General features: G+C 41.4%; 4 protein-coding genes across 4 annotated transcripts; 2 read left to right on the forward strand and 2 right to left on the reverse strand.

The window, feature by feature from the left end:
- Positions 1-1,798: 1,798 nt before the first annotated feature.
- Positions 1,799-5,260, forward strand: rergla (RERG/RAS-like a; the record flags this gene model as incomplete). Its single annotated transcript, XM_071539079.1, has 2 exons — positions 1,799-1,947; positions 3,614-5,260. Coding segments are annotated over 2 exons (435 nt in total), but the record flags the coding sequence as incomplete, so codon positions are not given.
- Positions 5,261-21,687: 16,427 nt separating this feature from the next.
- il17ra1a (interleukin 17 receptor A1a) lies at positions 21,688-32,195 on the forward strand. Its single transcript, XM_071539084.1, has 11 exons — positions 21,688-21,935; positions 22,773-22,797; positions 23,366-23,512; positions 24,659-24,780; positions 25,032-25,158; positions 25,753-25,800; positions 25,879-26,033; positions 27,499-27,573; positions 27,697-27,778; positions 28,420-28,533; positions 28,847-32,195. Exons 1-11 carry the CDS (start codon positions 21,837-21,839, stop codon positions 30,289-30,291), a joined length of 2,439 nt encoding a protein of 812 aa, XP_071395185.1. The 5' UTR covers positions 21,688-21,836; the 3' UTR covers positions 30,292-32,195.
- A 2,326-nt stretch (positions 32,196-34,521) lies between these two features.
- tmem121b (transmembrane protein 121B) lies at positions 34,522-35,700 on the reverse strand. The gene has a single exon (XM_071539085.1). The coding sequence runs from the start codon at positions 35,698-35,700 to the stop codon at positions 34,522-34,524; it is 1,179 nt and encodes a 392-aa protein (XP_071395186.1).
- Positions 35,701-36,405: 705 nt separating this feature from the next.
- mkrn1 (makorin, ring finger protein, 1) lies at positions 36,406-48,238 on the reverse strand. Its single transcript, XM_071539080.1, has 8 exons — positions 48,165-48,238; positions 47,269-47,400; positions 42,311-42,492; positions 41,876-42,099; positions 40,978-41,192; positions 39,823-39,933; positions 39,391-39,535; positions 36,406-38,225 (listed from the first exon to the last, which is right to left on the reverse strand). The coding sequence occupies exons 1-8, from the start codon at positions 48,236-48,238 to the stop codon at positions 38,013-38,015; spliced, it is 1,296 nt and encodes a 431-aa protein (XP_071395181.1). The 3' UTR covers positions 36,406-38,012.
- Between the last annotated feature and the right edge of the window lie 10,026 nt (positions 48,239-58,264).

The following is a 58,264-nucleotide window of genomic DNA, read 5'->3' on the forward strand; positions in this document are numbered from 1 at the left end:
TGGAGTAAAAAGTACAATATTTCCCTCTGAAATGTAGTGAAGTAGAAGTATAAAGTAGTATACTCAAGTAAAGTTCAAGTACCTCAAAATTGTACTTAAGCACAGTATTCGAGTAAATGTACTTAGTTACTTTCCACCTCTGGTTTTTAGTATATGTAAAGGAAAAGTCCACCCTGAAACACATTATCGCTTAAAAACAGCTGGGCCAGTTTCATTGTTTGGTGGTGTTTTTCTTATTTCCGTGGATAACTGGCCTAGATGCCATGATGTCACGTCCAGATATTCCAGCAGCTGTCAAAAGGCATTCTGGGAAATGTAGGAAATCACTAACCGAAGTAGAAGTAGACGAGGCGAGTCGAGGGAAAGTGGGGACACCAACATCATCTTCATCACAAATATCTCGCCTAGAGCAGCTTTAATTTGGGTCTAAATGCATAATATCAGACATGCTCAGCACCGTTGATGATCTGCACCTACCTTTGTCATCATGCTTTATATATGCCGCTAAGGGAAAAGCTGAAAAACAATGAGAGAGTGTAAAGCAGGCCAGTCAGTGTCATCCATCTCAGTTAGCAGGGCCGGCGGAGCGTCTGGCTCCCCTCAGCTGAACCGGAGCCTCCAGCCTGCAGTCCATAAATCACTATGCCAGCCACTCATCTGTCTGAATTATCTCCACCATCACCTCTAACACTAATGCAGCACAAACCAGAAACCTCTCTGTAAAGCTTGTATACCTTATATTCATGCGTTTCATCCGATTCAGTGTGACTAGTCGGTGAGCAGGACCAGAGCTACTGATAATGTAATAACGTGTCAAAATTGAATAAAAAAGTTGGGTCAAAAAAGGGAATAAATATAATATAATTCAATTCAAAGGGAATAAATATAATTATAGCTACCATTTCCTTGCGTAATTTTGAAAGTCGAAAGTTGTTTTCTGCAGAAAGTGGGTCAAGGAAAAAGTCATGGATATTTAACGTCTAAAATTCAAAACAGATGCCAATTGACCACAGCTGGCGTTTATATAACCGGCGATTGTTACTTATAAGGGCTGTAACATATATAACTGATGATGTAATAATAATATTCACTAATAATGTAATTACTTGAGTTACTACATTTTGCTTATTATTACAAGATATCACATTAGTCATTATTATTACATCATCATCATCAAGCAGCAGGTAATGTAATAATGTGATCTTACTACATTATTCAGGAAATTATTACATTAGCAGGTTTTCTTACATATTTATACATTTTATAACATTTTGACAAGTTATTGCATTATACAGCAGTTATTACATTATCAGTTGCTATACCTCCTTTACAGGTGAAGCCTTACTGTTTACCATTCTGCATGTATGCATATAGTGAATGATTGTTATTCTATTATTGGGTAACACTTTACAATAAGGGTCACTAAGTTAAGGGTTAGTTAATGCTTAATAAGCATTAACTAACACTTAATTAACAGTTAACTAATGTGTCTGGTAATCATTTACTAATGGTGTTCATGTTAACTAAGGTATTAATTTATACATTATTTAATAGTCATCTTTATAAACTATTAAATAATGTATAAATTAATACCTTAGTTAACATGAACACCATTAGTAAATTACACATTAGTTAACTGTTAATTAAGGGTTAGTCAATGCTTAATAAGCATGAACTAACCCTTATTAAGCATTAACTAACCCTTAACTTAGTGACCCTTATTGTAAAGTGTTACCAATTATTGTATACTATGTTACATTTAGGTGTATTTGTAATGAAACTGTTGTTTGTTCCTCAGGCCTGTGAGGGCAAGTCTACTTTAAATGACCAGGTCCACTGGGCCGATGGCTTCGTCGTGGTCTACGATATCAGCGACCGCTCCTCTTTCCTCACTGCCAAAGCCATAGTCCACTTGATCAGAGAGCTGCACCTAGGAGTAGCCAAAAGGTATGGACTTGTATTATCATATTGCACTTATTTAAAGGGGTAATAAGTAAGATTTTCACTGTCCCATAGCAGAAAATTACTGTAATATATCTGTGGGTTGATCAGTACCAAATACTTATTTATTTCTCAGCACCTTGCCAAAAAAGCAAATTACTAAGCATTATTATTATTCCAGTATTCAGTATTTAGCATGGTGATGTACAGTATTATCTCTTCACCAGACGTTTCTGTTGGTTCTCCTTTCTGATTAACTAGCTTAATCCTCTCTATTGTGAAATTGTAACGTCAGTATTTATGTCAATTACAGGCCACCGTAAATTCTCCATGTTGTTGTAATTCCACTGCTTGCCAATAGAGGGGAATAAAAGTCTGAGATAACCTACTCTCTCTACCTGCCCATTAAAAGATAGTGGCAGAGATTCATATTTATGCATGGTATCGGGAAAAAAAAGCTGAAGTCTTCAGTAAAGAAATATACGGGACACTGGGACCAAAAGGGAAAAGCAGCCCACACTCCTGTTTTAGGCTTGAAGCCCTAACTGGCTGGTGTGTGGGCTCCCTTTCCCTTTTGATGGTGTGTAGTTACTGAAGGGTTATGCATCTTGCCAGTGAATAGAAGATCATTCTCTTTTTATTCCATCAAAGATCTATTATCTGATCTGGGCATGGCCTTCAGTTCCTTTCAGCCGCATTCCAATGCAAACCAAAACACTGAGGTGCGTCATCATGTGATCACATGCATTTGAAGAAGTTTCATGGAGTAACATTAATCCGACTCTTGTTGTTGGTAACACTTTAATTGTATTCTTTTCGTAAGCAACCCCCTCAACAGTGAGCGATCACTCAAATGAGCTAATCAAAATCATTTTCTGTCTGTCTTTTCTCTACCTATCACTTCTCTATTAAACATGAATATTCAAAAACACCAGAGTATTTGTTACATCTGTTGGCAGTGTGCTGTGGTTTGTGGAAACACTGAATTTATAGCATCCCTTGTTTTGCTAAACTGAAAATCAGACCCAGAATCAGTAAATTTTGTGTTCGATAGTTGTTTTTGCTCTTATAGCCATAAATGGTGGCTAACCTGGAACTATAGCAAGCAGCAGTAGTGCTCAACCATGTGCCATAGAGCAGTGGTTCTCAACGTGGGGTCCAGGGACCACCAGGGGGTCCTTGAGGGGGGTCCAGGGGGTCCCCAGCAAACTGATGAATTGTTAAACTTCAGCATTATTTAATTTACAAGAAGTTAACACAATTAGAGAATGTAGAAGAATGACTATCTCTCTACAATACAGATAGTCATGGAATTCTGGACAAAATCATATCTAACAATTGAAAATATTCTCAGATTTGGGTCAGAGAGACAAAATCTCATCAAATGGGGGTCCGAGTCCCCAGTGTGTACTACATTAGTGGTCCTTGACATGAAAAAGGTTGAGAATCACTGCCATAGAGGTTTCCATTCCAACCAAACACTACAGCAGCAGATTTCACTAATGAGTTCTTCCTCTGTGGTTGAAAGTCTGTTAATGAATGAGATCATCCAGTGTGTCTTTGGTTGGAACCAAAACCTGCAGACTCTTGGTCCTCCTTTGTTGAGAACCAGTGTGTTACATATGAAATAAGAGTCATCCATTCACTGTGGCCCCTGCTCTATGACCTGCAGGGACGTCGACTCGCTGGTGTTCCTGGTCGGCAACAAGCAGGACCTGTGCCACATGAGGGAGGTCCGCCGCGAGGAAGGCCAGCGCCTGGCCACCGAGTTCCGCTGCCAGTTCTACGAGCTGTCGGCGGCCGAGCACTGCCAGGAGGTGGCGCTGATGTTCTCCAAGATGGTGCAGAACGCCAGCCTGGGCAGCAAGGCCAAGGAGCGCAGGCGGCGCCCCAGCGGCTCCAAGTCCATGGCCAAGCTCATCAACAACGTCTTCGGCAAGAGGAGGAAATCGGTGTGAAGCCCGACGAGCCCGATGCTGCTTTCGATCCAAGCTGGACCAAAGGCGTTGGACTGAGACAGACCTTGGCTTGGCTTCTTTGCTTTTATTGTGTTTGCTGTTGCTATTGATTAGCATTTAAGCAATCTCGGAACCCATCGTCTATCGGTCTGACGACGATTAGACTCTGGGGGCGACGGCCAATATTTCGGGGTTTCCGGTGTAGCCAGTGGACATCCGGGCCAAGACTTCCTCTTCCGTGCGCTGGTCATTGTTTACAGTCCGATTAGCAACTTGAGACACGAGAATGGAGTCGGAGTTGAGAGACGACGTCTCATATGCAGATATCTGTTTATAGAGATTAGTAGAAATGTCGTCAGGACCTAAAAAACTTGTGCAATCCGGTCGTAGACCAACAATGACCGGCGCACGGAAGAGGAAGTCTTGGCCTGGATGTCCGCTGGCTACACTGGAAACCCTGAAATATTCGCTTTCAGAGTCTAATCGTCGTCAGACCGATAGAAGATGGGTTCAGAGATTGGCATTTAAGTGACGTCTCTATGTGTGACGAGGTATTATGGTAATCCGATTGTGCACAGCGCTTACTTGCTGGGTCCGCTTGCTGCTTACTGCCTGATTCGTGCTTATTGCCCCTCAAGATCTCTGGATGCCATTGACGAGAGAGACATGTCGCTACCCAGCTTGAGGAAACTTGTTTTAAAACCTGGTGACATTTTACATCTAGGCAAATAAGTGTAGTCTAAGTCGGTCGACACAAAGTTTCACCTCTTGTCTCATATGGCTCAAGAGAGATTAATCTTTTGCTTTGTACTGTACTTGCGCTTGGATTGTGTCACATGACATTCAGTCGCATTTCAACTTCAGGACGAAGGCGAGGACTGTAGGATGAAAGAAAATGGCTTATAGAATTAAAATGAGTCATACATGCAGTATAGCCTCTATTACAGTATGCGGAAATTCATATCTTTTCCAGTTCTCTTTGAGAGAGAGGCTAAATTGAAGGAGGATTGAGAGAAAATGTGTTGTGTAACTGTTTGAAATCTGCTGACAGGCGGTTGGGTCAGATGAATAGTAAAGTGCTTGGATATGGGGCAGGTCCATGCCATATGTAATACAATACAGTTTATGGAATTATGCATCAACCTGCTACCAATATCACGTTTGTTCATGATTACTCATTATGAGTGCTGCACTGGGCAAACAGCACTTCAACTTATAATAATTGCATTCTGACTTCATATGTACATACATGCGTGGGTTAACACCGTCATGCCTTAGGAGAAATTCTTTCCACTGTGCCAAAGGAAAGATACGATAGCAAAACGATTCAATGCTGCAAGTTATTTTATCCCCATTACCATGGTAACGATTCATTTTAATTAAAAAAAAACATTTTATCCATACAGTTTGTTTGTTGTTCTTTCATTTGGCGGTGAGAAGTGTGGATTCCAGTTCCCGTTCGTGAACCTGAGTTAATAAACCTGACAGCCGCTCACTTGTTCTCACTTGTTGATATAATAGTATGTAACATGCTGAAAGAATTACCTAACCCTATAAATTTCAGTGATTACATAAAACGCCAAATGAGTTGAAATTAGTCCAGGTCCCTGTAATAAATCTCTCTGGCTGCCTCCGAACAACAGCAACCTGACCAACGAAATCTAATCCCAGCAGTCTCCACTGGCCCGTACACAGTTCACACAGAGAGAGAGAGAGAGAGAGGTGGGGAGGAGGGGGATTGGGGGGTGGTGGCAGATGAGAGTGGAAGAACCAGAGATAATGATACTTTAAACCCAAAAATGTGGAAATATCCCATAATTTCAGCTGAACGTTTGCTCCTTTTCAAATTCTGAAAATCCACATCAGTTTGCTTTGTGTCATGCAAATCCAAAGTAAGCAAACTCCACAGTGCTGTGAGGTAAGACGATGACATCACAGCACACTGTATAATATATCATGTCCATGGGTATAATGGAGGGTAAACCCACCTAAACACAGTATAGCCACCTTTCTATTTGAGTTGACCACCGTTTTTGCCTGACATAAATCTTTATCACATAAATTCATAGTATATGTCACTGTGACATACAGTACATGCCATCTGGGTCTTTTAAAGGGGCATTACGTAATATTTTACTGCCCCACAGAACAAAATTACCATGATATATCTGTGGGGGGTTGATAGGGTTATTCATCAATACCAAGTTCTATTAAGGTTAAATAAAACAGATTTTTTGATTTGTGTTTCTATTGGTGGCTGTTTGCCTTATGATGATCACTGACTGGAGGTAATAGTTTATCCTCCTTTTTATTTAACACCACACAACTGATTGCATTAGAGTAGGATTTCTGATTGAGGCTTAAGTTTCCGGTGGTTCCAGTTTACAATGTTCCAGATTCAAACCTCCCACCCATCAGAGAATATATGGACCACATGATAACTGCAGTCTGTAAAAAAAAAAAGGCTGAAAGCAAAGTTGAATCAAAACCAATACCCAGAGGATTTTTAACCTTTTTCACATCAAGACCCCCTAGTTTAGTCCACTTCAGGGCCACGGACCCCCATTTGATGAGATTTTGTCTCTCGGACCCAAATCTGAGAATATTTTTATTGTTAGATATGATTTTGTCCAGAATTCCATGACTATCTGTATTGTAGGTAGAAAGATAGTCATTCTTCTACATTTTCTAATTGTGTTAACTTCTTGTAAATAAAATAATGGTGAAATCTAACAATTCATCAATTTGCTGGGGACCCCCTGGAACCCCCTCAAGGACCCCTGGTGGTCCCCAGACCCCACATTGAGAACCACTGGTTTAGAACAGCAAATGTAATAGCTTTCATGAGCTGGCTGTAGGTTGAATCACTATTGTGCTATATGGATATGGTCATGGATTATCACTTTAAATGAGAAACCACAAGAATTAAAGGTGTTATTTTCTCGGCTGGTCATTTTCAGCGCCTTAGCAGAGCTTTCATCTCCATGCCTGGTAAGTTTATTGCTGTTTGTCAGCCCCCCCCCCCTTCCCTCACACACACACACATTACACCACCCCCTTCTCTAAATCTGGGCATGAAACACCACGGATGATATTATCGCACCTCCTTTTTATAGCTGTTCTTCCAGCAAAGAGGCGTTGAAACGCAGATGAATCAGAGGAACACGGTGAAGCAAAGCAGAAAGAGAGAGAGAGAGAGAGAGAGAGAGAGAGAGGGAGGAGTTGCTGGAGGGCAAACAAGCCCAGCTGCTGCCTCCAATACATATTCTGCACTAAAAGTCACCTGGATCCATAGGAAAGTAATGGTAACACCACTCTCTGGGTGGAATGGTTTCCATATGTCACTGCTGTTATTAAGCAGCTCCTTGTATGCTTTGAAAAGGTATGCTGGAGCTTCCTGAAGGGGACCAATGAATGTAACAGACATGGTGAACATGAAAAACATCATCCAAAAAAGGGCTGAATGCTACTTGTAATTTTTTTAAAGGGAAAAATCCACCTTCAAACACAACTATTAGCAATGTACCTTGCATTCCTGGGTCCATTTTGTTGTTTGGTGGTGTATTTTTCTTTTTCCAGTGGATAACTGGCCAAACCTAGACAATGTGACATCATGTTGAGATATGTTCAGCACAGCTACAATGGAGTTTGATAGCAGGAATTGTTTCAGTGATCTAAAATATCAACGTTAAACAAATCAGGTTTTGGTGTCAGTCCCTCAGTATCAAAGTGTAAGAGCTTGTTTGTAGACTCACCAGATTCATGAACTTATGGATTTATGGAATACAGCAGGCAGATTTTCAAATATGAAATAGGATCAAAGATGTTTTTCTATAAATTCAAAATTACTATAACATACTATAATAATTTAAACCTGTACTGTAAATATTGTCATTATTTATCTTAATTTATTGTCATATTGATTGATTGTTATTATGATGTATCACTGGGTGACACACCTACTCACGTCATTTATGTATGTCATAAAAAAATTTTTTTGTCATCACTACATAGGCTAGATAACATGGGTAAGACGTACGAAATGATATGATGACAATAAAAAGTCCCTCAGAATCAAAGTGTAAGAGCTTGTTTGCAGACTTACCATTTTTGTTGATACTATTGATATCGCCATCACTCTCTCCACCTACATGTATACAGCACAGAGAACCCACTTCTCTGGGGGGTTGTTGAAAGGCATCCTGGGAAACGTAGGAAATCACTAACTGAAGTAGAAGTAGACGAGGCAGGTTAAGGGGAAAGTGGGTACACCAGAAAAGTGAATTCATATACGTAATAACTCCTGGAGAATGCACTGAACATCAGAGGTTGATGATATAGGACAGTGATCCTCGGGTGGATTAGTGTACATATTGTACAATAATGACTGCCGCAGCATGTATGAAAACCATAACATCTTGAAGTTTGCTGATGATACAATCATAGGACCATAATGTCCCATGGTCCTGTTGTTGACTATTTTTCAAATTGGTGTCATGAGTCGTTTTTAGTACCGAATGTGTCAAAGACTAAGAATATGTGTATTGATTTTAGACGTTCTCACCCCTCTCCTGTCAGTACAGTGATTGATGGCCAGAATATAGAAATAGTGGAGTCCGACAAGTATTTGGGAACTATACTAGACAATAAACTGACATTTGAGAGTAATACTGACATGGTGTACAAGAAAGCCAGCAGCGTCTCTTTCGTCTCAGGAAACTCTCTAAGTTCCAGTTTCACAGGACCCTGATGACAATGTTTTGAGTCTGTGCTCACTTTCTCCTCTATCTGCTGGTATCAATCTCTCAAGGTAAAACACTAAAATGTACTCAATAAGGTGGTTAATGTCTGCAGCAAAATAACTGGCACTGCACAGGAAACTCTGCAGGAACAAACAGTTATATAAGAAAGCAGAATCATATCCTGTCTGATTGTTCCCATCCTTTACATCAACAGTTTCAGTTTCTGCCATCTGGTTCCTCCTCAGACTTCCACTAGCTAAAACCACTAGATACAAACACTCCTTTATACCCTCTGCCATCTCCCTCCTAAACTCTAATGTTGTATCTTTTTAACTGACTGTGTATTTTTACTGTGTATTTATGTCTTTTGGTCTAGTGTTGTATTTATGTGCCTTGTGTTTTATGTGTGCTGTATGTGTCCCACTGCTGCATAACCCATTGCCCCACCGGGGACAAATAAAGTTATTGAACTTGAACTTGGATTTTTCCTTAAAGTGTTCTAAGCAAGGAAATACATTCAAACACCATTTCAGTTAAGTCATAGTCATAGAGTCATATCTATGTGAGATATGAAGGAGCCTCATCATCACTCCCTTCAGCAATTCAAGCCGCGATTGTTATAGTGACTCCATCAATTAGACACCAAAGATCCTACATATTTCAGTACTTTGAGCATCAGCTAATCTCTGCAGTGTTTTCCCCATGGCTCGCACCGCTGTTAGTGTGTGGGGGGACATGGTGGGAGGGGGGGGGGGCTGTAAATGCAACAGACCACAGCAAAGCCTGGCTGGATCCATAATAAGGTCAGAGGGCCTGGAATCCGTTTGATGTAGCTACATAGCGGCGTGATGGCCAACATGTGGGCCTGGTTAAGGCTTGGGGAAGGGTGGGGGTGGAGGGTGGGTGGGGGGGGGGGGGGGGCAGGTACAGCGGCCTGAGCCCCCGCGTGTTATGACAGCGGAGTTGTCGTCGGTACAGGGCATGGTGGCGCCCTAATGCGTTCCATCCATTATAAATCCCTCTAACTTTCTCTCACATTACTCGTGGCTGATTGAAAGGTGAATAAAAAAACATCTTTATCCTATTGCAGATGGATCCATTGTTCTCGATACATTCAATCTTCAGTGTGACCCCGACTAGATCTGCAGATACCCAACTAGGGTATGCAGCTTTAAGGTTTGCTTTGATGCAACTATGAAGTGAGTTTATTGACAGATTCTTTGCATTCAGTGATATGTAGTTGAGGCAGACTTGGAAAGTAAGGCAAATGAAACTTGTGTAGTTTCACAGTTCATTACTGCAGTGGTTCTCAACCTTTTTCATATCAAGGACCCCTAACTTAGTCCACATTAGGGCCACGGACCCCCATTTGATGAGATTTTGTCTCTCTCACCCAAATCTGAGAATATTTTTTATTGTCAGATTTTTTATAGAATTCCATGACTATCCTACTGTAGGTAGAGAGATAACCGGGAAACTATGATCAAAATAGTCAGTCTAAAATGACAAAATAGGTTAACAATTCATCAATTTGCTGGGGACCCCCTGGAATGCCTTCAAGGACCCCTGGTGATCCCCAGACCCCACGTTGAGAACCACTGCATTACTGCACTTCCAGTTGGTCACGTTAAGTTTGACCCACATACAGTACATGTCCACTCTTAGATCAATGCAGAACAAAATGACAAACATATTGGATGTCATGACCCTAAACATTTAATTCCCTGCTGTCCTTTCTCTTATATTCCTCATTTATAGTTTCACTATGTTTTTTTATTCGGTTTTTGAAATTAGTCTTACATTTAATTCCATTTTGCATAAAAAAAAAGCTCTTTAAAAGGCGCACAAACACCCTGTAAAGTGTCCAACAATAGAAAGCTGTATGTGCTGTGAGAAAGATTTGTGAGTTAAGAATCAGAGAGTTTATAAAAATGAAAAGGGGGGTCACTAAGAGGATTCATGTTCTGTCTGTAAATAATTATCACGGGAGGGAGAAATATAAAAGGCCATCGTCTATATTGGACATTTGTGTGCGAATACTAATCTTTGAAAACAGGTCATATGGATTTGGAAACCTGACAGAAACCTTGTTGAAGTACATGACCTAGTATGGGATGTAATTACCCTACTGGGGCTCAGATCTCTGGATGCCTGATGATTTCATCTCATTGACCCCTCTGTTACTGCTCCAAGGTTTCGGGCATGATGGAGTTAGGTTTCACTTGAACCTTTCTGACGCCTTCACAAATGCACTCTCAGAAACTTCACGCACTGCCACCACTTCACATGTCTCTCACGCGAACACAAGTCTTAACCCACACCCACACTAAAGCTGATCTGGACCCCAATGAATGTCACCTTTCTTTAGAAGAGGCAGGACGACCTGGCATTCCTGTAGTATGACATTTTCAAGATACTGTTTTCAATTTCACAGTCCATTTTCATCCACAGGGAGTCCCCGAAGGATTTCCTGAACAGAGAAAATATAAAGGGCGGCATTAATCATAACAGGGAATACAGTTAAAATAAGTGCTGTGTCTGTTTCTATTTTTTGAACGGTAGGCCTAATACATTTATCACGGCAAAGCGGCACAACAGCATCCCTGCAGGCCTGCGAGAAGAGTCCCAGCAAGCATTTCAGGGATGGTGACATGCAGTTGGTGGCCAACGTCAACCCAAACAAGCACAAAAGTTTAGGCAATTTTCACAAAAGGTAAAATGTCACATTAAAACTGCTTATGAACAATTCACGGATATGGAGGGAATTCTCTTGGAAAAATTTGATTCGTTTTTTTTACCACACCCAAGGTCAAGAGTAAATATTCAAACATAAATCTAACATGCTGGATCACTCACATATATTTTGGAAATGCCACAAAATATTAATGTTTTGGAAAATGGTATACAAAGTTTTGCAAAAGATACTAGGATATGATATCCCTATGAGCTACATGGTACTCTATTTGTGTAATCTTACTGAAGAAAATGTACAAATAAAGGATAGGTATCTGGTCAAAATATTGTTAATAGCTAGTAAAAAAGCTATCACAAGGAAATGGAGTAAAGTGGATCCCCCTACTCAGGAACAATGGATAGAGATAGTAGAGGAAATCTACATGATGGAAAAACTGACATATCGTTTGAGATTGCAAGAAGCACAGTTGGAAATGGACATTATTCAGGACCCCAAGCAGTGACGAAGACAACTGATTTACAGACAAAGGACTGAAACTGATTTAGTGGATGAAACTGTGAAAATGGACGGACTACTGAGAATGTAACTCCCAAACAAAACCCCCTTTTTTTCTCTCTTTTTGTTTGTGTACATGCTTAACTGTTGGTTTTACATGTTTATAAATGTTAAACTCAATAAAAATTAAAGTGGAAAAAAAACTGCTTATGAAACAGTTTGGAACTGGTATTTAGGTCCTACTTTCACAAAACGATGCAAGTAGCATCTATGGACGATTGCGGCACTATATTTATTTTCAATGTAGGTGCATCTGTTCAAGGTCCAAATGTTTGCTCGGGTGTTCGCAAATCTCCTTTTTGTGAACCTACGCATGTAAACAACATCAGACAACCAAATACCTCATCATCTACTTCGGTATTTCTTGTTCAAACCCTGAACCACATGGTCTCAGCATTTTGCCCAGGTCCCACAAAGAACTCCCACCTCCAGAAAACCAGCTCACTGATGGCAAAGATAAACCCGGACCATTCAAAGCTGTGGCGAGCGGCACACCGCCAGCATTCCTCCTTGCCATCCACGTGGACCTCAGGTATTTCTCCACCGGTGATAAGGAGAAAGTCAGTGCTGAGATATGGCCTGTTTGTCGTCCGCCACTTGCCGTCTCATTGCCCTGCATTACGGCATGGATAACCCTGCGCAGGGCAAGCATGCCAGGAATGTATTGGAGGGTAATATAATGGAGAGAGATCTGCAAGAGGATGCCAAAACAAGGGTGTGGGGGAGAATAAAGGGCTCAGACCTGGGCATTGGGTAATAATTGCCCAGTGGGACTCTATCCAGCAGCGGGTATTAACTAGGTCAAAGTAGTACAGGTTACCTCAGGTGGCAGAGGTGAAGAACTAACCCAAGCCATCTGACTTAGCTGACCACAATCCTTGCAGCCTAGTCTCAAGAAATTTAGTGAAATGAGCATTATAGTAACACTCCTCATGGACCAAAAGTAAGGATTAGGTGGAGGAGACACGACTAGAAACAAGAAGTAGTTTGACATTGAAACAGCAAGGTGGAAAGTAAAGGTGTGGAGGTCGGGGATGGGCGGACACATTTACCTTCAACTCCGACAACCTGGATTGAATTCCCAACTCATGACAACAAGTTTACTACCGGGTGAGTAAGTGAGAACTTACGGTGGCCCTGAGGGTCAAAACACAATGACATTTCACAAAACACAACAACATTTCAGAAAACACAACATTTCAGAAAACACAATGACATTTCAGAAAACACGAGATTTCAGAAAACACGACATGTCACAAAATACAAATGTACAATGTTTAAATACAATGTTTTCTGAAATGTTGTGTTTTGACCCTCAGGGCCACCGTAAGAACTACTGGTCTGTAGGTTTTCATTCCAATAAAACACTACAGCAGATGATTAGTTTATAGCCTCTATTTATCCAGGGAAAGTCCACTGAGCTCCATGCTGTTTTCCAGCAACACCCTGCTTCACATTCATACAGTTCCACGCTGGGTATGACCACCATCTTCAACCATTGGCCACTGGGAGCTGCCCAGTACAACCACAGTCTTCTACTGGTGGCCACTAAGCAGCCCCACTGGAGCAGTTGGGGGTTCAGTGTCTTGCTCAAAGGCACCTTGGCGGTAGATGTTGAGAGAAAGGAGAGTGTTACTCAGTCACTTTGCCCACCCACATTTTCCTAGCCGGTCGGGGGATTTGAACCATCAGCTGCCCACTTCTCTAACCTAGGCTCCACTAATCAGTTCCTCCTCTCTTGAAGGTGTGTTAATCAGTGAAAGCTGCTGTGGTGTTTGGTTGGAACAAAAACCTGCAGACTCTTGGGCCTCAATGTTACATGGTTGAAGACCACTGGTCAGGTCAGTCCACAGCCCAAACAAGTAATCAGACAGACCCCTCTTTAGCCAAAACACTTACATCAGCTAACCTTATTTACTGTGAATGAGGGAACTTTCCACAGTGGTTTATTCTGCAGCTACATCAGGCCTGACTCAGATCAGGTAACCTTATGTTGATGTGAGGACGGACCGTAATCTTATCCGCATTATATAAGTGTAGAAAAAACACAGTAAAGGGTTTGATTGTGAGTGAATTTTGCTTGTCTTGTCTTGCCTGATTTGTCCAGTTCTGGTGGTACCAGCTGGTTCAAATACATCAAGTACAAAATTATCTTTAAAAAAAAAAGAAAACTTTAATGGCCATTTTCTTAAAATGACATTCCCTGTATGCACAACACTTTTTTTCTACTTAACTTGCTGATATAGCCACCGAATTTGACTGTTTATTGAGGCTTATTGATCTTTTGTCATATCTGTTTTATGGGGTATTTGACATAAACATAACATAACATAAAAATAATAATAATAAATAAATAACTCTAGGATAAAAAATATATAATGAATAAATATAAAGCCCTCTGTAAATTACCAGCTATTTAGTTATTCATTAGAATGAAATGGGAAAACGCTCTGATTTTATCCACTGAGAAAAATGTGTTCTGTTTTATGAAATATAAGCTAATTTGAATATGTTAATAGCAAAATAAGTAAAAGTCATAATTCAAATGTGTTTGCATTTGTGTCCATGCAGAACATATACAATTTCATTCTAATAGGATTAAAGGATTTTTTTTTTCCTATTCGCCTGTGGTGCCTCGACTTATCACTAAGCTCTGTAGGTGTAAGATGAGATTCTCTTAAGCAAATATTGTTTCTCAGCATTACTAAACACACATTATACTCATCGTATAACTCCTATGAATGACTGGACTGAGTGTCACTGGAGTCTAGCCAGTCTTTGAAATCCACAAGGCTTTGGTCTGAGGTCGATAATTCTGCCTCTACCTGTAACCTTTAATTTTCTATTGAATTGTATCAGTGTGAAAGCTGTCAATATAGCAGGCTTCAAATGGGGCCTTTGTAAACCAGGATATTGGTGATTTGTTTTGAGGAAAGAGGTATTACATAAGACTTCCTCTGTGTCCTCTTTCTTTCCATGTGGACTTCAACCACGTTCCCAGCAAAACACCATTTATCTCCTTCTCTCCTCTCGTTTCTTTTTTGGCTAAATTAAAACAGTTTAGCCACCACAGGAAAACAAAACCTTTGAATTGGACCACAAATTCTAGGTTAATGGTCAAACGGCAAAGTAAACAAAAAGGTCTTCTCATTTATCAGGACTTCGAGCTGAAATGTCGGCTCTCACGAGATTATTGCATTGGACTCATTAAAGAATGCTCTAATGATCAGCCCACACTCCACTGTGTTTGCTTTCAATTTGGTCTCAGGCTTTTGTGTAAGTTCCTTAACATGATGAATTGAGAATATTTCAGGAAGTCTTTGAAAAGATGGCAGATGCTGATATATTATGCACCCAAACAACATGTTACTGTAAGCACTCAGTCCTTTATTAGACCTTTAAAGGAGGTAAATATGTCTTACTTTCCAAGCACAAAGAAGGGTATTTTAAGAGCAAATTGGAGTTTTAGTTAAACAAACATTTATTTTGGAGGTAGAGCTGCCAGAAATAAACTTATTCTGGAGCCAAACCACCAATTGTTTTTTGGAGCCCAAGTTAGCTAACTGTCAAACTTGACAGAATCACAGTTTCTCTGGCTAGGTAACATTTGAAGCCATGCAAGGGGTAAGAGAGGAGCTAATATTATGAAAGTGAAGCCTAGCGCTCTTGCTACTAACTGAAAAAAATGCAATCTATTCATACTAAGTTATATAGGTTAGCCAGTTAGCCTAGCTGACCTTCTAAGTACAAACTCTAGCCTTTAGCTGTCTAGGCAAGATAGTTAGCTAGCATGCCGACCTTCCAAGATCATGAATGCCATGAATGAATAAAAAAGAAGCCATTGCCATTCATATATTTTTTTATATTTTGACTAGTTTCTTGTTTGCCTTGTTTGCCAATTAGCTAACTGGTGAAAATGCTGGTTGTTTGGCTCCGCTTATTATGTTTTAACTCAACCAATGAGATTATGAGATTATTATCTGCACCTCTTTAACTTGTGCTTGGAAAGTAAGATGTTATATTTAATAATAATAATAATAACCTTTATTTGTATAGCACCTTTCATACACAACATGCAGCTCAAAGTGCTTTACATCAATAGAAGGCAGATAAAAGACAGATAAAAAGATAAAATTCATATAAAAGAACAAGCAAAATGCATTGCATTAAAAGAAACAAATCAAGTATAAAAGAAAGATAAAAGAACACAACAAATACTCCCACTTTTAGATGCACATTGTGAGTGAACCCATATGTTTTTCTGTAATTTTCTTTTCCCCTGTCCTTCCCGATTCTACTCTTGATCTGATATTTACGTCAGATCTCACTGCCCAAGACAGACAAGAATCATAGATTCTCCTCTTGGTCAAAAATTCTCCTCTTGGTCAAAATATTAAGACCTATATATTTACCACCTTAAAAGGTCTAATGAAGAACTGAGTGCATACATAACATTTGGATGCTTCAATATCTGCTTTCTTTTCAAATATTTTCTGAAAAGTTCTCAATTCATCATGTTAAGGAATATATTAGGCATGATGGTAAAAATGGCTGGAGATATAACTTGACAGAGCTTGAGGGCTTCTGCCATTGTATTTCTCTGCTGAATTTTCAGCTGGATGAGTCTGATAGTGTAGTTATGAATAAGTGCCCTATATTCCCTGTTAGTAATGGCATATAAAGTGTCAAAGTCAAACAGTATGTTAGATAAGTGGTTCTCAACGTGGGGTCCGGGGACCACCAGGGGTCCTTGAGGGAGTTCCAGGGGGTCCCCAGCAAATTGATGAATTGTTAAACTTCAGCATTTCATTTACAAGAAGTTAAGAGAATGTAGAAGAATTACTATTTTGATCATAGTTTCACTGTTATCTCTCTACCTACAATACATATAGTCATGGAATTCTGGACAAAATCATCTAACAATAAAAATAATGTCAGATTTGGGTCCGAGAGACAAAATCTCATCAAATGGGGGTCCGTGGCCCTAATGTGTACTGAATTTGCGGTCCTTGGTATGAAAAAGGTTGAGAATCACTGTGTTAGATCTCTTGGCCATAGCTCAACAGATGTTGGCATAGAATAACATTTTTGCAGAATCTATTGCAATGTATATGTGGGATGAGTAGAGCAAGGAGATACAGAGGTCTTTGGTTGTGGGTAAACCTTACCGCTAAAGTGCACTGCTGGCACGGGTTAGAGACAGGCTGACAAAGAGTGACAAATTGCACTTAACTTTCCAGCCTATCCATTTACTCTAATATTGCATCGCTATGGAGATGCTTAAACTAAGGGAGTCAGAACTTTGTCATGTTGTTTTATTACAGTAGGTGAGTTTATTTAAGCCTCTGAGTCTAGGTAATTACTGTCTGTGAATATGAAAATACATTACATCTTGTGCTCCATTGATCATTTGTCTTCATTAGTGAGCTTACAATGTGTATAGACCAGGTAATGGTGGTTCATAATTCATGTTAATCTATTCTGATGATGAGTGATGTAAACTAAAGAGTTATGACTGTGAATGTACTGTGCTGTGTGGAAACGGTGCCACTGGGTTGTTGATGTTCAGAGTTTCCAGGTGCTCCGTATCTTATTGCATTAATCCTGAAGCACAGATAATGTGCCCAACAGTAAACTGGAAAATAACCATCAGTGCATTAGAATGCCTTTAACTAATAGACCCACAGGCCAGCTTTACTCAAACATTTCCTTGTCTAAAGCCTGCCTTTGAAGTCAGGAAATATAGCTTCATCAATTTCACCCCATTAATTAGGCATAATGAGATTGTAAAAATGAACTGGTTCTCCCTCTGAAGTTCCAGTGCTAACCTGTTTTCATTAGTCTCAAAGGCGTGTCGTGTCTGATGTGTGGAGATGAAAAGAGCATAAAGAGCCACCATTGCATGTCAACTCTCTCTAGCATTGAACAGCAAATGGCTAAAATTATCTCTGATTGCAGGAAGAGAAATCAACTTCTCCCTTATTTTCCAATTTTCCAATGCTTTGACTTTTCCTGGAGAACCTAAGCCCGACCAATCCAACATCACATACGTAGTGTGCGACATATTGTGTAGGGCCTCTCGGTCTGGGTATTAGCCTGTCAAAAGTCATTGAGCACTTTATAATTTCCCGAAGTCTGAGCGTACAATGAGCCTACTGTTTTCTGTCCTTGCGTGACCTCTCAGAAATGATGTCATGACTGACAAACATAATTATGCCACTTGAGGCACCTTAGTGGAGGTTTATGGAGCGCATAAAGTTTGACTGATTACTGTCATTTTCTTTTTGGTTTCTTTGATGCAAATGTATATTAGGTTTTATTACATGGCTTTGTTGAATACTTCTGCTTGGCCCATGAACACATTCTGAGGTCTGTAATTTCTGAACAACTGTTTCACATCTAATCATGTCACTCCGTAGTCAAGAGGTCTTGTCAATTTTGTTGATTTGTAATCAATAGGTCCACCTTTGTGGCAAAAAGATATTACTGCTTGGTTACTGCAGACAAAACCTGGCTAACTGAGGTTAATTTTTCCAATCGTTAATTAATTGTATTTTATTTATTTCTGGATTGCTGGTTAGAGGCTGAACACCAATCTGTTTACATGGCCAATGGTTACAGATCTGCATAAGTGAAGCCACGGATACTAGCAACAGATGTTCCGCTGTGTAGCCATGAATGCTAACTACAGGCTATCTAGGCTACACTTCTGCTACAGTGTAGCCACTGATGCTAACTATAGGTGTTTCGATGATTACAGTTCCGTTACAATGTAGCCATGGATGCTAACTACAGGCGTTTCTATGGTTACAATTCTGTTACAGTGTAGCATGAATGCTACCTATAGACGTTGCTATTGTTACAGTTCTGCTACAGTGTAGCATGGATCCTAGATGTTGCTGTAGTTACAGTCCTGCTAGAGCAGTGGTTCTCAACGTGGGGTCCGGAGACCACCAGGGGTCCTTGAGGGGATTCCAGGGGGGTCGCCAGCAAATTGATGAATTGTTAAACTTCACCATTATTTCATTTACAAGTTAACACAATTAGAGAATGTAGAAGAATGACTGTGTTGATCATAGTTTCACTGTTATCTCTCTACCTACAATACAGATAGTCATGGAATTCTGGACAAAATCATATCTAACAGTAAAAATATTCTCAGATTTGGGTCTGAGAGACAAAATATCATCAAATGGGTCTGTGGATCTAATGTGGACTAATTTAGGGTCCTTGATATGAAAAAGGTTGAGATTCAGTGTGCTAGAGGGCAGCCCAGCTTGTAACAAAATCATTTAAAATCACTATTTCATGTCAAATGATTAACGTCTTTGGTAAGTAGCCATGTAGTAAGCAATAAAAATACAAGACGATCTCATATTCACATACTATACTTGTGCTGCCTCAGGCATCAGTTTCAAATTCAGCTGCCTTTTCCTGTTCCTTGATAGCATTTTTCGGGAGCATATCTATGTTCCCAGGGTCCTATGTTCCCCAGTTCTACATATGTGCTCTCCCAGGGTCCTATGTTCCCAGGGTCCTATGTTCCCAGGGTCCTATGTTTAACCCTAACCCTAACCCTAACCCTAAACCCTAACTAAGCATATTAAGCGAATACAGAGCTGGGGAACATCTTTTTCAGGTTGCCATTATGTGCTATATAGAGCTGGGACCCTGAACATGGGACCCTGGTAACATGGGACCTTGGGAACATAGGACCCTTTGTCATGTTCCCATTATGTGCCATGTAAATCTGGGGAACAAAGGAATGACTCCCATTTTTCTTAGATTCATAACGTCACATTTACCTTTTTATCAAGGGCAGCAAATTGTAGACAGTTTTAAAGCATCTCTATCTCTCTCTATCTCTCTCTCTCACACACACACACACACACACTCTGCCGCTCTTCCCGCGTGTTTCGATCCCGGCTGGACTCTACAGACAATTCATCATCTCGCATCTTCAGTCTGCAGTTAACCACGGCGAAGGATTCCTGTCAGACACCTCAGCGAGAAATCAGATAGCGGCTCACACACCTCCTACCCACACATGTTCTCACTCCCACTCCCACAATCCCACTTTCCCTTGAAAAGAAGCTTCGTCTTATCTCGGCCAGGCCTCGTCTCTGGCCATAACATCAGGATGGACACCTGGATCCACTGAGGGTAGCCCTCATGAAACGCAGCATGCACAATTTCCACATTTGATATCAGCATTAAGCTATCTGCAGCCCCGGGCCCCCCCCCCCCCCCCAAAAGCCATGCTCTGTGGGTGTCAGCACAGCGATCCATGACTGTTACTGACGTTTCACACTTTGGCTGTCATCTCTGCTTTGTCTCCCCACCATCATATTTCAGTGTCTCTGCAGGCTGTGGGGGGGGGGGGGTGTTCCAGTTCAGGGGTTTGAAGCTGACAGGCCCAGGTGCCAGCCAGGACGATGTGGGATGGGATATAAGGGATTGGCTTTTTGTTTGATGTTGCGATGGGTGATTATGAATAGGACTGAAGCGCACACAGAGCAAGGGTGTTCACTTCAGGCACAGTGCCAGACAAGAAAGGTAAAGATCAAACCTTCTTATCTGGGGGAGATCTGCGGGAATTAAACTTGTGCAGCGTTCAGAATTCATCTGATTCATTTACATTGAATATGGCAGAATTAGAGAATCAGATCACCTACCTGTCAGTGACTCTAATGCCCTGATTATCTATAGTAAACAACAAGAGTCAACTAATGCATTTATGAGTATGGTCTTCTTTTGCCATCTGGTGGTGCATTTGCCAAAATGCATCTGACTACAGTAATAAAAAATGTAGAGATAACACTGAGTACAAGAGTGTGTGAGCAGATAAAATGAGCCTTAATGTGCCCACTAATGATAGTTTCTTTTGACTTGGGCATGTTTTTTCCACCATACAAAAATCACTAATGTGGAATATCACCACTTCCTTGTGTATCCCCCCCCCCCCCTCTCCTCCAGTCAGTTGATACAGTGTTGCTTACTGTCTATTCATTTCGAACTATAGGAGACTAAAGTAACAGATTTCTTTAAAGAGCTAAAAAGGAATCTGCTTTGCTCATCATGGGTGTCATTTGTTCCAAATGTTCAGAAGATAAAATGGAGCTGTGTTTTCGGCCGAGTGCCAGCCCGCCCACACGACAAGGAAAACACCTGACAGCTACTACTCATGCTGCATTCACGGAATATGGGAAAGACGCTAGATACCAACTTCCTGCTAGAAAAAACGATTCACTTCAGCTTTCAGATGGTAAATACTACTAGAAAATGTATCTAAATACCCTGCCTGTTGTCAAGTGTCGGGAATGGTATATTCATTTCAGATAAAATGAACAAACAAACTTTTTTTTAATTGAACCAAATTCAACTGTGGTGCCTTGACTGCTCTAGACACTCCCTATTGTACATATCCATCGGCACACTTTATATTTATAATATTTATTACTCTTATTCTTACTGTCCATATTCCCCATCTTTACTAGCTCTGGAACTGCTGTTAATGTTCTACTACTATGTATATTTTTGTGATTCTTGCCCGTATTTGTGATTCTTTTTAACAATTTAATATTTGATATTTTTTTTATGCCTACTACATAGTTGTTGCTTGCCATTGTCCTAAGAATTCCATTGTTCAGAATGACCATTTGATAAATAAAAACACTTTGACTTTGCTTCAAAAAAGTTTGAATGTAATGCTCTGTATTCCCATGCGACTCGAATGCAGCATCCAGGTTACTTCTCGTAAACGGGGCGATATTTGCATGAACAGCAGGAAGGAAGTTTTTGACGTTAATCACTGACAGCAGTGTCAGTTAGTAGACTTTTATGTAGTGTCCCGTTTTTATAACTCGCCTGAAACGGTTTTAAATGGGCGAGAAGGCGGAGGATTTGTAGGCTGGGACTGACACTTTGAGAGTATTCACAGTAGAAATGATCCTTTATCCAGCGGGTTTGTTGTTCTTACTGTTTGTGTCTCTGTCAAACGGTGTGGGGATTTTAAAATGGCCTCCCCTGACCTGCTCTCAACAGGTAAGCTAAGCATTTCACAATTGGTTGGGTAGAACGACAAGAATAGAAGAAATAGCTTTTGTTCTTGGCTTAGTACTTTTCAGTCATTATTGACCTTGTGGGTGAATATATTAGTGTAAATAGTCTAAATTAAATGAGACTAGTCAAGTTATAACTGCTATATAACTGTTATAACTGCTCTAAGCTTCCCAGCTAGTTAATGTAATGTAGTCTAGTTTAGGAGCTGACTAAATCTTCAGTCTTTTAAATCAGTGGTTCTCAACCTTTTTCATATCAAGGACCCTAATTTAGTCCACATTAGGGCCACGGACCCCCATTTGGTGAGATTTTCTCTCTTGGACCCAAATCTGAGAATATTTTTTATTGTTAAATATGATTTTGTCCAGAATTTCATGACTATCTGAGTTGTAGGTAGAGAGATAACAGAGATCACTTCTACATTCTATAATTGTTCTTATAAATGAAATAATGAAGTTTAACAATTCATCAATTTGCTGGGGACCCCCCGGAATGCCCTCAAGGGCCCCTGGTGGTCCCCGGACCCCACGTTGAGAACCAATGTTTTAAATCACTTCTGAAAAACATTTTTTAATATTCATGAGCTACATTGCTCTCTGTAACAGTTCTTAGATTCTTCTTAGTTCTCTCTTTATTGACTAATTTATTCTATATTCATTTTTAGGTAATGTTTTGTTTTGATGCCATAACACTAACTCTTCATGCTCTGTAAAGCACTTTGTGGAAAGATGCTATAAAAATAGGCTAAAATGTATATTGTAATTATGTTCTACATGAATATAGTTTTTCACTCTTGTCTAATCTTTTTTCTTTCCATAGGGTTTGAGGTGTACAGTCGACATAAGTGAGTGCACACTTTATTCTGCCTTAATTGTTATTTTAATTCATTTCTGTTTCCATATACTCTCATTTTGAGGGCATAAGCTTATGAAAGCAGGTATCTGTTTAGCATTCTGTAGACAAGGGTTTTTGAATTATTAGGAGGAACCTACATCATATCAGAGAGGGACGACACTGACTGGACGATATCCAATAGGCCAGTGGTTCTCAACGTGGGGTCCGGGGACCACTAGGGGTCCTTGAGGGGGTTCCAGGGGGTCCCCAGCAAATTGATGAATTGTTAAACTTAAGCATTATTTAATTTACAATAAGTTAGAGAATTAATATTTTGATCATAGTTTCACTGTCATCTCTCTCTTTTGGACAAAATCATATCTAACAATAAAATATTCTCAGATTTGGATTCGAGAGACAAAATCTCATCAAATGGGGGTCCATGGCCCTAATGTGGACTAAATTAGGAATTAAATGAACCCTTGATATGAAAAAGGTTGAGAATCACTGCAATAGGCCTATTTAATAAAAGTGTTGCAACCCTGCCGCAGACCCTCAGTGTCTCTGTCGTTGTCTAGGCAACTGCATGGACAGCGGATGGCTGGTTCGGAACAACTACACGCCCAGCGGCCCGGAGGATCTGGAGGTGGCGGTGGACACCAGGCGGGACGAGAGGGGAGACCTGCTGCCCGTGTTGGTGGCCCGCTGGAAGATAAAGGACGACGGTGGGTTGGCTGTCTGGGGAGATCAGGAGGATCTGGAGACATGATGTTCCATGGAACTCCTCCTGGAATATCATGGGATTGGGAGAGGTGTATTGTTGCTAGGGAAAGTCAAGGGATTTGATGAATTCTCGAGACTGAAAAACAAACTAGGAAGGAAGAACATTTTTAGGTCATGGAAGTGCTTGATTTAGTTATGGAAAGTCGTGGAAAAAGTCATGGAATTTTACATCAGGGCTATGGTGGGAATGCTGGACTTTTTTTACACATTTTCATTCATAAATTTCTACTTAATATGTGTTGGAATTGTCAGTATTTTGCATTCATTTTGCATACAAAATGAACAGAAAAATTACTTATTGACCTTGTTAGTGAATTCTCCATATCATAAAATACACATATTTAAAGCTACATATGCAAATGTGTTTTCACATTAGAATACCAATAAATAAATAGGACATATTACATATATATTACATTATATATTACAGAATAATACCTCAGGGAACTTGACCCACTGAGGGGCGGGACTACCAATACACTTCCTGCCTCAAGACAAAATGTCATATTGTGGCTTTATACATTTATATAAGCCAAAAGAGCATATTTTTGTATTTTCTATATTAACATCCCCTTACTTTTACTTCTGGGAATAGGGCATATTTTTTGTGGTCACTTAATGGCATAACAGTAGGTGTGCATAACAATTCCAACCAACAATACCATCATGTAGACCAGTGGTTCTCAACGTGGGGTCCGGGGACCACCAGGGGTCCTTGAGGGGGTTCCAGGGGGTCCTCAGAAAGTTGAATGAATTGTTAAACTTCAGCATAATTTAATTTACAAGAAGTTAACTCAATTAGATAATGTAGAGAGAATGATTAATTTCACTGTTATCCCTCAATACAGATGGGAATTCTGGACAAAATCATATCTAACAATAAAAAATATTCTCAGATTTGGGTCTGAGAGACAAAATTTCATCAAATGGGGGGTCTGTGGCCCTAATGTGGACTAAATTAGGGGTCCTTGATATGAAAAAGGTTGAGAATCACTGATGTAGACTCTTTCTTTAAAGCTTCAACTGACCTAATCCAATCAGACAGAAGCATCTCAAGGTGAAGTGACTGATGGTGTTTTCCTCCTCAGGCAGTATCAGTCACCTGAAAGCCACTGAGTTCCATGTTCTGGTGGTAACCACCAACCAGAACCTGTGTGTTCGATATTCTTTCCGAGATGAATTACCGATGCAAAATCTATTAGGGAAAAAGGTGGGTGGCTCACAATAAGATGTGATATATCCAGTTACTGAACATGCAGTATGTTCAAATTTCATGGCCGTAGTAATATAGCATATATTTCATATTTTGGTATATTTTTCATATCAAACCCCAACCCTCATTTTTCTTTGCTGTATCAGTTTACCATTTGCTGCTGCAACGACTCAATTCCACCACAGGGACCAATAAGGTTTCCTCTAATCTCGTCTCATCTTACAAATCCCATTATTTTGTTGTTCCAGTGGTCTTTCTCAGCAGACATGGTGGTGGTTGAACCTGGGCAAAAATATCGGGTGTCTGTCTTCAACCTCCCCAAACCAGAACTGGGCCACACCGCCTACAACATCGGAGAAGACACCACTGTTCCCGGTGAGTCGAGTCAAAACATTTAAAAACATCAAAATCGAATGCAGTTCTATAGGTCTAAATTTTTCACCATGTTTTGCAAAGTTTCATTTTGATGCCACCATAAAACTAGATAATGGTATTGACAGAGTGTTTACATTCTGTGATATTTAGAGGCAAAGTTGGAAAGTAAGGCAAATGAAATAACGCAAATGCCATGAATTGTGTAGTTCCACCAAAAGATGTGAGTAGGACCAGCAGTTAAATTCGGTGACAGTAAGTTGCATATCCACTGTTAGATTAACACAGAACAGGGTCAATACAATATGACAAGTATGGTGGACTTCATGTCCCTAAGCATTTAATTTCCTGTTGTCCTTTTTTTATACTGCTGATTTGTAGTTTCAGAACTCTCATTAGCTATGTTCAATCAGAAGTAGTCTTCTTTTTCTTTTGTGTTTTTCTTTTGTGTTTTTAAATTGGTCTAAAATCCAATTCCAGGTAGCATTAAAAAGGTCTTAAAAAGTCTTAGATTTGGCTTTCTGAAACCTGTGAATAGTCAAGAGAAGAATTTATTTACTTTGTTATTAATGCTTTATCTGATTCTAATCTGCTCAGGCTGTCAAGATCCCAAAATGAAGTGGACCAAGTTTTGTATAGAGAGAGGTGAGTAACGATGTTCGGTGATAGCCGCTAAATCATACATGCCATGTTGTGACGCATTGGTTTGTTGATCTACTGTAGGAAGTCTCTGGCAGCCCAATATAAGCCTGGCTCAGACCACTGGAGTCCAGGGAAGAGCCATGCTGGCTGTCAGCTTCAATGCGGATGAACTCTGTAAGAAATACACCGTTCTTGTTTCCTGCTCCACTATCCGACATTCAAAGAGCACATACAAGGTAAGTTCACACCATGTTGGACATTCAAGTGTTTCTGTATCTGAAGAATTGTTATGCGGTAGGCTATGTCACATGGAAGACAAATGCGTTTTCCATTTCAGTGATTTGACCCAGAACATAACTGTAGGTACTCATAACAAGAGCCCACATTTTGTACTTTACCCTAGTTGTTTTACCCCAGTTTCTTCTTCAGTACAGGAAACTCTGCATCCTGCCTCTCGATGCATTATGTTTTTCTGTTGATCTGGCAAAATGCCGCTCATTATATTTCTAAACCGCTCAATGTAACTCTGAAGTCAGAGACATGTCTTAATGGCGACTCATGTCACTCAATACCAAGGGTACGATACTGCAGCTCTTAATGTTCACCTTTCTATTTACTCTCAACCATGTTCAGTCAGTTACCACTGCCATTCAGTAAAAGCTGTAGACAAGTCACTGGTGTATTAGGGCAGTGGTTCTCAACGTGGGGTCCAGGGACCACCAGGGGTCGTTGAGGGAGTTCCAGGGGGTCCCCAGCAAACTGATGAATTGTTAAACTTAATTCAATTTACAAGTTAACACAATTAGAGAATGTAGGAGAATGACTATTTTGATCATAGTTTCACTGTTATCTCTCTACCTACAATACAGACAGTCATGGGATTCTGCACAAAATCATATCTAATAGTAAAAATATTCTTGGATTTGGGTTTGAGAGACAAAGTCTCTCCTTGATATGAAAAGGGTTGAGAACCACTGTATTAGGGCAGTGATTCTCAACCTTTTTCATATCAAGGACCCCTAATTTAGTCCACATTTTGGCCATGGACCCTCATTTGATAAGATTTCTGAGAATATCTGAGAATAATTTTATTGTTAGATAACATTTTGTCCAGAATTCCATGACTATCTGTATTGTAGGTAGAGAGGTAACAGTGAAACTATGATCAGAACAGTCATTCTTCTACATTCTCTACGTCTTGTAAATGAAATAATGCTGAAGTTTAACAATTCATCAGTTTGCTGGGGACCCCATGGAACCCCCTCAAGGACCCCTGGTGGTTCCCGGACCCCACGTTGAGAACCACTGTATTAGGGTGCATTCACAGCAAGCATGTTCTGAGCAGTTTATTTGAACTCTGGAGCGTTTCCTCATTTAGTTTGGTCCGTTTGGCCAGGTGAGAACAATGCCATTCGAATTCGGATGGCACCAAATAATGGCATCGAGACGCCTGAAAATGAGAGTCTAATTTCATTAGGAGTGAGAACATAATCCAAACCAACTACAGGAAATGACCCCAGAATGCAACGGGTTTATGGGTATAAGGAAACAGATGTTGACATGTGATAGCCAGCAGTTCCTCATGCTTGGAAAGCCTGGCATAACAAAATGAAGTCTGGACTGATGCTCATATTCAGCTGTTTCTTCATGTGTTCTTAACTGGTAATAATGCATCATACAATCTTGATGCTTTTACTCCAGAACAATCAGACATCACTGAATGTAACATTCAACCTTGAAGACTGGCCGAGATCTTGCTGCCAGTATGATGTTGAGGTAAGTCTGTTAAAATCCGTTCTTTGATCATTCTGTGGCTTGGTGTCAGCGCTCCTCTAAGAATTCACTACATCATATTTGATGCTCATGTCAGGGATAACATCCCCTGTCACTTCATTGCAGATCAAGCCCCACTTCCCACAGTGCCATTCAGACTGTACCCGGCGAAGACAAACTTTCAATATATGTGGCAGTAAACCCACAGGTATCAGATATCAAATATTATGTCCAGGTGGGTAAGTGACTGGATACGGGGTGTGTTGCCTGAAAATGACGAAAACAACAGTGACTTTGGTTGAGTTGCTATAGAGGGCTTTCGGGTGATATAACGCCCCCTTCTGGCAGCCATATTGGAGGTCCACAGCTCTTGGCAACAACAGCTGAGAACAGCCTACTGCTTTTCTAAACATATGACTGGACCATCTCAGCAGAATTCAATAGACATGGTTGGTTTCTGTGCTGTGTTTGACCGAGAACTGATCATTTCACCACTGATATATCGGTTTTTGTATTTTGTATGACCATCACTGCTAGTATATCTGGTAGAAGCTAGAGTTAGTAGTGGCTAGTGGTCACATATTAACATTAACATTGGCTGTTTTGCTAAATTAGCCTGCTGGCTAGCTAACAAAGCCATAAACAATCATTTTCAGATATCTCTTTTTCGCTGGTTGTTATACATTTAGACATTATTTGCACACAGCCAATTCTCCAATGGACCTCCATGATGGAGACTGGCGTAGTTGATTTGTGACACTTTTCGAGACTTTTGCATCTTTCGTAACTAGTTCACTCTGTAAAAGCAGCAGCAATGTTGATCATGGACCTCCGCTCTGATTCCCACAGAAAATCCATCAGATGGACCCAATGTCCCTGGCTACGCATTTATTGCCCTGGGAGTGGTCTTGCTGTGTGTGGTGATGGGATTTATTAAGTGTGTTCTCTGTAGGCACAAGCCGGGTAAGTAGAATATACAGTACATTTTGATTTATCTCACTATTGAATTCTACTTTTATAATCTAAATATATATAATCCTATAATCCTAATTTTATGAAAAAGCATTCATTGTATCGATTTATTTAGCCTACATAGTTCAGCAGTATTGCAGAGAGTGAATTATTCTGGTTAATTGCCATGCCTTCTAACAGCCACTAGGAGTCAGTTAACTGTGAGTGAGTTACTTCACAGGTCCATGAGTTGCTTCATATTTAATTTTATAATGGCATCTTATCTGTATTTACGTGTCATTTTCTCTTACACTTTCACTTTCAGGCCAACCCGGTGTTGCTGTCGTGCAAGCCGGAGGTGAAAAACAGCATCTACCCGAACAACCTCCCAAAGTGCTGGTCATCTACTCCCAAGACCACCGCCTCTACAGGGACATAGTGCTGAAGCTCTGCGCCTTCCTCCGGGCCAAGTGTGGCACCGAGGTGCTGGTGGACCTGCTGGACTCCACCTCGGTCGGCACCGTGGGCCGCCTCCGCTGGCTGGAGTGGCAACGGCGGCAGCTCAAAAACCCTTCCGACAAAATCCTGGTGCTGTGCTCGCGGGGCGTCCAGGCCAAGTGGAGAGCCATGTGCGGCCAAGGCCAGGTGACGCTGCGAGAGGATGTGCTCTCCCATACCGACGACATGCTCATCCCCTTCCTCAACCTGTTTCTGCCGGACATGCACCAGGCAGGCATGCTGGGCAAGTACATGGTGGCGTACTTCAACGACGTAAGCAGCGAACAAGACGTGCCGTCCGTTTTTGACATCGCGGTCAAATACAAGCTGATGAAGCATTTCGAAGAGCTGTACTTCCGCATTCTGGACATTGAGAAGTATCAGCCGGGTCAGGTAAACCACATCGAGGGCATCGGCGGGGACGAATATTTCAACTGTCCCTCGGGTAGAGCCCTGAGGAACGCCATCGAAACTTTCCAGGCCTACCAGTTGGAGAATCCCGATTGGTTTGAGATGGAGTGTGTGGGCAGCGAGGAGGAGGTGACCGCCGAGTCCAACCTCCTCATTGACCAGCTGCAGATCCCTCCAGTCCTAGAGTGTGTTCCTCTAATCAGAGAAGGGCTTCCCGTCTACATACACGAGGTAGAAATCAATGAAAACATTAACAGTGTTCACATCGTAACCCCTGAACTGAACCCAGAGGGCGATGTGACAGTAATGGAACTTAAACCAAGGGTCAACATTGAGCCCCAGCATCTATATCCATTCAACCCGGCTGGAGTGTTGACAGCTCACGTGTATCCTCACGGCCCTGGTCCAGAGCCTTTCTACATGGTTGAACCTGCTCTGAACAAGCCGCCACCGCTGACAGAGAACTGGCTCCACCTTGAGGAGAGACTCATAAGTCCAGTTCCCGTTGAGGATGAGGAAGAGGATTCCCTTCTGCCTGTGAACCAACCCTCCCCTCAGACAGACCAGAGACTCCCGGCCTTACAGAAATCCCTCAACCCTCTGGAAACACCATGTGTAGGCGCGCAGGTTGAATACCTCCCCCCACCAGAAATCGACCTCTCTCAGCCCGTCGAGATGGAGGAGGAAGAGGTTATGGAGCCTTGCGGAAAGAGTCCAAGCAATGGATCTGACCAAGGCTACATGTCCAAGATGTCCTCCCAACACGAAGTCCCCGTCGAAGAGGATCCACTGATGGCTCTGGCGAGGCTGCAGGAGGAGCTGTTCGAGAGAAACCACAAATACACCGAGATAGGCCCCTAAGCTTCTTAGGGGGAAACGTATCCCCTTTCACTTTTAAATCTGTGGTGTTCAATGCATTCCAGAAGGAACTTTTAGACGTACCTACTTTCCCTCACCCTGCCTCGTCTACTTACCTTGTTTGCCTACATTTCCCAGAATGACTTTGGACAACCCCCAGATAAGGGGTGCGAACTTGTTGCTTTGAATCAAAGAGGGTGGTATGGACATGACATCATCGTCGTCTACATTTGACCAGTTATGCACAGGAAATTTTTCATTTAATGACAAGGGAGGTTTTAGTTATATACAATAATGGATCAAACAGCACTTACCATACTTCTTCTGCTCTCTCTTTACATTATACAAGAATCGCTTTGTACAGTACTTTCCTCAAATTTATTTCAGTTTTCAACCACATAATACTCTGTTGTACATCTACAGTACATAGATTTGATTATATCAATACAGATATACACCACACAATTTTACAGGTAGAATTTGCTTTCTGTAAACAATAGCAATTTTTCTTTTCCCTGTAAACGATTTTGGAGAAAATGATAGCCCATATAATATCAGGACATAGGAAAGTGTTAACATTTGCACACACATTGTGTTTTCTCATCACACACAAATAAGAAAAAACGATTGAATCTGTGTGGCCTGATCGAGTCCTTTGAATATTCCATGTCCAAGAAAGCGGTGTCCTTTGGTAGTATTTGTGTGATGATGCACTGTGCTTGTTAGTACAGGTTAAAGGCCTACTGTATTTAAGTTTAGAAGAACATGTAAATAAATAGTCTTGTGATATATCTGTCTGGTAAAGCCTCATGTGCAAATCCAAATAAACACTGTTACAGACCCTTTCCAACCGCATTAGGTTACATGATGCATACATTTGTGTTACTGGCATAAGGAAATTATACAAAATAGTATAAAACTTTTAAATACTTTGGCAAGATATGATAAGCAACAAACAAATGCAAAAAGCCGTTTTACTGTCGCATAGTGCAATCTGACGAAACAAAGCCAAGAGAACCAGTTGAACCCATGAACATTAATATAATATCCTGTATATACTAACACGCTAACACATCAGCTGCTCTGGATTTTGCGATTCTATATGTCTCTCTGTAGGGAAATAGTCTTTCCAATAGTCAGTTAATATTCAAATAGTCAAATTTATATTTAAAGGCAATTAAATCGAGAATGCCATCGCTCAATTTGCTGGTCTTCACATAATGAATGAACAATACAGGCACAACAAACTGAAATGTATCCTCATTGGTTACTGTTTCACGACTCAGAACACAGGAATAACACGCAAATTATTTCTCGATTTCATCAGTCCTCATCAGTCCATACCCTCCCGCCACACTGCGTACAAGGCACAAGTCAACTTTAACCTCAGACCTGCATAATCTGCTCACTCTTGGAGAAGCAAACAAAATTAGAAAATTGCACAGACTCCCCTCATTCCCTCAGTTCCGTTAAATTCACTTCATTAATCAATATTTACCTCTCTATTGAAGAAAAATAACAGGTGTAGGCACTGAAAACAAAATCACACCCCTCTGGACCATATTGCACATAGTCTTCAGTCACAATAAATAATCTAAAATACTTGTATCAGCCATGTTCTTTACCCACACAAAGCATTATTATAAGCTTATGAAACAGTGATAGTGATAGTGCTATGACTTCCTATTTTTATGCAAACAAAGCTGGTGTCATCTTAATACGCCTAGCAAATACTGCACTGACCCACTTAAAGTTGATTTGGTACCAACTGTGTTGTTCTTATTATAGCACCTGGATGCAGATTGTCTCCCATTTTCACTCGGAAATGTATAACTGTGTAAGATATTTACATACACTGCAAAACCAGATGTGCCATTTTCAACACATTGGTGTGTTTAGTTTGGGACGACACCGATTTGTGTTACTTATTAACACAGCATTTTTTGAAGGTCATGTACCATTTTACCATCAATAAATCATTAGTGCATTCATTTTGAGAAAATAGTATAATTACCATAAGCAGTGGTGGAAAGTAACTAAGTACATTTACTCAAGTACTGTACTTAAGAACAATTTTGAGGTACTTGTACTTTACTTGAGTATTTCCATTTTATGCTACTTTGTACTTATACTCCACTACATTTTAGAGGGAAATATTGTACTCTTTACTCCATTACATTTATTCCACAGCTATAGTTACTACTTACTTTTCAGATCAATATTTTATATTTAAAACATTTGATCATCTTTATAAAATAACCATAAAATAGCATTGTTATAGATTAGACTACCCAAAAGTATAGCTAAATTGTTAAGATTAGCTTCACGTTGACAACTTTAAAATGCTGCTTACATGTACATGTATGTCAATAAATCAGTATTAATATTCCAATAATTTATGAAAAATATAACTCTCTAAATGGGGACAGTTTGCATAATGAGTATGTTTACTTTGATAGTCTAAGTACATTTTGCTGCCAATACTTATGTACTTTTACTATTTGAATGCAGGACTTTTACTTGTAATGGAGTATCTTTACATTGTTGTATTGCTACTTTTACTGAAGTAAAAGATCTCAGTACTTCTTCCACCACTGACCATATTGTGTGACACCAGGTCAGATTTTGGCGGGAAATCTGCTGGATTGCTTTACGGCACAAAACAGTTAAAGTAGCATTAACTTGTTACTAACATAGCTTGTGTCGAAAAGTAAGACAAATATGCATTGTCCCAGACTAGACAGACAGATGTGTTGAAAATGACACATCCTTTTTTTTTTTTTTTTTTTTTAGAGTGTAGAGCTCCTGTACACAAGGTGTCATCAATCAGCATATAATAAACAGGCCAGTAAAGGTGAGTGTTTTTGAGTAAGGGGAAGTTGGATGAGGTGCGGCCCTTTAAATGACACGTCAAAGTGAACAGTAGCCAATGACCTTTGAAAGTTTTTGTGACGTAAAAAAAACGGACACAAGAAGTTAAGCAGTAGCATAGCCAACAAAATCAATAAAAACCCTTGTTGGCCGTGTCTCCGTGTGAAAAGGGCTGTAGAAAACCTGTTTGCGATGCATGAACTATATTACGCACAAGTGTCTACTCTACTCTCAGTACCAGAAACAGCATTTAGAATCAGCACAGACCGGTAGACGATACTTTCAATATAAAACACAAATTTACATCGAGAGTTTGGAATCAAACCAACAGGATTTTTTGAAATTGCACTTTGCCTTTCCAACACCACACACACACAGTCCAGCAGTTGTCACTCTTAAAGTGCCTTCCATTACGAGTGCAATGGTTGAATTCACAGACTGAACGAGCACAACTCAACAGGGTCCAATACACTGCAGTTGATTCTCCAGTTGTTGTGTTGCAGGTGTTGGGTTTGACTGTAGCACCTGTTGACCCTGGCCTGAAGGGAGGGAGCGTCGGGAAGTTGGAAATTCCGACTTCCAACTGGGAAAAATGGAATGACTCGAGCCCTCCAAGTCGGAATTTCAAGCAGGAAACGTCTGTAAACGCGAACCAGCATGACTTTTTTTTTTTTTTTTAAAACGTGATTACACACCTCAAAATGCAGTCTCAGTTCGATTTTTTTCAGCATCGCGTGAACTCAAACCCATCGAACGCCTGTGTGGTGAAATGGTCGAACGTATAAATTTAGAAGAGCAAGCGGAGGGTCTGCACCCAGGCATAAAAATAGAAAGTCGCTGGTGTGTAGGAGAAAGTCACAAGAGTTCCCACACAGCATTAAAAATGGGAGCTGAGGTTTCAGTGTCGGTTGCAGGTTTTATTTCATGCCGAACTGAGAAACAGCCCCAGAAAAAAAAGAAAAAGACATGACTTTATCAGCACTTTTTCAGCACAAATCCCTTTTTTTTTTGTCTCGGCATGAAATAAAACATCAACTCCTCTCTCTCTTAACACTGTGTCCGGAACTCTTTGCCACTTTAAACATAGGCTATACATTTGAAATGTCAAGTTGCACTTACAGTAGCTAACCTTCTATGCTAACTTGCTGGCTAATGTTGCTAAATATCACTGACTTAACATTAGCTTGTTGGTTTTGCGTTGGCAAAGAATATCCATGCGACCCGGCCGGAGGTTGTGATTCTGACCCTAGAGAATGCGGATTTCCGATTTGCACCTGTGACCTGAACGCAGCATGAGTCCTCCAGATTCCCGCCGTCAGTTTCCCAGATATACCGGAGGTCGGTGGGGGGGGGGTATGTGGTCTAGGACTGGGTCACGGCCAAGGTGTTCACATAGCCGTGGGGACACATGTCGTTCTCGGACACGCAGTGGGAGAACTGGGCCGGGTTGCTGCCGCTGGTCAGCCGCCTCATCCCGCGCACCGTCACGCACTGCTCCACCAGCTCCAGAAACTTACACACCAGGAAAAACATATTTTTGAACATGAACACCGAGATGGGCATCTTGTAAACGTAGACCTGGAAGCACCGGACCACCAGCAAGGGAGCGTTGACCACCAGGCCCGTGACGAACCTCGCCCACAGCCACCGGCAGCGCAGCTCGGACGCCGTGAGCTCGTACAGCCAGATCACCGGCACGGCCAGCGCGACGAAATACACCGAGATGACGGTGTACTTCAGGTAGACGGTGGGTATCTCGTTCCGCAGGAGCATCTCCACCAGCGTGAAGCCGTCCAGCAGGTCCAGGCAGGTGCTCATGAAGCAGCTCTGGGAGTGGTGGCGCGTCGCCCCGTTTAAATCCTCGATGATGGAGTTGATGAGGCAGAAGAGCAGCGGCGCGGAGAGCAGCACGATGATTTTGAAGCCGGTCACGCCGCACGGGACTTTGAGCGCGATGAGGTCCAGGATGGACGTCTCCAGGATGAGCACCACTTTCGGCGTGCAGGCTATCACGTAGATGAGCCAGGCCAGGTAGGCGTAGGTGAACTCCCCGAGGTTGCAGCCGAAGATGGAGCTCTTCTGGTGGAAGCCGCAGGCCCGCTCCCGCTTGCTCCTGGCGTTCCTCATGAAGAAAATCCCCCAGCCGGAGATCACCACCAGGTCCGTGGCGATCCACGAGCACCAGTACAGATCCGTGAAGATGATGAGGTAGAAGTCCAGGATGCCGCCCTGGAAGACGAGGAGGAGGAAGCAGAGCGCCTTGTACAGCAGGTTCCTCTTGGATTTGTGCACCAGGAGGGGAGCGGTCTGCATGAACTCCCCCGATGTCATGATGCAGGCGGCGGCTGCGGCTGAGGAGACCAGGGGCCGGATGCTGCTCTCCTCCGGGTTGATGCTGCCGCTGGTCGTCTGGGTGTCCCGCCTCCTGCTCAACAGCTGCCCGGCTTCAGGGGACGAGGAGACGGGGGAGTCTGGGCAGATGGTCGCTTCGGATCGGGGATAGTCGGCCTTCGGATTGTCGTTCCCAGTTTCTGAGATCATTGTATTTGCGCGGTCGCCTCCCTTTCTCCTCTTTTCTGCCTCCCTGATGCTTTTAAAGGTGGAGGGAGACGGACGCGCGCAAAAACAAGGCATGGATTACATCTGATGGAATGGACTAGAGCCGTTTATACATAATAGACTCAGGAAAAATCACCACATAGGACATTTTCCAGTGTTAATTTTCAGTGACAATATATTGGAGGTTTTTTTTTTATCATTATAATGGAGAGCAGAGATCAACCAAAAATCACCACAGATCTATTTGGAAGCCGTAAAAACTCACTCTAAGATGACCAAATAATATCTTGTCAGTCATCAGTCAATTTAGTTAATATGTAATCATATTTGGAAGTTTTGGCTGTAAATGATATTATTTGCAGGGATTTAGGGTTTAGTGGATTGTTGCCCCTGTAAAATAGGCAATAAACCAATAGTAGATGGTGTTAAAATATAATTTGACATTATAATAAAGTGATTTTAATAACCGAATTGGATGGAATACCCTATTCATAGAGGGTAGGTAGTCATTATAGGCTGAAAGATCTCAATGTCACTTTCAGTTTTCTTAAAGTTATTTAATCACAGCCTATTTATTGTGAATTCACAGCCCAAGTACCTGACTGGAGGAAAACAGGTTCTTTGACCACAAACACATTAAAATAAATAACACATAAAATAATTTCACTCCACAAAATACAGACTTTGATAATAAACTTTAATTTCAAGTTATGATGGATGGCTGTGGAACATAGAAAACACACATTTCAGTATAAACATATGCATTCCAATGGAGTTCAACAGGTTGCGACCAGCTATCTGGAGTCTGTGGATGGGCGTCTTTTCAGCCTGGCTTAATATGCATTACTCACTTGAAGCAAAACAGAAATATCTACAGTTCAAAAGACAGGTATTCTGGGAGGAAAAAGATTTAAAAAAAAAAAAGACATTCCGCCTCTTTATTTTCTGCATTTTAAGTCTGCTGATGTGAAGAGTCCAAATCACGAGTGTTTACTCTTAAGCTTGGTTCGAAGGAAGTCAAGACTTTGACCTTTAGGTACCACAGGTGTTTCCTGGATGCTGAGATTCAGGACGGATAGCAATGTGCATTGGGGCCCATAGGGGGGGGAGGGGGGAGGGGGGAGGGGGGGAAAGTCTTTGTAGAGATAAAAAGTGTTCACCTGTATTTCGGGGAGGGAAAACAGGACGTAAGAGTGCGATTGTGCATGAGAATAAGTGAAGCCGACGGCTGCCTCTACCCGGTAATCAGTTCAGTGCACGAGAAGAGGATCAATCCAAAACCGCCACGCTAGGGTTAGACCGATATATCAGTTTGCCGATATATTTGGCCGATATTGGGGGAGATATATATATATATGGGTCAGTGTGGTCTACCTCTGATACGATGGAGGTTCTTTCCTGACCACAGCTACAGGAAAACAGTCTGGAAAAACCTGACGTGACATTTGGTTTTTGACAATTTTATGTATTCGTTTAATTGTTCAAAAATGTTTTTTGTGAATTCTTCATCTAAAAAAAGGCAGTAATGTATCCCAGAGTTTCCCTACTATAGAATAGGGGGTGTAGGTCGAAGAATCTCATTAGTCGTGGTTTTAATAGAGAGTTTTAGTGTCCCATGATGGTTTAAATGCCGTTTCAGAGTCAAATTCTGAATACTTAACACTGAGTATTTGTAACTTTTTGGCATGAAAATGCTCAAATTTAAGTAGATTAATATCGGCACAAAATATCAGCTATTTGGCAGCTTCAAAAGCCCATATCGGTCGAACCCTACACCATGACCATCACCAGTACAGGAAGTGGAGTTAGGTGCATCCTCAGAGTCTCAGAAATATGTACAAACACCTGGGTAAATGATAAGTCAAACCCACACCCACAAATAAACTTGATAATGTTTATTAGCGATATTCAAAGAAAAAAATTATACCTTTTTTGTTAATTCTTATATCGTTTTCTTTTTTATCGTTTTGTTATTTTTTTTCTTTTTTCCTTTTTACATGAACCGCACGAGGAAAGATCCACAAGGACAGGTTTCTAGAAAATGTTTAGCACGAGCGCACCAACCTCTTGGATTTTTTTGTTTTTGTTTTTTTTTTTGTTTTCTTTTTTATTACTTTTATTAATGGCCTGCTATTAAAAGGCACTGCCACAACACGAGGGGGGGGGGGGGGAAAGCTACTGTCCATCACTCACACAAGACAGTCCATTCTAGTGTCTAGTATAGAGGGGGAGGAGGGGGAATGGGGCTTTTTGGGAAAGGGCGGGGGGGGGTAGTTAGTTAGTGGGCAGGGGTGCTATAGGTAAATTTCGTAGATATCGTCCAGCTCTTCGTGAAACAAGTCCCATTCGTCCTCTGAGTCCGTCACCTCGTCGTCGGTCCCCGCGGCGAGCAGCATGAGGAGCATCTCGCTGAGCTCGAACGTCACCATCTCCTCGTCCTCGTTGTCGAAGGAGTCGGTGCTCTCCCGCTCGTCGAAGATGTCCCACAGGGGCGTTCGCCTCGAGTTCTGGAGGACAGAAGGGGGGGGGTGAAATGTTAAAAGGGGTAATCCAAAAGTTACGGACGTCTTTTTCCTTTGGATTTTTATTGGTGATGAGGTTTTGAGTGTCTGTAGGTGGCGCTCTTTCGTTCGTCTGTTCAGCCGTGGTGGCTATCGCTGCTCATGCTGACTACCCAGTTCTTCTTCTGTTTATTCATAACAAACCAGACACGCCCCGGGGAAGACCTACCCGTCCGGTTCATGAAAGCTTTCATGTTTGCTGTGCTATTGTGTTATATCAGCTGGTGACAGAGATGCACATTTTAAATGAAAATGCCCCCAATTATTACTTAAACTAATGTGAGAGCGTGCACATTTGAAAAAAAGAAAACTTATCTCCTGCTACTCCTACCCATTTAACTTGGAAACATATTTAAAAACACCACATACAAAATGTGAACTTCTGAAACCAATACTGTACTAGGACCTGGCAGAAATACTGTACATTTTGGCTTTCCAGTTGTTGTATTTCCAAATAGCTGATGGTAAAATATAGCAGAAGCACACCTCTGGTGAAAGACCAATTGTTTTAGTGAAATGAAAAGCTAGAATGAACTGGCTATAGGTTGAATCGCTACCATGTAATGTCAATTGTCTGTCCAATGAAGCAGAAATGCCAAAAAATAGTCTTACAAAAAACAAAACAACAAGAATTTCAACTGCCCATTCCTACTCTGAATGTCAAGTTGCACATTTTCTATTTTTAGGAGTATCTGCTACTAAAATGGCAGTATAGCAGTAGGGCTGAACGATTTTGAAAAACATATCTAATTGCGATTATTTTGACTGATATTGCAATTGCGATATGATTTGCGATATGAGAGGGAATGAACATTTTTACATCATTATTCTCATTTTCATTGAAAAACGTATTAAAATGATTATGGTGTGATTTTTGCGGGGATCTGCACCAAACAAAGATGTTTTCTTAAGTCTGTAGAATATGATGTGTAGGCCAGGACATCTCTGCAGCACCACAATATTTCATTTAAAATGGTATTTTGACACATTTCGCCTTTAACAAACATTGCGCCTCCTGCGATGTGAAAATTGCAGTAGGCCATATTGCGATTTCGATAAAATTTCGATTCATTATTCAGCCCTATAAAGCAGCCAGTGTTAACACTCTTACCCGGTTCCTGCCGTTGGATCCCGCCTGCCTTCTCTGGGGCTGGGCTTCCTCCAGCCGTCCGTCGGGAAAGGCGTGCTTGTAGAAGCAGTTTGAGCCGAAAGGGCAGGTTCCGCGGCCCTCGTCGAAATATCGACATGGTTTACTCCTGGAGGACGCAAAATGGAAAAAGGGGCAATACACACAGCGGGTTAGATCACGTGCGGTGCTTTATAGATTTCTCAATGTTTCAGGACACGAGAAAACAAGACAGGAGGAAACAAGCAACATTGATTGCGGATGCTTGAGTGATGGATGTTTCTCAGAGGAGCTCTTCATCAATTAAAAGGAGATCTCATTTACTTAAGTGCTTGTTTCAGAGGTGGAGTCTGTAGCGAGCGCATTGATGTTTTAGAATTTGTGGTGGCTAAGTATAGGAAATGCACTTATTTGTACCCCATGCCATCCTTGTATTTCTGGATGAGTTTCTGCTTGTCGTCCTTATCTTCAACCCAGTACTCGCTTGGGATGACGAAGTTGGATGTGATCCGACACTCTGGGCAAGACCTGCAAAGAGACAGGGTGGAAACAGGTCAAATATTTTAACATGATTGCAATCATTCTAACCTGACATGAATAAAAAAAAAATAAAAAAAAAGACAAAATCGGTGGAAAGCCATGAGGTACCTGTTACCACCAAAACCGTCCATGTTTCTTCAGTAGATCTCTGGCTCCAGTGCTCCATCCTAACACTTTAGCATACACTATGTTGAGTGATAGTTGACTCTATGCTAACATTTTATCATACACTATGTTGAGTGATAGTAGACTCCATGGTAACACTTTAGCATACACTATGTTGAGTGATAGTCAACTCTATGCTAACATTTTAGCATACACTATGTTGAGTGATAGTCAACTCTATGCTAACATTTTATCATACACTATGTTGAGTGATAGTCAACTCTATGCTAACATTTTAGCATACACTATGTTGAGTGATAGTCAACTCTATGCTAACATTTTATCATACACTATGTTGAGTGATAGTAGACTCCATGGTAACACTTTAGCATACACTATGTTGAGTGATAGTAGGCTCCATGCTAACACTTTATCATACACTATGTTGAGTGATAGTAGGCTCCATGCTAATACTTTGGTATATGTGGCTTTTCTAATATAGCCTGTAGACACCCATTTTAAAAATGAAATATCATTACCTCAATATAGCCAATGTAGCTAGGTTTAATTTTGGAACTATATCAGGTGAGTAACCATTTTGGTTGTGTTAATTTTACCTCCTGCACAAAATTACCAGACTCAGCCACATATCATTTAAAATGACTTAACATTTAGCTTTAGAGCTGCTACAACCTCTCATTTTCTCACTTTTGGAATATACTAGTCACCTACTATCACTCACTCACTGCTATCAAGCACTGGAACCAACAATCAACCTGGGACACATGGATGATTTCAGTGTCTATTTCCAACAATAGGCCCAAAACCTGCTGTATTCCTTTCACTATTCCCGAGAAACGAGCGAGTGGAAGTGTGGCCATTCCAAAGAATCGCGTGCCTGCCCTCCCCTTCCTGCGGCTGACTCACTTGATGATTTTGCTCTCGAACTGCTTGGCGCTCCTCCATTTGCGAATGCACTTCAGACAGTAGCAGTGGCTGCAGTTGGAGAGGATGCCGAAGCGGCGCTCGCTGGGGTTGGCCTTCTCGAACACCACCTCCATACACACGCCGCACATCATGTCCTTGCTGCGTTGGATGGCGAACGAGATCTCCATGTCTTTCTCGTGGGCCTCGATGCAAGCCTAGGAGGAAGCAAAAAAAAAAAAAAAATCAATGAACCACAATCGCTTCCCCAATAAATCAGTTTTCATTTCAACTGTGGTCCTCAGATGCCGTTTCACAGGATGACAACAAACCATGGGAATGTTCCCACTGAGCCCCTTGATGTAAAATTCCATGCCTTTCCATAACTATGTGGAAGCGCTTCCATGATCTAAAAATGTTCTTCCTTCCGCAAATTTCTATGATATTCCAGGAATTCCGTGACAGTGGGAAGCCTATGCATGTAGACCAGTGGTTCTCAACGTGGGGTCCGGGGACCTCCAGTGGTCCTTGAGGGAGTTCCAAGGGGTCCCCAGCCAACTGATGAATTGTTATACTACATTATTTAATTTACAAAAAGTGAACACAATTAGAGAATGTAGAAGAATGACTGTTTTGATCATAGTTTCTCTGTTATCTCTCCACCTACAATACAGATAGTCATGGAATTCTGGACAAACTCATATCTAACGATAAAAATATTCTCAGATGGGTTCGAGAGACAAAATCGAATCAAATGGGGGGGTCCGTGGCCCCAATGTGCGCTAAATTAGGGGCCCTTGACATGGAAAAAGGTTGAGAACCACTGAGAATCCCCCAGCCGGAGGTACTGTGTTTATGGTTCATGTGAAATCCCATGGCGGGGTGCGTTTGTAACCGTTACCTTCGTGTGCTCGGAGCGCTGGGCGTTGTCGGTGGGGTGGAGCACCTGGAGGCCGCACATGTCGCACACGTCGCCGTGGAGGTAGGCGCAGTTGAGTCCGTAGCGGCACTCGCCCACGGCGGCGTACGGACAAAGCTGCTTCCTCAGCTCTTTGTCCTCCGGCGCGGGGTCTTTGTCCAACTCCTCGATGAGCGGGACAGACCCCTCCACCTTCACCGGCTCGGCTGCACCCGCAAACAGTCCGCCATAAAGGGAGGGAACGGCGGTGTTAAGATACTTTTCAGAACCGTCTAGAGCTAAGTTCATCTTTTACTTTGAAATCAATCATTTTCAGGGTCATGGGCCATCATCGGTCCGATTTCCGCACTTCCTCGTTTCCCCTACCGGTGTGATTTTTGTGTCATGAACGATAGCTCCGCCTGGCGAGTCACTCACCCCGTCCGCAGTAAGGCTGTCCCGGAACGAACTCGGCAGCGTTGACCCAGTCCCGCGCCCCTGGGCCGGGTGTCGGTCCACTGGGCTCTGGGTCCGACGGGCCGGCCAGCGGGAGGGGGGGCAGCGGCAGCGCCTGGGTGGTCGGCGGCTCCTCCTGCTTGGCTGGTTTACAGTGTTCAAACCTGAGGAAACACACGGGGGCTCGGACTGTTAACGATCAAAGCTTTATTTTTAGCTTCGTTGTTCTAAAAATAAAGTTGGCAAAGCGCTTCACAACAAACATCGGTAGTAGCCTACAGGTTTTAAAGAAGCAGGCTTGTGACTTCAAATCCCCAGACCGGCTGGGAAAATGTGAGTGGGGTGAGTGAAAGAGTGACACTCTCCTCTCCCTCAGGTAATACAGTTGAGGCGTCCTTGAGCAAGGCACTGAAGCCCCAACTGCTTAGTTGCCAACAGTAGAAGACTGTGGTTGTACTGGGCAGCTTCCAGTGTGAATGTGTGGAACTGTATGAATGTGAAGCAGGACGTTGCTGGAAAAGAACTTGGAGGTCAGTTGACTTTTCCTGGATGAATAAAGATTAAAATTAAAATAAAAGACATACAAACAAGGTTTTACCAGAAACAAAAATGACATAACCAACCAAACTAAAACTGAGGATGTTTTTTTAGTTCCTGAAAAATTCACAGTATTATTGATTCGTGTTAGCCTGGTTGTTGCCTGGCTAGTTGACTAGGTTGGATAGCCAAACATTGAAACATCAGTGTAGTAACATTATTGAATAATGGGATTTTTTTTTTTAAATCACAGATTGAATAGCTTTGCATGAATTTAAAAATCTTATTTTCAGAACATTCCCCACAGACTATAAAAATGTCAAAAGTGTAGATCAAAAGTGTATTTATAGAGAGAAAACAGTAATGAAAGTCGGTTAGTCAGCTGTGAAGGAGAGATTCATGCGCAGCCATAACCTGCCTAGCATATCCACAAGGTGTTGTGTTGATTTCATCATTTGCTTTCTCTATGTTCTTTATTTTGTAAAGTATTATCCATTTTTTTTTGCTCAATTAAAAGAACCTAGTTTGAACTGTCTATCCTCTCGTACGTTGTCCATTGCATGGGAAAGACCATAACACTGTCTGTTTTTGTTTTATATAACTCATCTGAATACATTTTAAATCTGATACTTTTTTAGGTGAATATTTTGGTTCTCTTTCCACCCCTTTAAATGACTAACATATTGTTTTTAGGTGTAGGCGACTCTCCGCTCTCCTTTCACAGAGGGTTTCACAACCTCCCTATGTGACACAGAGATTGTTCAGCCTTGATCAAAACATTAGGCATACATTGCATCATCTTACATCATGTTCTAGAGACGAGAATACAACAGATAATGTGTTATCCCAGTCATATGTGTCAGATTAGCCCAGAGAGCCACTTCCCCAATTCATACGGAAACTAATGTCACAAGGTTATCAATATTTATGTCCTTCTTCTATAGATCGCCCAGGGCCTCTGTTTTCAGAACTGCTGCCTCATTGCCTTTTCCCCAGCAGCTGTTATGCATTAAAAGAACAAAGAAAAAAAACACATGATTCCACATGGATGTGATCACATGCTCTATTTTCGATAGCCTTGTCCTGAAAGATAAAGGCTTAAATTCAGCAAAGCAAAATATTTTAATGAGTAAAGCATAATGTGCAAGACCACCACTGTGGTGCTAATCTGTGGGCTATATTTAGGCTTCAAACCAGCCAACTCACTAAAAACAAAAATGCCTAGGTCTGAAAGCAGAGGGCCGACCTCTCTATGTTTTCCCCAGTTGAGATAAGGTTGTTTCCGGAGCCCTCACATATACTCCGGGTGAAACTAGGCCATGGTCTTTACCCTGTGATGGCTACTGGCGACAAAACAGTACCAGAATGGAGTGTATCTTGTATTCCTGGGTACATTCTGTTCTTTGGTGGTGTATTTTTCTTATTCCAGTAGATAACTGGCCAAACGCAGACAACGTGACATCACGTCCAGATATTACCAACACAGCTACAATGGAGTTTGATAGCAGAAAATGTTTCAGTGACCTAAAACATCATCAGGAATCATCAGGTTTTGGTGTCAGTCCCTCAGAATCAAAGAGGGACTTTGGGCTTCTTTCTAGAGCCGCCATTCTGCACCAAAGTTCAACAGTCATACAGGGAGAAATCCATCGTAGAAGAGGGAGCGATACCAGTTTCTCCACTGACAGCAGCCTCAACGGACCAGAATGCATTGCAGGCACAAGACAGGTTGTGTTTTGCGTAAGGGGCATGGCCGGCATCATAGACACACCCCAATGTTCACAAACTAGTTGCCTAGCAAGCTATGAGGGGTTTTTTTACCAAAATTTTGACTTTGATACCGATACCAACTTTGGTACCTCAATATTGGTACCGAATCGACACCTTATAAAATGAGACGTAAACTCAACATAGCTTTTCAAAAATATTTATGAACAAAATATCTGACAAACAAAACACACAGCCTCTTCCTGCCTGCCTGAGAAAGCTTACAAGCTTGAAACCGTTGCATTGCTGCATGCATTATATAAGCCTTTTGTGTTCATTTGTGGTACCAGATGCACTACGATATCTAACAGTGAAAGATCTGAGGGGAAGTGATATCAGATGATACCAGTCTGTGTGGTCCACCTCTGATACAACGAACTCCTTCCTGACCACAGCTACAGCAAAAGAGTCTGAACCTGACATAACATTTGATTTTCATGTAATTGCTCACTAGTGTTTTTGTAAATAAATTCTTCATTTAAGTGCAGTAATGTATCCCAGAGTTTTCCCTACCATTGAATGGGGGGGGTGGGGTTAGCGGCCCTAAAAACCGCTAACCCTAAAAGTTAATTAGTCCGGGTTTCAATGAAGAGTTTTAGTATCCCATGATGGGGATTTTCCACTCTGACATTGCCTGAATACTTGGAATTTGGCATAAAAATCGTCACATTTAATAAATTGAATATCGGCACAACAACGGCTTCAATACAAAAATATCAGCATCGGCCTATAAAAACAGCTGAGACCTATACCGGGGCATCAAAGGAAGTACTATGTAGCCTAAACAATGTTATCTGAATGCGACCTTAATGAGACTATGCACTACACCCACAGCATTACTGTAGCTGCCCATTATAACGCACATGGAGATGTTGTTCTGAGAGTTTTTAGGGTTATGCGCCATAGAAACTTCTTTATTTCTGGTTATTGCATCCAGATTGAGTCCAGTTTCATTCCATCACAGCGGAGCCTCAGCTGTCCTATATGGCAGATGCCTGGACTGCCTGTTAGTGCGGCCTCAGTAGGGGAAAACAAGACAACTCCGCCACAGCTACAACACACCATGACTAATACTCGCTGACAGCCGGTGCACGCAGCCATAGAAATGGAAGAAATGCCCTTATCTCTCCTCCAGCCTCCTCCACGTCGCTGAGCTCCGCCGGAAACCCACTGCTAACCAGTCTGCTCCCAGAAACCCACTGGAGCGCTGGACAAACAGGGGGGAGGAGGAGGAGGTGGTGGGAGGGGGGGGTGCGAGCGCTATGCATAAATAAATGAGAGAAGAGGGCGCTGCAGCAGAATGGCAGAGTGAACTGGGTGAACCCAGCAACAGCAGAAGGGGGTGGGAGGGGAGGGGAGGGGAGGGGGGGGGGGGGCACTTAGAGAAAGGGAACAGGAGGGAAACACAGAGGGTTATGCAATTGCCATGCAGGCTGCAGCGCACTCTGTCTGGCCCTGGGGGATGCAAGAGAGAGAGAGAGAGAGAGAGAGACAGAGTCAGGGAGCGAGACAGAGCCCCATCACAATGGATAGAGCCCAGGGAATTCGACCATAATAAACCCCCACAGCGGGACCCTTTCTCTGGAGTCTTAATACAGCCTGTGGAGCCCCAAGGGGTCACGGAAATAATGAGGACACCGCTGCAACTCCATCATATGGACGGAGGAATGCGACTTATCATCAGCGCAACAACAACAACAACAACAACAGCCCCACGCTGGATACTCCAGACCAAAGACTCCGCGCGAGCAATAGGCCGGCTATAGAAACTCATTCAAGAGAAATTACCACATACCCAAATAACAAAGGCTTCCTTGGTCCTGTCGGGGTAGCCCCTGAGCAGCCCTGGTAACTATGGGGATGCTCCTGAACCCAGACATCAAGCAGACACTGTCTGTACAGGCGGGCTGCTGCCGTCTGGGTAAACTGAGGCTCTACGACACAAACTGGGAACCTAATCTGCCTGCCGACGCTTCTTAAGATGGAACTTAATGTCAGATGCGATGAGACAAGACCTAAAGGATAGGACAGGATAGGATCTCAGGATTGTGGTCAAATCAGCAGCTTGTGACAAAACACAATAAGAACACAGTGTTCACATATTAATCATATGGTCACAAAGGCCTATGGAAATCAAAAGGCACGACAGCAATATAGAGTGAAGTCTACTCTATGGTAATAACATTGGACAGCTTACACGCTACCACCACGTTAAGACACTTAAAAAAAATATCACATAACGCAAATTTAAATACAGTTTCATTCGGTACAGCAATGCCACAGGAGTGAGTCCAGCTAACAGACTGTATGGGAATCTGCCACAGACACAGCAGCACCGACAACAACATGTTGACATTAGGAAGGAGCATTCTCAGGTGTCAGATCCACTTAAAGAGCCGTCTGCAACACTTCTGAGAAGCCCTGCCAACAAAGCTGCTGTCATTTGGCTCAGAGCGGGGGGGCCAATTTTAGAAAGAAGTGGCAAAACAGCGTGAAAAGTGAAAAGTGTACATTTGTAGGATGTGTCAGCAAGCCTGTCAAAAACAAGTGGGCCTTCTCAAAAATGACATCCACGCTCGATTCCCGTTCCTATTCCATATAAGCTCGATCAGAACAGATTCCAGTAGTATCTTTACCTGCAACGGTCCCCATACGCACAGTTTCCCTTCTGAAAGAACTTGCAAATCATGGCTGCAGGTTTGCTGCTGGCGAGATCATGAGAGTATCGACAGTTCTCTCCTTCTTTGCAAAGCCCGTGCATGAAATACCTGCAAACACAAAAACAAGATGAATTAGACCTAGTAAATGATGTGAAGTAACAGCTAGAGGATGGTGTAATTTGTAGAGGGGAATATAACAGTTGTGCATTTTCAGATCCGCATTTTCAAACTGAACGCGCTGTTATTAAAAAAAAAAAAGCTAAACAGCCGACTAGTAACGTTACGAGACCCGACAAGGCAGCTTTGAATATTCGTTACAACCTAACGCTCGTCTTTCTTTCACTTTCATACTGGTATTCAGCTACTTTTTAGCGAACCGTACGTTACGGTCACAACAAACAATTCAATTAACAATGTTACAGGCTTGGTGCGGCGCCTCGGTGGAGGTCAATAATATCTCAACCAGGAAGGGAAGTGATTAATTGACTGTTGTGAATTTAAACTTGCCAACTAGCTAGCAGTTCCACCTTAGTTGACGTTAGCTTTGGAAGAGAAAGCTTGGCGGGTGTCTGCGAACAGCTCCGGGTTTTAGCCAACATCCCTTTGTTTTAGACCAGCGGATGTTGCTAGCTAAGCCTGGTTTAAACGGACAGTGAATTACAAAATAACGTAGCAAACTAAGAGCCCCGCTGGTCTACCACACCAGCCTGCTATGTGACCACAACACAACAACACAGTACAGCTTAGCCGTATGGGCTCAGAAGACGCTGTTGTCAGCCGTTCGCAAATCACCGTACCGCCGCTATTTTCACGTCAAACGATAGACAATATCGCCGTCTTCGATATCATAATACTCTTTCGTCTTGTCTTACCTGCAGGTTACGTGTTTGGTCCAGCCTCCTGTTACTGCTGAAGCCGCTGTAGACGCTGCTGCTGCCTCCGCCATTGCTGTTTATGTTGAAAGGCCACAGCCGGATGTTCCGTAAAGCTCCGCTCCAGTTCGGGATGTTCCGGATAACTCCGCTCCAGTTCGGGGGTTCTCGGAAACTCCGCGCCCTATTCTCACCGCTGAGAGGCACCAGTGTCACAGTCAGCTGTTGTTGAGGCGGTCATGACGCCCAAACCTCTAGTTTAATATGTCAAAACGCCTCTTAAACATCATTGTCTTTAGCAGCTCGTATGGCATCATAACTGGAAATGTAAAAAAAAAAAAAAATCACAGGAATAGGAATAGCAGAATCCTCCACGCTAATGAAAACCTGTCAGTGGACCAGTTTATTGTCACACTGAACAGGCGGGGTGGACCAGAGTGTAATTTGTATTTATTTCATTGGATAGTTTGAGTTTCTGGGGATCTAAACTACACCGTTGCTGATTATTAACCTGAAAAAACCCTCTCAAAATCCCTCAGAAAATATGACCAAAATACTCCACCTGCAGTCTCTTACCGCTAGAGGGCACTGAGGTGCGATAGAGTCGGGTAGCATCTTCATCATCTTGACAATATATTAGTATCCTATAAATTGTTTCATGGATTATGAATAGCCATGGCATGAATATATTATGCAAATCTTAATCGTTTCCCCCAAGAGGGAAGATGCAGGTAACATGATGCAAGGAGTTTCCTATATGATGTCCTCTGATGATATTTGTCCTCTGATTATACAGGTGTGTGTGTGTGTGTGTGTGTTAGGATTAGGTTTAGGTTCGTATAGGGTAAGGATTTGAGTTTAGGATTAAGAGTGTTTGTTAATTTTAATGAGGTGCAATCTCAAAATAAAAGTGAATCCAATACATATGGGATTCAATATGGGGAGAAAGAGATTTATCATGTATTACCTTGTTGTACAGTCTCATGTCACTGTACTGGTGGTATGTTGGGGTGATGTTGTTATGTCATTAAGCTTTCAGCTATCAGATGATCAGTTAATGTGTGTTAAGGAAACACAAGGTCGGTTGCTAGGAGATTAGAGCGGAGAGACTCTGCTGATTGGACCGCGAAGCCTGAGAGTAAGAGGAGATGAAATGATGATTGGCTGGCTCGGCGTGCCACGAACAAAACAGAAGAGGAGTGTGTGTGTGTGTGTGTGTGTGTGTGTGTGATGAGTCGGTGGGTAGGTTTGTGGGAGTGCGAGTAGTTATGTGAGATGTCTCAATCTTATTTTAAGGAAAGTACGTTGGAAAGCCCTTTGATTGCATAAGAACACAACAGAGTGCCATTTCTCACCTTTTTTTTTTCTAGCCGACCATTTTCTCTAAGAACTAAGTGTCACTTCCAGATTAGAATTTACACAATCTACCACAAGCATGGTCATGCATCTTTATTACACACCAGCTGTCAGTCTGATATGATGGAGGTTCCTCCCTGACCATAGCTACAGAAAAACAGTCTGGAAAACCTGAAATGACATTTGATTTTTTTTTTTTCATTGAATTGCTCAATTCTTCTTCATTCTTCATTTAAAGGCAGCAATCAATCCTAGAGAATTGCATCAGTCTGGGTTTTAATGGAGAGTTTTAGTGTCCCATGACGGTCTAAATCAGTGATTCTCAACCTTTTTCATATCAAGGACGCCTAACTTAGTCCACATTAGAACCACGGACCCCCATTTGATGAGATTTTGTCTCTCCGACCCAAATCTGACAATATTCTTTTTGTTAGATATGATTTTGTCCAGACTTCCATGACTATCTGTATTGTAGGTAGAGAGATAACAGTGAAAATATGATCAAAACAGTCATTCTTCTACATTCTCTAATTGTGTTAACTTCTTCTAAATGAAATAACGGTGAAGTTTAACAATTCCTCAATTTGCTGGGGACCCCCTGGAACCCCCTTCAAGGACCCCTGGTGGTCCCCGGACCCCACGTTGAGAACCACTGGTCGAAATGCTGTTTCAGAGGCTTTTCCAGCCTGACAAGGATAAAACTGTATGTGTCTGTCTAAAAAATATTGGTATTCCCAGTGGAAGTTTTGCACGCAGGAAATTAAAGTATGTTGCTTGGATCCCAAGAGTCAATTCGCAGTAAACATTCACTACACCGTACAGTATGGGATTAATAGGGAAAGCAAAGCAAATAGGCCGGGCAGCAGGTTTTTCTTCCCCCTTTATTTCTACTGCTTACATAATTTCAATGGTGCTGTTTGAATTCGTAAGTCCGCTCACTTTGTCACAGCGTATGTTTTGGTGGATGATACCACAACACTGTCCTCGATATTGTTCAGACTCTCATCACCCGAGCAAGACATCCTGCGCTCCGGATTGGTCGCCATGGAGACGACACATCGGTTTTTCCCTATGTGCAAAGCGCCCGTAGTAAACACTGTATATCCCTGTCCACAGTGGAGACGACGGGCACGTGTGATCACACAGTGAAGCTGACAGTATCTCTCTCTCTCTCTCTCTTTCTCTACAGCTGGCTAATCTATTTGAGTGCTATTTGAGTGCTGCCTCCGCTCAACTGTGACTCAGGAGTGGCTTGTTTGCGGAGGATGAACAAAGGAAGAAGAAAGAGGAAGAGAAATCAGTGCACAATAAGCGGTCATCAACTTGGTATGAAGTAACTTAAAGCAGGAGACTGGAGGATTAGGCGGCAACAAGGTGCTTCTCCAGGGTGACTAAGCCAGAGAGAAGTGGTTCATCTTAAAGGGAGGATATAAACATCTTAACGTATTTGAATGTACAAAGCCGGGTGTATTACTGAATATTATACTGCTACATTGATCAAAGGTCTCTTAGAAGCCGGCTTAAACAGGGGCTTATGACCATGTATGAAAGAAGTATGAAAGAAGTATGAAATCACTCCCTCTCCATTGTAACCAACATATTGGTCTTGTGCTTCTTCTACGTTTTACCATCAACAGTTTGGAAATATAGCAACTAGAAAGTCATTTACAGTCCCCAGAAGTCAAAGCTAGGTGAACAAAGAAAAATGCAAAAATTCACACTTTTAATTTGGTGTTTTAACACTCGAAAGGCCAAGCCACCAAGCCATCAATTGACTGCTGTATTAGCAATGAATTATCTCAGATTTCAAAAGGTATGTCTATGCCTTTTTTTAGACCCACTTTAAACTCTTTGCAAAATTCGATACTCTAAATCCCCATTCAGCATGCAAAATAAAACCAACTGTATGAAATGAGGTAGTGCATCATGCAAAAGTTTACATCTGAATATTGGATTTGTTCCTCGTTGAATTTTAGTGAGTTTAAAATAAAACGGTCCTTATCAAATCGTACTGTCAAGAGAAATTCTCATCAAAACAGAAAATGCAATGGTCATTTCCTAATATTTAGATTTTCCAAATAGCAATGAGCAAAAAGTTTTCAATCCTAGTTGCTGTGAACTTTTTGAAATGATGTACAGTATGCATTCAAGGCAAAATAAAAGCAATGGAGTCCATCATGACACAAAAAGGAAGTCGGTTTGTGCCCAAAACACAAAACAATATGCAAAAGGAAATTAAACATATTCAGTGAATGTACCTTATGGCATCAATTTACTGTAGACTACATTTTCTGTTCTACATCAACCTTATTGTAAGGACACCAACAATATTTTGGTTACTATACTGAAATTTACTGTAATCACTGAAGATTAACACATACAGTAATGCTATAACATACAGTATTTGCTGTAAATGTGTACATACAAATACAGTAATAGGAACAGTAACATGATGTGCATGGTAGGGCTGTGCAAAAAAATCGATTCAGTAAATTATGTAGAGTATTGCAATGTATCGCAATATGTATCATATCGCAATGTATCGTGATACAATCGTATCGTGACCCATGTATCGTGATGTGTATCGTATCGTGAGGTCCTTGCCAATACCCAGCCTTAGTGCATGGTAATAAGCATTGGAACATTGCTCTTATATGCAGATGGTGTATTCTGAGAAGTGAGAGCTGTGATTTAGAGTCAGGCACTTTGTATCTAAGCAGAGTCTTAAGGTAAGATCTGTACACATTAAAAAAAAAACATTTGGCATCCATTTGAGATCCCCATGAGATCTTGGCAACTCAGTTTGGCTCTTTGCATGAAGACTTCTGCGCACTGACATTGTGTTGTGATTCATTCATTTGACACATTTCTCCAAACTAAGGTTCATGCTCTGAAAACAGTGTACACAGCCAGTGAAACAAACTCTCATTTTACAAAACAGACCGACTATAGATTTGAAGATTATCTTGTGGTTAAATCATATCTGACATCTGTCGTTGTCTGTACCACAGGAAGGATGTAGATGACAAACATGTTTGCCGTTGAAACCAATGACTTTATTCATCATCAACCCTTTCATTTCTGTCAGACCAGAGTATATGGAGTTTTGTAATTTGTGTGAGGACAATAAAAAGGCAGCAGAGTGTTTGGTTGCACTCTCTTGTTTCAGATTCGTCACACACTGTTGAGCCTGGAGAGTTTACACAACCACAATAGGGAGCATTACAGCTATGTATTTATTAAAGTAATCCATTGTTAGACCTGGAAAACCATTAGACTAGGGCAGTGGTTCTCAAAGTGTGGTCCAGGGATTCCCAGGGGTTCTTAAAGGGGTTCCAGGAGTCTGTGATGGGGTTCCACGGGTCCTTGAGGGGATTCCAGAGTTCTTGAGGGGGTTCCAGAGTTCTTAAGGGGACTCCAGAGTTCTTGAGGGGATTCCAGGGTTCTTGGGGGGGTTCCAGAGTTCTTAAGGGGACTCCAGAGTTCTTGAGGGGATTCCAGAGTTCTTGAGGGAATTCCAGGGTTCTTGAGGGGACTCCAGGGTTTTTGAGGGGATAACAGGATTCCTGAGGGGGTTGAAGAATGGCTTGAGGAGGCTCCAGTTCCCCTCTGACCCCCCTCCGACCCATACTGGAACTGCTCCGATCCTTGAGGAGTTCCCATATGGGTCGCTGACACCAAATCTGATCAAATGGGGGGTTGTTGTGGAAATTCTGCAATAAAGGAGAGCACCAACAAACTTGTCTTTCTGTCTTTTATTTTAGCATTTGCAAATGGGCTCAAGCATACAGAGAGCAAAGGTCCCCACAGCAATGAGCAATGATCTGCTCTCAGCGCAGTATATTTATACACCTCAGTGAGCCTGTAAGAAAGGAACTGCTACAAAGTATAATTTCCTCCTGTCGTGTCATCTGTCTATTTACACCTCAGACAGTCAAACAGTTTCACACCTATACCCCAATCACAGCTTCTTCTTATCCCTTATCTCTAGACAGCAGACAAGCTGACACTTGGGAAGTGGTGATCTCGTTCAAACTGGTTCTGCTCATGCAGACACGACGTGACCTGTCGTGGCCTTGTTGTGGCCTTGTCACCCAAGTGATTATACAGACACTTAGTAGTTTTCCACTCTTACAGTACAATACACAGTCTAAGTTCTATTTTTCCAGCACAGGGGTCCATGGCCCTAATGTGCATCTGTTTGGGGGACCAAGACATGAAAACATTTGAGAACCCCTGGACTAGGGTCAGGGAATGATGATATAACAAGAAGCGTATTGCAGTTGAGCGTGACAGCCCAAAAAAATTCCGTCGCTTGTATAGAGTTGTTCATTTGGCTCAATGGAGGGGACGATCTGTCTTCATATTCTCTGAATTCACTGGGGGAGACAGCAGGTAGACAGAGGAGAGTGAGAGGAGATGTATTTATAAAGTTAGGCCAACTTAGCCATAGGACTAACATCATCGCTTGTATAATCCACAAAGCATCTGAGCCATGCCCATGCTGTAAAGGAGAGATCAGTCACAAGATACAATACGAATTGAATTGAATTGTCATGCCGTGATAAAGTTGTACTGGGCCCGATCCCAAATGCTGCAGGCCCTCATCATTCCTGACTCCTGACTAATTGCTCACTTATGTGGTTACACGTCTTCCACTCTACTGTAACGTCACCAGCAACACTACCAGCCACTAAAGCCTCAGCTTGCATTTGCCAATTTGCTTTGAGGCAGAGAGAAAACAAAATCATAATAATGTGTTCCATATTCCTGGATGAATAATCAATTAGGAAACACTGTCGATATGTTCTGCAACAAAGGACACATGCCTTTGGGACGTGGAGACGGAAACACTGGCCTTTCTTTCAAGGTGTGACGGATGAAGTGATAATTCAAGAGACTTAAACACGTCATTGCAGGACATTTTGGGGCAGGTTGTGACAGAGGCGGATCGCAGGGAGGGATATATAATGTGCTCTCAAAGCTGGAGATTGGTCATTTCAATTCAAGGTTGCCTGTAAAGAATCCAATGGAACGCCAGTTTCCCCTGATGAAATATTTCCTCATCTTCCACATAGCTTGTCTGCAGGTTTTATCTGCAGAGTCAGGAATGAGACCCAGAATGGGATGGCGAAGAGGTGCTGACTGGACCGGCAACACTCGCCCTCCTCCACTGACTTCAGGCAGAGGGAGACAGGCGATTCTACCTGAGGACAGACATGAATATTCATTTAATGCTGGAGCAACTGGGGAAATAGCTAATGACCCCTTGCACCAAGGTTTTGGAGCATTTTCAAGGAAAAAAGCGGCCAACAGAGACCATATGGTGCGTTTTGGCAGGTTCAACTCTGACACGGTGAGTGCTGAACTAACACAGGTAGATTATCTTTAAAGCTATTCTTCCCTACAAAGATGAGCAGTTAATTGGTCAGTAATAAAACTGAAAAGTTTATTTCCTCTTTTGCAGAAGCATTGTTGTTGCAAAAGTGGACTGTATATAATTTAGTAGCATTTATGGGTATAATTCTAAACCCTAGTTTAGAGCTTTGCCTATGGCAGCATATTGATGTTATAGTGGGAAAAAAATATAGGCTCAGTATCTCGTTATAATGAGAAACTTTTCTTGTTATAATGAGATCTTTTTCTTGTTATAACAATATATTTTCACGTTATAATGACATCTTTTCTCGTTATTATGTCATACCAACTTATCTCATTATAACAAGAAAAATTTCTCGTTATGACATGCCAACATATCTCGTTATAACGAGAAACTTTTCTTGTTATAACGAGATATCAACTTTTCTCATTATGACGAGATATCATTTGATTGTGTCTGAGTTAGGATGAGTTGAGTGAGTCTGATTGTTGTTGCTGAGTTGTCTCATTCCATGATTCTGAGTCAACTTGATTAAATCGTGTAAACAAGCCATTCTCAATTTCTCCAATGTCCATAGGCTGTTTTCTCATTAGGTTATAGATCTTTTTCTCATTATAACAACATTTGAAAGTTTCTTGGTATCTCGTTATAACGAGAAAAGTTTCTTGTTATAACGAGATATGTTGGTATGTCATTATAACGAGAAACGTAAGTTGGTATGTTGTAATAACAAGATGTCATTATAAAATATCTTGTTTTAACGAGAAAAAGATCTCGTTTTAACAAGATACTGAGCCAATTTTTTTTTTCACTGTAACATCAATACGCTGCCGTACTTTGCCCTTTAAAACACACAAATAGTAGAACTACTCCTGTTCCCCTTTGTAGGGCAGTATGTCACAATAATAAAATAATTTCAACATGATTATTTTCAGCATGGCTGTAATGGAATCCAAACAAGGACCTGCAGTTCACAGTCACACTGCACAGGATGCTTAGGACTTTACACTTGTAACTTGTCCATGGGAAAGTGCCAGCTGAAGGGACTGTCGCAACGGACAGGTACACATATTTCTGTTAAAGTACTACACTGACTTTTTGGGAGTTTGGACCATTGGTCTTTGGTCTGACAAGAGGATTGGTACCAAAATCATCTCTGTGTCTCTGGTAGATAGCAACCCGATCTCACAGCAGTTTGTGAAATAGTCACAAAATTTAATCTATTGATTCGTGTACATGTACACGAGTTTTCCATTTTTTTCATGACACTCAGCACGACTTTCAAATTACTGTATCTCAATTGGAAGTATCTTTCCTGCCTGCAACACGTTTTTTTTTCTGTCAGTCGGGACTCAGGAAGTAGTGTGACACTGAAATAAAACGGTGGCCAGTAAGGGCGTTGTGGTCGGGGTGGCGGATGCCTTCGATGCCGACAACCGGGGTTCGATTCACAGCGTGTTCAAAGTACATTTCAACCCACATTTAAATTTTTAACAAACGTTAATCTTATTTAACCATGACCAAACCATTTTTCTAACCTTAACCAAGTTGTCTTAGTTGCCTAACCATAACCGTAACACAAGTAGTTTTATTTGCCAAAACTTACGTTTTCAAATTCGTGGTGGAGGAACGTAATTCAGGTTGTGGAGGAGGCACATTTTCTAGGTCGTGTTCATCTCACGAAAAAAATGGCAAAATCGTGTCCATGTACACGAATCAGTAGATTAAATATTCGTGATTATTTCACAAACTGCTGTGAGACCGTGTTGTAGATAGCTCTGTCTGTCTAAAGTAATTGTAGACGACTTATCCAAAGTTATCCAAAGTATGAAGATAAAACTTTTAGTTAAACTTAAAGTTAAACTTTTTAGTAATGCAAAGATGGTATTGGTTTTTATTCTCTGGCCTGAAGACTCATAACTCATGAAAACAAAATAGCGCAAAAACTTTAGCTGTCTAGCTAACTTTGTTCACTTCCTGTGTAAACAAAACAAGTTACACGGGAAGAGAGATCTTCTGCCGTTGAAAGAGCGTTCTTTTTGTCGAAATTTATGTCTATTTTACCAATCCCCTAAACAAGCCTGGCAGGTTAGACGCATGTAATTAAAATTAACTAACCACCCAGCCTTAGAGCTGCTACAAGTTCTTTAAGTTCACACTTTAAAGATAATGCTAATCGCCTACGATTTGTATGCTAAAGCGTTAGCATGTGCACTGGACAGAACTAGAGGCACAGAAATGATTTTGGTCTCAATCCTCTCCTCACATACTGGATAAGGTGACCAGTATGTGGGCCAAACTCCCAGAAAGTCAGAATATAAGCGCTTTAATGATGCCTCTGTAACCTCAAGCATGGAAAATGAGGTGAAACAAGTGAGGTGATACAACTGAAAATGTCTTTTGTTGTGTCTTTGCAGATAAATTCCTCCAGACGCTGCGGGATTTTTAACCATAACCCTGCACTTTAAGATGGCCCAACAGACATTTGGTTTAATTGACCTGTTGATTATAATTTATATTGTTCTAAGTCATCATATGTACATCATATAAGCACATTATATTATTATAAAGAGGTTTATAGCATGTCAAAATAGCAGCACAATGTTAAATGTAATGTACAATAAATGTAAATGTTAGTTGTTGTTGTCTTTTATAACAGATTATTTTATGTCACTTTTCTTTAGATACTATTTGTTGATGGATTATGACATTAGGGCACACAGTGTAATTATAGTTTGGGATTTCTCATTATTTTATATTATTATTATTTTCATTCGTTTATTTTTATATAGTTCACGTTCAGTTGAGTTTCAGTGAGAAATTAGTAGTTTTAATGTAGTATCTTTAAAATTTGTTTTTATTATTATTATTTCTACAAATTTTTTGTTTTATTTTAAATCTCTAATTTTAGTATTTTTTGGTGGGGATGTTTTTTTTTAAAGGTAGAAGTCAGAACAGGTATTTTGTATGTTGGCAACATGCCAATAATGTAATACAAACAATATATCATGAATCATTGGTAAAAAAAATAAAATAAATAAAATCTCCACCCAAAATACGTTTTTTTTGTTTTTTACCCTACACGTAAACAAAAAGATGAAAACCAAAAGCAATTTGTGTATATTTTTATTTTAGTTTTAGTTTTAGTTTAGAAGTAGACAAGGTAGTTTTAGTTCAGTTATTTTTATTTTCATTTCAGTTTTCAAATATGATTTAGTTTTAGTTTACAGCTCATGCATTTGATAGCTTATAAACAGAAGCAATATAGGTTCCAGTGGTAGATACATTACTTATAACAGCCTAACCTGCTTATGCCAGATTCATAATGCTTTTTCTGATGCTGTTATGATGTAATTGTAACATG

The sequence above is a fragment of the Centroberyx affinis genome, unplaced genomic scaffold (assembly GCF_046629955.1).
Source record: "Centroberyx affinis isolate AG114_WGS23_722 - 3 ecotype Tasmania unplaced genomic scaffold, CSIRO-AGI_Caff_v1 ptg003391l_1, whole genome shotgun sequence".
Taxonomy (NCBI): domain Eukaryota; kingdom Metazoa; phylum Chordata; class Actinopteri; order Beryciformes; family Berycidae; genus Centroberyx; species Centroberyx affinis.

Excerpts from the sequence above, each read along its gene's own strand:
- il17ra1a (XM_071539084.1), top strand. The coding sequence starts at position 21,837 with ATGATCCTTTATCCAGCGGGTTTGTTGTTCTTACTGTTTGTGTCTCTG. Across the intron at positions 26,034-27,498 it reads ATTCAAAGAGCACATACAAG|AACAATCAGACATCACTGAA; the intron begins GTAAGTTCACAC and ends CTTTTACTCCAG. Across the intron at positions 27,574-27,696 it reads GCTGCCAGTATGATGTTGAG|ATCAAGCCCCACTTCCCACA; the intron begins GTAAGTCTGTTA and ends ACTTCATTGCAG.
- tmem121b (XM_071539085.1), bottom strand. The coding sequence starts at position 35,700 with ATGATCTCAGAAACTGGGAACGACAATCCGAAGGCCGACTATCCCCGA.
- mkrn1 (XM_071539080.1), bottom strand. The coding sequence starts at position 48,238 with ATGGCGGAGGCAGCAGCAGCGTCTACAGCGGCTTCAGCAGTAACAGGA. Across the intron at positions 42,493-47,268 it reads GCGTATGGGGACCGTTGCAG|GTTTGAACACTGTAAACCAG; the intron begins GTAAAGATACTA and ends GTGTTTCCTCAG. Across the intron at positions 41,193-41,875 it reads AGCGCTCCGAGCACACGAAG|GCTTGCATCGAGGCCCACGA; the intron begins GTAACGGTTACA and ends GCTTCCTCCTAG.